This window comes from Alosa sapidissima, chromosome 11, assembly GCF_018492685.1.
Source record: "Alosa sapidissima isolate fAloSap1 chromosome 11, fAloSap1.pri, whole genome shotgun sequence".
Classification (NCBI taxonomy): domain Eukaryota; kingdom Metazoa; phylum Chordata; class Actinopteri; order Clupeiformes; family Clupeidae; genus Alosa; species Alosa sapidissima.
This window is the reverse complement of record NC_055967.1, coordinates 5,994,156-6,066,244: the sequence shown is the minus strand read 5'-3', so window position 1 is coordinate 6,066,244 and position 72,089 is coordinate 5,994,156. Positions and strand designations below refer to the sequence as shown.

Below are 72,089 nucleotides of genomic sequence, written 5' to 3'. Positions count from 1 at the left end.
ATATGAGTTGTTAGGTTTCTTGTCCAAACTCTTGCTACATCTTGCAATGTTAAATGAAGAGCTTATATACTCCTGAAAATGAATTAACTGATGTGGTTTTAGTACAGTCTTATGGTGTATGCATTTGGCAGGGTGTTTTTAATGCCAATCTAATATGTAAAATCATTAAATGGTTTAGATGTGCAAGTAAAGATTTGCTTTGTGTGAACTGAGAGTACTTTGCATGGCGAAGAAATCTTTATCCTGTAGTAGGCTACCCGCTCTGATGCCTGCTATCATTACTGCAGCAGGATGCTGTCATTTAGTCGCAGGCTCAGGGAAGCAGGTGTAAATCACCTGTAATGGCCTGAAGTCTTCTCTCAAGATAACACCATCCGGTTGTCACATAATAGAAAGAAGACAAAAACGTCCTTGGGCAGAAATGGCAGACTATAAAATGGAGCATGAAGCATGCAGATAAAACTAAACGTGTGTGGAGAGTTCCCCTGTAAACACCAGGGTTCTTCGTGTTGTTGTGCATCATAAATTCTGGCCCTAGCCATTTTCATTAGCTCCAGTGAGTCTCATGCTCCTCTCTCTCCACCCCACCCCCAGTCCCTCCTGCCTCTCCAGTCTCAGGGCCGATCTGTTCTGGCAGCCGTTAGTTGCATCAGCCCAACCACCTGTCAGCTCAGTCCCCCGGCAGACGCGGCCATGTTTAGCAAGGCAGTCCATAAAACTCGTGCGGCTGTCGGTTCCAACACCTGCGACGGGCTTTTCCGTCTGCCTCCGCAACACGTGGTCATTTTTTTCCGGCCTCAGTTTTAATTAAAGAGGCGCGGTGGTGGACGGTGTAGGCTACAATCCCAACGCTATGTTCCCCTTGCGCTGCACAATGTGAGTGCAGTGGTGGGCTGAGCAATCTGTCCTGGAGACGCGGGGATGGCAAGGCTGAGCAAATGTCATTTCTGGCTGCTGGTTTTGGCACCTCGCAGCTGTCCACCATCACCCTGACATTTAAAAGCATGCAAGTGATTGGGCGTGATAGATTAAGGAAATTGGCCAACGTTCTCGGAGGTACATTTTGAGAAAAAGCGTGATTTTGAGCTAATTTTGCCCGGTTTCCTGTAAACATTCCACCTTATTGCGTAAAAACAAAGCAAACAGCTCTGAGAGAACGAGAGCACCATATTTCCATGTATTTGATGGCGAGTCTAAAAAGGGAAATGACATTTTTAGACTCGCCTAACCTATCAGGTTAACAATGACTCAGTGAATGAACAATGGATGCACATGTTGAAAAACAAATATTCTTTCTCATATATTTAAGTCGAGACCCTAAGAGTTCAGACTTATATAATAGTAGGCCCTAATATAATATTCAATACTTTCAGGGCTGTAGTGGAGGATAAAAGCACGTAAACCCCATTTACACACCTCTTGAATTTCGGAAATAGCTTTTACACACCTCTAAATTGTGTTTATGCACGTCTAAATTGCGTTTATCCACCTCTTAACAGCCTACCATTCTTATGCAATTCGAAATTAAGCTTATGTCGTTTTACAATTGCCTATAGCTTATAGCTTAGCTTGTTAGTTTCATATTGTTGAACCTGCACAAGATGTAGTCTATCCATTGCGTTGCATTAAAGACTGTCAGTGACCAATCATCCTGCGACAGTCAGCAGCAAATAAAATGCATATATACACCGATTTCTGAAGCGTCAAGACCGTAGGTCAAGTCACTGATGACGTCAGCCTCGAATACCGGCCTAAAGTGAGTGATCCCAAAAAACAGTAGGCTACTAAACTTTTTCTGAGGTTAGTTTGGTGCGCGGTAGATTCATACCACTGACTCAAGGCACAGTGTTATCATTAATAGGTTAGGCCTACCCCTTTCAGACACAAAGTTGTAAGTCAACTCTACCTTTTCCCATTAGCCCATGTTACAAATAAAAGTGGCAAGCTCCCATTGCTAGTCAGCTAGTTAATGTTATAATGATATTAACCAACCAAGGGAAAACACGTCTGAAGTGTAGCCTGAAATAAAGTTACATTTCCCATAATTAGCTCACCAATAACATACAATCTTGGGTACAAAATCACCACAGCTAATTGTGGATGATGCTACATGCCTTCACATCCCTGACATAATAAAGTCCTAAGAAATAACTGGGCAAGTTTACTCTGACAGTGAGGCTATGATTGAGGGGGGAAGTCTCCAGTCCAGACAGTAATCCATGTTTTGATGTCACAAAACATTGGCGACTCCAATGAGGGATGTCTACGTTTATTTTTACATATAGCTAGATTGTAATGAAAGATCCGATTAGTTACTTATCTTGGATATCATGGGTTTTTTTCTTTTTTTTTTATCATTTAACCCACCATGGGCAATGCTAACACTGTTACAAACAGTACAGCGTGCAAGACTAGGCCTATCATTATTTTTTACTCTTATAAACAAGGGTACACTTTGAAATGGGTCTTACATTTTCCTTTTTTGGGGGCACTGACTCTGCTGTGACTCTCCTGTTCCTAGATAAACTGAACTGATTTAGTTCGGGAGAAAAGAGAAATGGGAGGCGAAGCATGAGAAAGCGCCTAATTAGGTATTCACCAATATGTATGAAAACTGCCCATGAACGCGCATGTCTGTTTTGCGATGAAATATTTCCGCCTTGTAAAAGCAGGTTTTAAAGGAACACGCCACCCAATGTCAGTAGTAATATATGTTCTTACCTTAACTTTCACGAGTTGAGTCATACCTCTCCCGTGTCGGTACGCTCAAACGCTCAACTCAAACGCTCTGGTGCGCGGCGCGAATGTGTTAGCATGTTGCTATGCTAGTGGGCTCAAGCGTAGCCATAGAGGGAGGAAGATAGCAGTAATCAAAAACATCCACGTTTTCCCTACTTAAATACAATTGCACGAGTAGTTGATAAAAATGTGTAAGGTCACACAACATGAAACGTGGCGATTTTCCAAGTGAATAAACAGGAGAACTACAATGTGTGGCACAATAGCACTTGGGAGTACTTCAACATTAGCGTAGTAATATTAACACACCTAATTGTAGATCCTATCCACCACAGTTTAGAATCCATGCTTGATCGACCCCTCAGCCTCCCCCTCCCCTCTGAGCGAGAGAGAGAGGCACACACACTAGAGATGCGCGGATGGGCTATTATTTCAACCGTAACTGCATAATAAAACTTATCATCCATCCGCCATCCATCCGCACCAAAGGTTTTTGACCAATTTTCAAAACCGCACGAGTCCGCCATCCGCTGGTTGTTTTAATGTATATGGGTGATGCAGCGCTGCTGACGTGAGGCTAGAAAGCTCTTGCCTGTTCTAAAAAGACTGATCCAATGCAGCAAATATAAAAGGCTAAAGTCCTACATTGGCTATGTTGTAGCCTATCCCCAGAATATCACTCAGTCTGTCTCGCAAAACAGTCTCCAAATAAAACGCACATCGGCCTGTAGCCTACAATTTTATCATAGTAATAAAAAACGCAATTTGGCACATTTCAACATGCTGCTATCTTGCCTACTAATTAATGCCTATTGTACTTTATTTTTTGCGAAAAGAAAGAAATTCTTGATAAAATAACAAGTCATTCACATTATAGGTCATGTCAGGATTCACATTATAGGTCATGTCAGGATGACACTATGACAAGCCTGTTCTGAAGACTCCCATGCAGTCAAAATGAAGAGAGCGCGTCTTTTTCAGACAGACAGCGCAATTCATTTTACCAGCAGGCCGATCGGACAAACTATGGCGCCTCGATATTAAAGAAACGCAGACTCTATTCATTCCGAAAGTCCACCGCCAAACTTGCTTGCTTGCCTTACACATCTAAGTTTTTCGACTATTTTTCTTACCTTCTTCCGCTGTGGATGTTATTGAGCTTGTAGAAGTTTTAGCTCTTACGTTCTGAACATCTCGCACTGCCATTGCCCGATGTCATTTCTGAGTCATATCACTCCATAATCCAGTGGTTCTCAAACTTTTTCTTTCATTCCCCACTTTGATCAAGGGGGCATTTTCGAGCCCCACCTGTCCATCATCGCTCTAAGAAAGTACATCAAGCTTAAAATTGTCAAATTTATTGAAATAATGACAAGTTCTAAATATGTCCTCTTCAGCAGAGTTAAAATCAGCTGGCGCTGATATAATATAAATAAATACATAATGTGCCACTGTAAATTAAACACACATATTTCTGTTTTCCAGCAACATATTAGCAAGCACAGGCCAATATTTTACAGCATTGTATAACATATTCAATGAAATAGCCTACCAACATGCTGCATTAAATGGATCCATAATCCAGTCATACTGAGCACTGCTGGTTGGGAAATATTTTTGAAATAAACTTTGCAGGGATGTGATGTAGGCCTACTGTTTAATACATGGGATCACAAGAGTGGCTCCCGAATCAGACGTTTCAGTGATTTCACTCAGATTCTCAAAGGCATCAATACTGTCGCGATCGAGGCGCCTGTCCCATACCTCAAGTTTTTTGGTGAATGCAGTAATCTTATCTGCTAATTGAGGTAGGTTTCATTAGTGAACGTGCTTGCAGATTCGTATGCGTTCTTCCTCCAAGAAGAGGCGACACGGCGCTCAAACACGCGCAACAGCACTTTGCCTTGGGAAAGCCACCTTGCCTCGCTGTGAAACAGTAGGCTACAGCTGTGTGGTCAGCTCCCATCTCCTCGCAAAGTGCGGGGAACAGACGCGCTTTTACGGGCCAGGTCTTGAAGAAATTCACCACTCTCATAACCTTGTTCAAAATCTCATTCAGGTCGGGACTAAGCTGCCTTGACACGAGCGCTTCCCTATGAATAACACAGTGCATCCATTGCGCACCAGGTGCTACCTAGGCCTAGGCTACAGATGTTACATGTTAGAAAATGTATGGAATGACAGTCGAAAGAGAATATTATAGTGCTGTTGTTAAGTTACTTGGTATAACAGCATTTATGTTTCACAAATACACCAACAGTCATACTGGCATCCCCAACCAATGCTTAACATTATATTACTGTTGGACGTAACGTTAACCTGGAAAGACAATAATGGAAATTTAGATGAAGAATCACTGTTTGGCTTTCCTTTACTTAATTTATTAAAAATAATTATCGGCCATTATAGACGCTGATAGATCGGCAAATAACTAATATTGGCATATTGGTTGTAATATCGGCATATCGGTCAGGCTCTCATTCATAGGCTATTCACTAGTATGACGTGGTCCACCTTACCAGTGACCATGTTGTGGTCTGCTTGATCACAGAATGTTTAGTTTACCCATCTCTTTTTTTACCACTACACCCCAGAATAATGTATATTGATCCACATGCACCACTGTATTCTTGCACTGTTCTTGTAGCTCAACTGGCAAAGCATGGAGCTGACAAAGGTAAGGGCAAATTCTATGAAAAACAAATTGTATTTTACTATATTGTTATTGTAAAATGAAATGTTTATGCCTTGCAATTGAATGAATCGAATATAATGTTAGAAAAAGGACATGTATGCTGCTTTGTTGTAGAATGTGAACAGAGTTAGTCAAAACAAATCAGACATACAATCTTGAGTGAACAAACACAAACTTTTTGGACTTATTTAGCACAGTCAATTGTTTTACAATTCATGTTTGTCTGCTTGGACTGAGTGAAGCACCTGTAAGTCATTTGTTTGGCAGCAAACAAGGTGACTGATTATGCTGCCATTCTCAAGTTTGGCAATAGCCACTTTGTGTAACTATGGCAAGACAAATGGTTGAGTTCAACACTCACCAGAGGGACTTGAGCCTCGCTGTGTAAAGGTTTAAGACTGGTGGTTGCCTTAAAAACATACATTTTTCAGAGAACTGGATGACATGAAGCACAGTATGACTTTGGAAGTGAATTTACTACTTGGGAAATAATATCACCTGAAGAAATCTCGGCAGACTGTATGATATATGGTGGATGACCAGGGGTGGTTAAATCCTCAACATAGACTCTACGCCTACTCTGCACTCACATAGAAATATGCATGCAGTTGTGTAAAAGGATACAACTAGTGTCTTTTATTGTCTTTTTTGTTATTTTAAGTATGACTATAACCTCTGTATAACCTTCACAACATTGATGTATTACAAGTTAAGGGCTTTTGAGTTTTCATGTCTATGTCTGTGAAAAGAGAAGAGGAGTAAAGGAAATGTTAAGAGAAGGCTCATGTTGAGGTGGTAGGGAAAGCCATAACCATAAGTGTTTCCTGAAACCCAGTAAAATACATAAAAACATGCAATATGTATGTGTCATAGACAGTTCTTGACACACTGAGCTGAACGTTCAGAGAGATTTTGTCTTTTCGGAGTATGCCAGCTGGGGGCTATTGATGCATTTTGAAAAAAAAAGAAGGAAAAAAATCAAAGATGTTTCAAAATAAGGGAGGGCTGAAATGGAGTGTATCTCAAGTAGTTTGCTTTACTGTCATAGCTCCACAGTGGCAACAAGTCTGTACACATTCTGCTGATGAGCTTGAGAAAACACACACACATCTACACAGACACACATTCACACACACATGGACACACACACAGAAACTCGCACGGATGCATTGCTGAGGGGATTAATGTCATGTCGATTTTAATACATTTCTCAAGCACATTAAACATACCTTCACATGAGATCACTTGTTCACACACACAGACACACACACAAACACGCACACACACACACACACATACACAGTGTCCCTTTATGTGGGGAGACTGATTGGGCATCTCAGCCTGACTGGACAGTAGTGTTCCCCAGCAGACTGTGAGAGAGAGGAGCTTCAGTAGCGGGTCAATGTCCGATGGAAGTAAAGATTGCCATGGACATCGGCAGACAAACACTCCTCAATCACTATCAATAGAGCGTCTCATACAGGGGCCAAGGTGGCGTGTGTGCCCACATCCTGCCCCATGTGGGGCTATTTCCTCATTTCATTATCAGGAGCGCAGGACGCGAGGCACATGATTGGTCATTAGCGCTGCTCCGCTAGAGTGACTCGATTAGCCCATGAAAGCCGCACTTTCACATCCTCAGCTTGAGAGCCGCGGTTCTCACGTCTCACACAGCCAGGGCCTGCACAGACAGTGGGAAAAATCTCTCCGTCCTTTCTTTCCCCTAAAAAATACCCCGTGCTGACAGATAGATTCACAGTGACTCTGACACTGACAGACCCAGATGGCTCCCGAATGAATGAACAACTTCTTTGCATTCGTCAGAATTCAGTCTTTTTTTTCTTCATCCGTGATTTGATTTGTGTTGTGCACAACAGCAAAACAATTCAATCTAATCACAACATGGGTTTGCTGAGTGAGTTTCACAGCAGCCCCTCTGGCCCTGCTCTCTCCACAGAGAGAGAGTAGTTTTAGTGAACGTACTGCCAGGCTGGAGTAATTATCTTAACAAATAACAGATATGACTCAAGTGGACGTGTAAATGTGAGCATCGGAGCGGCTGCAGCGAGGAGGCCGTGCTTCTCTTCCAAAAATGTTGATTTGAAATGCAAATGGCTCTCATGAATAATTAATCCCGACCAAAACAAAGTTAAAAAAAAACAACAACACAAAAAGCCTCCCGATTACTGTGGTCATCAATGCATTATTCATATCCATGTCAGTTAAATTGGACCTTAATAAAGCACAGTCTATGTGGAGCTTCTAAAAAAGCTTCAAGCCTTTTTTGTTGCTCTCTTTTGGCCTGATCTTATGTGCTTTCCTGTCAGGGTGAGACTTTGATGTTACATTCCCGATGCAAAATAAAAAAAAAAAAGAAAGGAAAAAAGAAATGTTGATGTGGCTGGAGCTGAATGAAGCTGCTGGGCCTCATTGTGCACTTGGCATCTCGTCCTTTCATTTGAGAAGCCCAGTAGCTAAGCATCCCCCAAGCCACAGGGCAAGCATCCACTCTCGGCCCCTCTCCACTCCACTCAGGTCCAGTTCGGCTCTCTCTCTCTCCCTCCCCAGCTGCTTCCTCTCCCCGCCTGGACACACAAACCATCACAAATATCATTCGAACAAGGAGATCAGGGGCTTGAGCCGCACAGGCAAAACAAAAGGCCAAACTGCCAACCACAGAGGAGTTGGATTTAATTAGACTAGGGCTTTGGCACAGGGATTTTACACAGCTGACAGAGCAAACATTTTTTTTTTTTTTTTTGTGGCTGTTTGTCGTTGCTGACCAAGAACAAACCATGGCTATAGACAGTGTCCTTAGACATGATGTGGGAATGGCAGCTTTTTTAAGTGTGTGTGTGTGTGCGTATGTGTCTATGTCCATTTAACAGCGCTGAGGGGTGGATTTTCCCAAGCCTTGACTATGCTCTCTCACACACTCACTCTCTTGCATCTCAAATCAGCCTCCTATGGATTCCTAACTTCACAGAGGAGGGCAGGGGGGTTAAGCGCGAGAGGTGGGGGTGGGGTGGCTGGAAGGGGGAAGGGAGGGTGGTTGGAAGGAGTAGGCAGCATGTTAAGAGGCGTTTTATAGAGATGCTGATTTCTCATTCAGAAGGGCCTCTGTGGAAAATGAGAAACGCACAGGAATGCAAAGGGGAAGGCAAGCCTCACACTCTTTCACAGCCTATAATGCATGAGGAGGATTTTTAGTGGAGTGGGGGGATGGGATTGAAAAAGGACTCCCTGGTGGGAATAAAGTGACCCCCGAACCCCACAAAGGAGGGAGAGAGAGAAAAAAATGTTGTGAAGAGGCACCGCCTACGTCTTCCATCTCTCTCTTTCACTCTTTTTCTCACTCTCTCTTTCCCTAAGTTGTGGCTCGAGGTAGTGCAGGGCTCTTACCTGTAGGATTTAACCCCCCCCCCCCCCTCTCTCTCCGGGTGTTTACCAGACACCCTGCTCTACCTCTGAATGGATGAATGACACAGTGAGGCCCGCTTGATGGCTAAGAGATGTGTTACCAGATCCTTATCGAGCCGCCTTTTACAGGCAACAGTGAAAAGACCAACAGAAACATCGCCCCGGCAACGTCTTTTTTATTTTTCAGCACTTTTCCTTTTTTTTTTTCTCTCTCTCTCTCTGCCGGGGTTCTGTGGTAGATCCCTCGTGTAGGCATTACAAAGCATGAAGATTGGCTTGACAAAGAGCTGTCGGCTCTGATAGCAATCGCAAACAACCAAACTTGTCATATTAATCTGGCAGAGAAAAAAACAAAAAAAACAAGCATTCACTTTGGAGTGCCATAGCCACAGTTTTAGCACTGAAGAAAAGTTCTGGAATGAGGAGAAAACTATATATTTTTATGAGGTTCCATAAAAACCTCATAACATAAACCCTGCACTTCACCATAGAGCATATCGATTTTTATTTCATATGGAAATAGTCACCAGTCTTAGTGTATGTGCGTGGGCGAATACCTACCTGATTTATAATGCTACAAGCACAGTGACTGGCAGTGGACGTTAAAGGCATAATTTGTTTGTACATTTCTTCTTTGTGTCTTTCCCCCTTCTACCATATCTGAGTTTAGCCGAGGTCTGAATTAATGCGTGGACACTGGCAGCTTTGGTGGAATTAGAGATCATTCCCGTTTGCAGCTGACGTGACTGCGCAACAGATGTGGAAATGAGGAGAAATGATCCCCCCAGTGGAGGGGGGCCAAGGAAAACAGTGGCTTCCAATCGGAGAAGGGGAACACATGGGATGGCCGGCACCAGCATGTGGGTGTGTGTGTGTATGTGTGCGCATCTTTTGTGTATGTGGAGCGTACGTGTGTTTGCATGAGTTAACCTCACTGGAACACTGTTTATGAGAGCATCCCCCTCCCTGACCTCCGCGATGGTAAATAATGTAGATGAGACAATGAGTATGGCGCTCAGATGTCTACATTCAGCACGGAACGGTTGACAACTGGGGGAGAAACTCTCTTGGGCACCACGGTCCACTCTGTTCCATATGCAATTTTGGAGGAAACATGTTGGAAACACGTTGAGAGTGCCGTTCGTGGAAAATATTCCAAGCTGTGCATGCAATACACAAACCATCCCTTTTTCTCAGATCTTTTTAGTGGCTGAGTATACATTGGTCCTTGGCATATGGACTCCTTATCTGATTGTTGATTTTAATAAAATGACTAATTTCCTGTGTATTAGCGGCATTGTCTATAAACCGCAGGACAATGTTTTATGCTAGTAAAAAAAAAAACATATTAATACCATATTAACTGCCCCCTGTGTATTGACCTCATAGCTGAATACATTTTGCCAAATCAATGTATAAACCGCGGCTAATATGATTGGTGTTCTGTTTTATTCTGTATTTCAGCTACTGTTGGGTAGTTGATCGATCATTTGAAACAGACCTAATCCTAATGACCCTGGGATTTTTTTTCTTCAGAAAAGAACACTAGAGTATATATATTATCTTGATTGGCTGCCAAAATGTGTTGCTTATTATTTGTACAGTGAATGTTGTAGGGAAGTAATTAAACTCAGTTCCTTCCTGTTTCTTATTCTTTATAAACTAACCACAACAGAACTTTATGTTGAGAATAATGTTCACAATTATGTTAGGCCTCTGAAATCAATTGCATCTAACATTTCCTACACTGCAGGATGTGATGCGCAAATGGAAGGGCTCTGTGATTGATTTGCTTCCCTGGGCAACAGCATGGTCAGTCCAGGATTGCCCAAACACAGAGTCCCCATTAAAAGGGCCTTCCTTGTTCGAAGGGCTTTTCATGAGGCTCAGGGTGAAGCCGTGTTCACACTGGGCTTTCTCCGGGTCCTTCGTCTGAGCGCAGAGCCTCTAAAAGCCTCCGCCAGCTTGATAAAGGTCAGTGGCTTTCTTCCGCCCCTTCTTTCTTTTCAAAGGCCTTTGTGTCTGTTTACTGAGGGCCTGTCCACACGGAGACGCTTTTTAGGTTAAACGCAGAGGTTTTGCTTCGTCTTGGCCGAGCGTCCAAACGAATCCTGTAAATGCACTGCCTGAAACCGCACTTTTTTGAAACCTGGTCCCAGAATGGAAAAATCTGAAGCCCGTTTGAATTCGTTTAGACAGCGAAACCGCACATCCTGCTTGCGTATCGATGATGTCATCGCCACACCTCAGCTGCCCTGGACTTGCACTTATAGTATTGCCTAACAATACTAGTTTTCATACATGACATTACCTACGATTACACTCCGTAAGATAAATATCACAACTGGTGCTGCACAGCGCCGATAGCTTATGACTTGGTGGACTGAACACTGTTTTTCCCGGTGTTTTTTTATGCATTCTAGCTACTGTCAGTGACGCAAGAGAACTTAAGTTATTAGGAAAGTGCAGTGTAAGTTTAGGCTACATTAATTTGTGCGTAGTGCCAGTGTCATTCATTTATTTTACATGTCTTACAACATATATACATGCATTCACAGTCGAGTGAAATCATTAAGCCGATGGTAGCACACTGAATGCAAATGCGCGATTTGATGCAGGCAAAAGTATTGACTGTTACTAACGAAGGTTTTATAGCAATATTATAAATGTGGCGACAGAATAGCCTAGAACTTGGGTAAGCCTTGCGTTTAGTAGCCTAATTGCGGTGATAGCCAAAACTAATGTGAATCACGGACTATCCTACAACCAAAGAAAGTAAAGGTGATTAGTAGGCCTACCTGTGTTAGCCAAATAAAGGACGGGACTGCACCCTTCACAAACCGTAAAATAAAGTTTATTCGTTTTACAGTTGACTACAGTTTACAGTTCACCAGCAGTCCACACAAACAATTCTGGTTTCCTTGCACTAGCCATTTCGTCGTAGCCTATTCTGTCTGTTTGTACAGCGCAAGTTTTGGTCAATTTCTGTAAAGAAACAGTGCCACCTATAGGCCTGGGGTATGAAGTAACGTGTTGAGTCGTGTTGAGATAGATCTGTTTGGACGCAAATATTCTTGATACGGTTCCAGGGAAGACGGAGGAAAAAAAGATCGGTTTGGTACGTGTGGACTAGGCCTGAGGCTATATGCTTCAGTTTCACGAAGAGGTGGAGGTGGTGGGGGTTCCAGGTTCTCTTTCTTCTCCGACCACTGCTGCTCTTCTAATCATTTTCCAAGATCTGCTTTCCTGCTTCTCCTCCGTTCTCCTTGTGTTTTTGTAGCTCTGTGAGGTGGACAGTGGGAGAGATCAAATAAAGGGTGACAAAACCACATTCGCGGAAAGCCAGAGGAGCCATTAAAAAATCCCAACATGCTGTTGGTGTGTGCTGGAGGAGGAGTGTATGTGTGTGTGGGGGGTTGGCAGAGAGCTCCCCGAAAACATAGCACTGCTCTCCTGATGTTCATGTGTGCATGATGTGCAGATGTGTTTTCACTTTAGGACTACGTGCTGCTTCTCCACAAGCTTCACGGCATGGCGGCTAATGTGCCAGTATAAATGTGCGCTCACACGCGGGGAGAGGCCCCGGGGCCCACGCAACAAAGAGTGGGCGAGAGAGAGAGAGAGAGAGGCTCACAGGCCGACGAGGGGAGAGATAGTAAGGCCTCTGCACCAAAATAAATCAGCTTGCCAATTAGGCATGGGCTATAGCAGCTTTGATGTGGCGTCTGTGCCTAAGAGCCCCTCCACCGGTGCAGCACCTGGTTCTGGAGAGCTGGGTGCAGCAGGGGGGTGGTAGTGGTTGGAGGGTGGGTGATGATGAGGAAGCCTGGCCTCTGCATCACAGATAAACGAGTTCCTAAAATTCCCCTCATCAATTCAGGAGGCAACAACAGCTTTAAAAAAAAAAAAGGAATTATAAACTTTGAGCAGCCTTTGAGACTCAAAGGACTTCCTAATAACCGGGGCTGAATACGCTCTGCGCTAGGCAACCGGCCACTCCAACACACAGGGACGGAAGCAAGCCCTGGGGGGCCAGGACCGACGACAATGGGGCTTCTAATTGGGCCCTGGCTGAAGTGACAGCCCCGGCTAATACACAGCATTGTGTGCAAAGGAATGGGCCGGAGCAAGAACACTATTGTTCTGGGAGTCTTTGCTAAGCTAATAACCGGAGGACTCTGATCCTCCACACACACAAACACATATACACAGACTCAGACACACACAGTCTCACACAGACACACACATAAAATAATGCCCTTTCACAGATTGTCGGCACACATTCATTAACCAGTGGTTTGGCCAGCTTTCATTGCTCAGTGACAGACACAGCTTCCCCCCACTGCCACTGGACATTTCTCAAAGCTGTGTGATGTGAAGGATGTCAGCACACTCACTAGCAGTATATAAAGCAGTCATCCAGACAACAGTGCGTTGGCGTTAGTGTGGGTGTGTGTGTCTGAAACTTTTTTGTGGTGAAAAGCAGTGGTTTCGCTGTCAGGGTGGAATCCTTTGGTCATCTCGTGCAGACGAGTTTAAGGGTCCTACTGGATTAGCTGAGGCTGATGAGCAGTACCGGGAGCCCCCATGAACTACAGCAGCTGATGGCACAGAGAGATACCTGTCAACAGCTGCTGGCTGACCTCTCTGTGAGCATGTGTGTGTCTGTGTGTGTGTGTGTGTAAGGGGGGGGGGCACAAAAAGTTAACTATGTGATATCTCTTAAAGACAAAAGCTAAAGTGTAGTGTGAGATGATATCTGTTTAAAATGTCACTGTCAAACTTCTTGCATCATGGACAACGACCAAAAAGTTGTAGTATCCATAATTACCCAATTTGTATGAAACTTGTAGCCTACTTTAGATAAGATAGTAGTTGAAGAGTGCAGACTATTACAGTCCAGACTGAATTCTATTCTGGAACATCTTCACAATGGCAGCAGCTGTGGCTGGCCTTGGTCTGGTACAGCTGCTATATGAGAATGCTGCACATAGAAAGATTGGCTGGATGACACACAATTTTCCTTATGACAGGGAGAGTTAATTGCCTGGGTATCTGGGGATTTTTTATGGATTAAATGCAAATAACGTGTATTCCTTAAAAAGGATGCTCAAGCTGGGTTGAAATAGCAGTTTTTCATTTTGATTTGCAAAAGCTGTCAACATGAGCCATTTCTGACTGGAATACCTCTAATATGCCCAGAGGATTAGTGTTTTTAAAATAAGCTTCACCAACGTCTCCACCTCAAAAAGCTAACAGAATCAAAATTCCCCCGTGATCCATCTTTGTAAAACCCCTTTAATGTAACACCCATCACTTTCTCGCTCTCCTTCTCTCTCTCTCTCTCTCAAACACACTCCCTAGTCATAGATCCATACATCTGTCTAAAATTAGCCCTGTCTGGAATGCAGGGACAACTGTCATCTCACACATGCGGTGGCTTTGCTGGGCTTAAGACAAGGCAATGGCTTCTAGAGCAAACAAAGTCCAGTGACACTTCAGCTGCTGGGGCCTGCCAATCACGCCGGAATGGAGATTAAGTGCAGCACCGTGCACGTCATGCCTCTCTCAATCATCTGTGACTTCTAAATTAGCACCGTGACCAATTTCCAACAGCCCCACACTGCTGCAGCACCACAGAAACAAGGAGCTAATGCAATTTGTTCTCGTCAGCTGTGCTCTTACAGCAGACCAGAGAAAAGCCACAGCCCAGCCTGGCCAGAGTGGCCCGTTCCAAGCAGACGTCTGACAGGTCGGAGAAATAACAAATAGCCAGAAACAGCCACTACGAGTTCTGCATCTGTCAGAATGCGCCTTTGGCAGAACTCCGAAAAGCCAACTTTTGCACACACGGTTTATTTCTTTAAGGTCAATACATTTATGTAATGCCAAACAGAAAAGTTGGGCTAACAGTGTTTTCACTATGTTATAAAACTGTAATAAACATAATGTTCCACTACCTTTAGAAAGCCAATTCCTCATATACCTGGCAAATCATTTGAGTGATCTGAACTTAAGAAAAATAGGTGTGTACACACATTGCAGGGTTTCCGTTGACCGGTAATTACCGGACATTGGCCGGAAAAAAAATGAAATGTCCGACAAAATTAAATCTCTCCGGTCAAATTGTCCGATTGAAATTGGCTAATAATCCCATCCCCCTAACGCAATCTGAATTTGAGAATAAGCCTTAAAATGTAAGCCTATATTACAGTAAAGCAATACATCCTCTGGCTATGTTTTTAAATGAACAGGCTCTACCGCAGGGCTCGTCAAATGGCGGACCGCGGTCCGAGTCCGCACCCTGACGTGATCCTATCCGGACCCGGACCATAATAGCCTAATTTAGATTTTCACGTAAGATTTCAAAGCTGCTCTAAATGTTTCGTAGGTTATGATAACAGCATTTCTAGCTTCAGGAATCATCATTTCGCTTGCTGCTACTCAGCCAGTGAAATCTGTGCATTCTGATAAAGTTGAGCCAGTGAGTAAAGTTACTATGGTGAAGACACTCACTGATAAAACAAAAGTGAGGAGAGGAGACGGGACGAGAAACAATCAGATGGATATCTAAGTTAGGATAAATAAGTTATTTTCAAATCATCGATTGTTCAAAGAGGAGAAAGCTAGACAGCGAGAACAGAGCTTTATATAACAATACGGGGGCAATGCCACGCAAAACTGTCACGTCCGTAACGTCAACTAAATAGGCTACCATGGCATTATGTTGGCGTTATGGATGTGACAGTTTTGTGCGGAATTGCCCTGACCCGACTTCTACATATTCTGAGTGGGCAATTTTTAAAAGCACCAATTTTAAGCACCTCTACTAGACAAAGCATATATTTTGAGCAAGCATAGGGTAGGCTAGGCCTACCCATTCAACAGTGAACCGAAACCACAGAATATTTTACGATTTAAGAGGGCAATATGATTGATCCACCACAATCTAGTTAAGCCTACATCTATTCACTACCCAACAACGTGATGTTCCTGGGTTTCCAGGATTTCGGGTCAACATAAAAAAATAAAATAAATAAACTTGCTGATTGATGGGTTCAAGGAACCAGCTGTGGAATATCCATCCTTGTTTTCGCCCCAATTACTCTTATCTTGCCTACAACTAGGCTCCATCCATCCATCCATCCAAATATATATATATATATATATATATATATATATATATATATATATATATATATATATCATCATATAGCCTGATATATATATATATCATCATATATAACATTATGATGCTCCGGACCTTTGCTTGAGGAAATTTTCCGTAACTGGACCTCACTGAAGGTTTATTGAATACCCCTGCTCTACCGTTTGAAAGTTACTAAACAACATGCATAGCCTATGCTGCATTTCAAATAGGCTCACGCTTAAAACGTCCATGTTAAACAACGAACAAATGAGTGAGGCGGTTCAAACATGGCCAGGCCCAGGCAGACTAGCCTTAAAAGTTTTTTTCAGAGGCCAGACGTGATGGATGATGATAAATTGGTAACATCTGAAGCCTCTGATGTCCAATCAACTCCACCACCACCAGATAAAAAGCAGAAGTGTCGGGCGTATCTGTCGGAATCAGTGATGTTGGAAGTGGAGTTGCGGGGGGTGCTGCCGCTAAGACACTGTCATTCTCTGTGTACAATGGACATGCAACTGTATTCTGTACTCAAAGCATACAGTAGACCTATGCTTTCTCTGTCTATGATCTGAAGGGTTAGGGTCTCCTCGACGAGGAGATTGCTGGTCCACAGATCATTTCCGGCACAATTAAACGGTATCATTGAACCGAGGACCAAAAGAAAAATAAACTAAACATTTCCCGGAATAGGAAATATTTCTTAATTTATTGTTATCAAATAAAGAGGCATAGCCTTAGGGGGTAGTGGTGTGAGCACTCATTCTTGTGTGTGCGCATCTGTGCAAGTTAAACAGTGGAACCACTGGAGATAACGTGGGTGGCCTTTTTAAAACAACGAACGAAGCGAACTCTTGCTGTCCATGAAAACATAGATACTGGCTAGATCTTGTTAGGCATGTTTAAGTTAGGCTAATGAACATGTTGCATTCTATACAGCCTGATTATGTCATTCTTCAAGCTACATAGCCGGTCTCCAGTTTTCCTCAACTTGACTAATTAAGAAGCGATAATAGGATATTTGACCAGCATATCATCAAAATGTTTGCAAAACCATTTTTTTCTAGCGGAAACTTTGACATTGTCAAGTCTTCTTCCTGAAGCGTGACAGAAGACATTTGTCATGCCATGCGTCATACATCCTGATGCATTGGAATCCCACAGAGTAATGCGACTGTGTAGGGCTGTTTGGGCCTAAACTTCAGGTGAACCTAATTTCCCCTCCCCACCGGGCCTCCCTCATAGACAATGACAGAAGGGGAATGTCACAAACTGCTCACAGTTCTCAGTTACAGGGAAAGGAGGGTGGAGTCTGTGATCGGTGGAGGCTACTAGAAGGTGGAGGTGGAGAGTTTGTGTGGGGAGGGGGTTTGATGGGTTTGGGGGGGGGGGGGGGGGTGACTGACGGGACAAAAGGAGACGCGTGATGTTGAGGAGTCTGCGGAGGTGTGCAGGCGTGAACAGGTGTCTGGGTTCACTGACATGCAGGAATGGAGCAGGCAGCCCAGGTGCAGCACCACAGGGAGGAGCGCAGATCATGTGTGTGTGTGAGACAGAGTTTGTGTGTGTGTGTAAGACAGATAGACAGAGGGAGAGAGTGAGTGAGGAAGAAAGGCCCTATGATGTGTGTAAGACCTTGAATACCTTGTGTATCTGTATGTTATTGAAAGTGTATGTGTATGTATGTGACATTGCAAGCCCGCGCAGAAGTGTATGTGTTTGTGTGTGGGTGTGTGTGTGTGTGTGTTTGCAGAAAGGGAGGAGGGTGGCCCTTGAAGGGAAAAGCTGTGTGAAAAATTGACATGACCCTATTTTTCGGCACACCCGGTGACATGTCTGTGAGCGTGGAACAAAGAGTGTCTGGAAGGCAAGAGCGGGATTGATATACGCCGAGAGGGGGCTGAAGAAAGACACGCAGACAGGCAGGCAGGAGGTAGTGAAAGAAGAGAGAGAACACTGGTTAGAGTGAGAAAGACAGACAGACAGAACGACACCACGCAACTTAGCCTGAATGCAACGTAGGTAAAGAAAGATAGGCCTGCTATCCTAGAGACCAGCTCCTCCAATCAATACATGATTAAACAGTCAACGTAATTTGGACACTAGTGGATCAGACAGCCTAATGAAATCCCCAATGAGGACTCATGGGCTCATTAGGCATTCCTGCCTTGGCTTTAGCCAGCCCTCCCAGTTAGCTAGTCCAGCTCTCCTCACCGATAATGGCTGGCTATACACAAACACGAAGTCTCCTTCAGAGAAACAGCCGCACAGTAAAGGTCAGACGCCCAATCAGTGAGGTGCTGTATGCACTGCTCCACAGAGACTGGTCATTTTTGGCACAGGTATGTGTATGTGTGTGAACCCCCCCCCCCCCCCCCCCCATCCCCCAGCCGCCACTCACCCACGCACCCTCTCCCTCCTGAAGCTGTGGTCTCTGTGTATGCTGGAGGAGATAATGATGCGGTCATGAAAGAGCTGTGTGGAGCGCCGGCTGTGTGTCTTTTTTTTTTTTAAGTGAGGTGTCCCACAGCTCTAACGTCTGCTAATATCTTGCTAAAATATCTTTTTCTTGTGTTGCCATTGTCGACGAGCAGAACTTAGGGCGCCTGATGGAAAAAGTCACCCTTGTGGCATGTCCTTGAAGTATTTGAAGCTGTCCAATGTATTCAGAGGCTGACGCTGTGTGTGTGTGTTTTAACTCATCCAATGAATTTTAACAACTTTATTTTCCCCTTTCTTGTTCCTCCTTTATTGAGATTCTCACCATCTTTCTCTCTCTCTCTGTTGGTCTCAGCGCTGTTGGATATTGCTTGTGTTATTATCTTTCAGGGCTCCAATTACTACATGTCCTGTGGAGAAACAAAGCTTCCACACTAAGGCTTGTGCTGTGCATCGAATGATGATTTTCTCTAGCTTGCTCCCAGCCACATTGTTTGAGGTGGTGGGGGATTCATTTTTTGAGACAAAATGCTCCGTGGGTAACAAACCAGAAGTGTTTGTGGCATAGATGGAGGCTGATTTTAGAATGATGAGGAGAAGATGACATCAGATTAATGATAGAATATTTTATACAATAGATGCTTATTGATAATCCAGTGCATCATCAGTTTATAGACTATTCATGAATGCATGCATAGTGCATAAATAAAGTAGCATAGATGCCTCAGTGCACCATTCACCAACCAATTCACCACTGATGACATCTGACCATCTAACCAGTCTGCAATGATTAAACAGTCATGAAATGGTGCCATAACACTCTGTGGTCATTACGAAAATGCCAGAGATTGCATAACGAGGAAGTGAAGGTCACGCTTTCTAGCAGATTTCAGCCCAAAAGGTCCCACACACATCTGAGAACCTGGCATCTAATAACAACCCACACCGCCTGGCAGCGAGAGGCAGAATGCCAGTCAGAATCCATTAGCGGAGTAGTGCTAATTAGCGGTGACTCGGTGGGGTTGATTAAAAGAAGGCGCTTCGCAGCAGCATGCAGGATCATGCTAATGATGGCTAATGTGGAGATCCAGGGTTTGGGGAGAGTAGGAGGGGGCGTTTGGATGACAGAGCTGGAGTCTGTCTCATTGTGCTGGCTTCTTGGGAGACTCATCATTAGAATAGGTCAATAAATGAATTCCTGAGATGATGGATGCATGTTAATGGTGTTTATACATTCCATGGAGGTTTTTGCAGGTGGGAAATGTCCTCATGGTTTTTCAAGTGGCAATAAATTACATTGCATAGCAGAATCTAACAACAGTGGACATATGTCCCTAGGAGCTTTGCAGGTGGAAATCCAACATTAATTTCCTCATGGTTTTTAAACGGTAATACATTGTTTTGCATCACACTTCCTGTGGTGGCAACTGCATTTTAAATGAGAAGCTGCTTGTGAGACACCAATGCAATTTGAATGATAAACACCCAACCAAATTTATTATCTAGGTCTTATCACGGTTGACAATAACTAATGGGGATTCATTAAAAAGCTTTTTTTAATATCTGCACACCTCAGAGAGAGATGGAAAGTATGCAGAGCAAGGCCTAAGCTCCCACCTGGTGAAGAGTAGCCTTTTGTTAGTGACACCTTCACCTGAATGGTGTAGGTGAAAGTTTGCAGAAGCATTAAGACGGTGAAATGAAGCCTGAAATGTTCCATCAGAGAAGGGCGGTGTCAGAATCCTGCCTCTCCTTGTCACTCTGACAATGGGAGAGCAAATCAGCCCTATTCAAACGTGTCAGAGATGGATCGTGTGGAGATGAACAGATTCTCTCGAATCGTCAGGTAAAACAAATGCGCTAATTTTCATCAGGTGCAATTCAAGATGTTCGGGAATGGTAGAACCAGGTGCTTTTGCAATGCTGAACTGGCTCAGCTTTTCAAAGTGAGTACTGCCTGACCCTCCAATCACTCGTACTTCTCTCTGTGCCAATTTCGTGGTAATCAGACAGGGACACACCTTCTGGACTCAATGAAAGGCTTACAATCACACGTCCATGCGCTCGTGTCTGTCAGAGGGACAAAGCTCAGTTTAACAGACAGAAAACACACACAGAGACATACCGCCGACAAAGTGATAACCAGCACCACAAAGCAGTGGGTCCCGTCTCAACGAGATAAGCATAGCGGCTCACAGGCTAGTTTGGCTCAATGAGGTGATTGCATCAGTTGGCCCAAACCAGACAAACAGGGAAGGAAATGGAGAAAAAAGCTCGCCAACCAGTCGCGGTATCAGCCACCACACACGGATGCAATCAGTTGGCTATCAGCAATCCGGAACACACACTGTGTAGCGTTCACACCCAGACTGTTTACTCAGTCAAGAGGAGGGAGGATCAAATATGGGAACGCTGCTCTCTCTCTCTCTCTCCTCGGCAAGGTAAACAAATACTCCAGCGCAAAGTCCCGTCATCCTCCAGCTGGTGTAGTAGCACACATGCACATGGGACATGTCAACAACTCTGCTGTGCAACACACAACACACACAGCCGGACACAGACACACACACATACATATACAGCCGGACACACAAATGCACATACAGCCGGACACACACACACAACCAACCAGGACACAAGGACACAAAATCTTTGCAAAATTTCCTTTTGCAATACACACACTAAGTATAAGAGCGCAAATGAACAAGCTCAAATTCTAACTCTGGTCAAGTCTGCGTTGCCTGTGGTGTTCTCTCTCAGCTCGCTTTCGTCTGCTTGTCCTCCTGATCCCTTTTGTTCAGCTCTGATCTGATCTTTTATTTCCCACCTGTTACCGGGATATGGGGTTCACCCCAGTGACATCAGAGCGGGGACTTTTTGGCTTGACTTTTCAATCCTGTAGCGGCTAATCCACTGCCTCAAAGGAATCACCCCCCACCCCCTGACCAATCAGCATCCTGTGCTGAGCTGATCCCCCCCCCCCCCCCAGGTATGCCAATAACACTCCCTACTTTTTATCTCAGTGAATAAGAAGGAAAATATATTTTAGAGTCTGCTTCATCAGTGGTTTGTTCTAACTCACACAATCAAGGCCCTTCTCCTCAGGGCGAATGCTTTTCTCCTCGGAGCCTGACAGGGAGAGCGAGGGAATGTGTGGTGGTGGGAATGGGGAGTCCATCCAGCAGGCCGAGTGATGCATTTGCCGTGTGTAAGAGACCGGGAGGGTGACAAAGCATCACCCTCAAGAAGACACCGTGTGTGTATTACATCACTGGGAATTCATTTAGAAAATCCATTATCAGATTTTTCGCGCTAATCTATCAAAATCGGAGTGTGTGGACGCAGAGATAATGGAGAAAACACTTATTTTCCTCCTCCCCTCGGGGTACATCTGTTAATATCGAAATGCTGGCGAAAATGCTCCACAGTGTGCCTGCTTACAGCTGAGCATAGCCTTCTCTGTTCCACGGACAAGCCCCCAAGACTCAAAACAGACCACCAGACACAAAAATATATGACAGTACACATAATCTAGTTGGTCATGGCCCGGGAGATTGTGTGTTTTGCTTGCAGTGGACTGAGTGCCATTTGTTTTTGTTTTGCAAGTGTGAATCAACAACATACCTCACAGTGACGCATTTGACACCACAGAAAGGCGGAGGACCACCTACTCAAAAGTCTTTTTCCCCCTTTTCACGTTAGCTAAGCAACAGACTAAACAGCTCACTGGAAGGCAAGCTCACAGGAATAACAAAATATGTTTTCCTGCCAACAGTGAAGAAGAGCTAGTGTATACACACCATTAACAGTCCGATTGGACGATTTTCTTTACTTTTACGATTATTGCTGAATGGAATGTTTTTTTTTTTTTTTCATTTTTGTAAAAAGAATGGGTCCATTTAGCATGATCTATGTTCCCCTTTGTGTGTCTGTTTATAGCATTAATAGTTTACAGTTGAAATTAGTTGGTTTGTTGAGAAACACACGCTTCGGCAAACTCTTCTTGTAGTCCCAAGGGAGGGATTTCAACCAATTACATTTCGACCATCCCGGGTCAGTCTAGGGCATCAACAACACACTTCTTGAAAGCCCACCAGGCTCCGTATAGAGCACCTGTTGAGGAGGAAGTAGGGGGAAGGGTTCTCCTGGGACACAGATAATCATACCTAGAAGCCTCCATGCCCAGATCCAGACCAGCGCAAGCTTGGACTGACTGGGACTCCCACGTCCGTGCTGTGCTCCCATCCTCTGGAGCTGGAGCTGGGAGTGTGAAGGCAGGGAGAGCTGAGCTCCCTGTCAGCTGTCTGCATGCCCTCGGGCCAGGGCAAGACCATCATGAGCTCCAGCTGCAGGCTTGGCCCTGGTGCCTGGGGGGGCCCAGTGAAGGGTAGCATTGTCCATTCATAGGGTTCACTGTGTGAAAGGTCAGGGAGGAGAGAGGGATAGAGGCAGGGAGGGTAAGAGAAATAGAGGGATGGTGGGTGTGGAAGGCAGACAGGAAATGAAGGTGGCATGCTCGAGTGAGCCTGCGAGAAATGCTACATATCAAATAAACATGGAGAAAATGCACTCACAAAGACATGGCATGCATTAATGAAAAGGTAATAGAATGAGAATATATGCACACACTTAATGATGTGTTTCATGTCTATCCAACCACATATAAACATTGCATAGTCCAACCAGGCTTTTAAATAATAACACAGGGAGAGCAAAGTCAACTGAGGTTATAAAAACATGCTGTAAGCACCATGTTACATGACATCACATACTGGTATCTTTTTAATCAATTTTGTGATAATGTAAAATGTACGGTCATATTCTTTTTCATAGCTATCCTTCAACATGATGCATGCTTCTCATTGCTTAAGCCCTCCAGAATCTCTGTCTGTCTCTTTTTCTCCCTTTTTTCTTTTTCTGTGTCTGCAAGAGGGGGAGAGACAAAGAGAGAGAGAGAAAGAGAAAGTAAGGGGAGTTGAGCTACATGACAAGGCAGGGGGGACCCGGAGCGCTTAGCAGATGTGCAGATAAATCTTCATTCCTCCCTCAGTTAAGCAGTTGAGCAGGCGCTGGCCCCGAACTGGGCTCCCGGCCACAGGCACCTTGCAGGAGCCAGAGATACTGCAGAACAAATTGGAGAACAAACAGTCACTCGGGGTCACTAGCACCGTCCTTTATCTTCAAAGTCAGGGAGCCTGAGAGGACAGGAGAGGCAGGGGGTTGATGCCCCCCTCCCCCCACCCCCACTGCCCCATTATTGCTCAGCAACACACATGTTGTGATAGTACCCCACTGGGGCTACTAAAAAAGGAGCCACTCTCAAATAAATCACAGCGTTCTCTAAAGAGCAAGGGGCGTTAATAAGCTCCGTCGACCATGATCAAAGAAATTGGGGTCTGCTGTATGTTTTTCATTGCGCTCTCCAATAAGATCTAATGGGACCGATAAAACTACTTTGACGTGATACCTTTTTGATAAATGAAGGATTCTCCAGCAGGGAAAACGTGTTTGCTCTTCATCATGTGTAGTTCTTCAACACACTAAAGATTGTGTCACGGTGCTCTGATCAAAAGCACTTTTTTCTGTAACAGGCTCCAGAGAAGGTGCTAATTAGCAAAAAGAATACTCAGCGACTATTCTTGGTAGCCCTTTAAGGAGTGAGGATCTTGCATGGTGTTTTAGAATCAAACATGTAGATCTAAAATTTACATCAACAATCAATTAAAACAGTCACTCATTAGCTCCATTCTATGCTCAATGAATATGAAGTACAACTGGTGTCTTTGCGAGAGCTACCCACTGAAGCATTTCATCTTAGCACTATCTAACTGGTCATTTCATGAGGGACTATTTGTTATGCAATGGCTCACTCATTGTTCCATTTGCAGGGCTTCTTGCAGTCCAAGAACACATAAGGTGTCGTCAGGGATTGACGCAGGTGGAATTACAAACACATTCCACAGCCAAAGCTGAAAAAACAGTCACAGCCCTCCAGAAACCAAAACCTGTTTGCATTCCATCAGTGAACATCTGTGCACGGCGTGGAATGCTGATGACTGCTATGAGAGCATCTGAGCTTGACTAGACAGGTGGCAGATATGGAGGTTTGTGGGCAAGTGGAAGAGTTAGACCGGTGTGTGTGTGTGGGCACACCACTTGGCACACCACTGCCAAGACCCAGAGGGTCGACAGTGTCTAATCTTCAGACTCCACATGTCTTCAGTTGAACATATGTAAATCTTAGGTCCCTTTCTCTCTCTCTCACTCTCTCTATCTCTCACACACACTCACACACGCACACAGTCAGTGTGATGGGATGCACGCGCACACGCATACACACACACGCACACACACGCACACACACACACACACACACACAAAAACACACACACACACACATCACGACACATGTATCAATGGGGCTTTGAGGAAGCCTTTGCCCTTTTCCCATTGCACCTGGGCAGAGCAGGAGCCTGTGGTTTCAGGCTCCGTTCCATGGACTTGGAAGCAGCGCCAGTCCGTTGGCCTCCACCGAGACTGGTAAAGGCCAAGTAACGCCACATTGTTGGGCTCTGCGTCTGAGAAAACTAAACGAAACTGCTGAAAATGGAACCGCATGTGCAGCGCATTTATATAAGCGAACTGCAGTGTTTAATGTGGTGCTGAGCTAAGTCAATATAACAATGCCATTAAAGGCTTATTTAGGGCTATTAGACCAGGGCAACAAAGCACAGCGAAGCCCATTATAATGGGCTAAATGTGACTTAGAATGTAAAAAATGCATTCAAATACAAATTTAATTTGTGGTCATGTTAACAGCTTCCAAGGTGTGAACCTGTCACATAATAGCTTTTTAAAAATAAGGCAAACAAACACTGAGGTTCTCAGGGCATGGCGAGACCTAGAAACTGAAATTCACATGCAAGCATTCTTGTAGCAGAATGATAGAGAGTGGGAATGTCTTGTAAGAAAAGAGGGGAAAGGACCCAGACACTGCAGACATAATACGGCTAATTATTCATGTGCAAGCAGCACTTCTTTTTTACGCTGCAAACAAAAGCTGGGAGAAGACAGAAAGAAGAAAAGGGAAAAAAATCCAATGTTCAGCGAGAGAGAAATGCACAGACTACAGGGAATGTCTCGGAGCACTTAAAGCATCTTAACAGGATGCCAAGAAAAGAGAAAGGGGAAGGCAGCAATTACTTGCTGACAATACATCATTTCTATGCAAGGTTTTTTGCAAGGCCCCCAAAACAAGGTCACATATTCTCTGGCCCAGATAATGAGAGACCTATTGCTCTGATGTGCCCTGTTTTGTGTGGGGCCTTTTCCACCTCCATCTCTTTCTTTTTTCGAAAGTCCCCCAAAAAAGTTAGACCACCAAGCAGAGGGCTTTAAGGCTTTAAGGACTTCATTCACAACGGGGAAGGGGTGTGGGAGAGAGGGCAGGGGGGCACAAGTGGGTGGGTGGGGGTGGTGGGAACATGGGGTGAAAGAGGGCAGTGGGCACAGTGGCAGGGAGCCAGTGGTCCGACGGGCAAGTGGACAGGAGGAGGAGGGGGGCCATGGAGAGGTACAACGGGGCAGATAGAGGAGACAGATAAAGGTTGGGTGGACTGGGACACATGAAGGAGAAAAAGAAAAGTTGTGTACCAATTAAAAGTTTGAATGGAAAAGTGCATGAAAGGAGAGAGAAAGGGTTGAGTTTGACAATGGGTGGGGGTGGGTAGCGTATTTAGTATTTAGGTAGGCAATAAATGCTTAGGTGAAGGAGAGGGCAGGGGCTGGGGCTAAGAAAAAATCAAACATCTTGTATCATTTTAATAAAAGCTGGAAAAGAGGACAATGATTAAAGACTCTGAATTAAACAAGCTTCGGTGAATTTGCTGCGTGACATTGGGGACAAAATCAGCGAGTGGTAAGAGGGAGTGAGGGGAGGTAGAGGACATTCATCCTCCTCTACATGATGATGAAGGATTGGCTGTGGACGAGTGTGTGGCGGCGGCTAACAGAGGCTTGTGGGAAGGCTGTGGCCGGAGGCGTGAGAGAGGCTGACCAGCTGACCTCAGCCTCTACTGGCGACCGGTAATCAGTCCAGGAGCAATTACACAGCCTCTTGGCCACGACAGCCTTAATCGCCCCAGAAAGAAGAGAGGCCCAGCAAGTGGCAATTACAGCAATCCCCAGCACGCTGACCCTCCGCGAGCCACAGGGAGGCCCACAGACAGGCAGCAGTCTCACTCGCTCTCTCTTTCTCTCTCTTTCTCACACACACACACACACACACACACACACACACAAGCACACACAAACCCACGCACACACGCACACAAACACACACAAATGTACAGTATAACAGAATCATATGTGCACACAAACAACACACACACACACACACACACTCACATGCAGGCCATAACACTCTCATGCATACATGGTCACATAAAGAGGAAAACATATAGAGCACATGCATGTACATGACACATAAAAACACCCACACTGAGGACAAAGCACAGCATATTGTTTCTCAGTCGCTTTCCTTTCCTCGTTCTCCACTGCACTTCATTTTCCTGGTCTCTCCCTTGTCTTATAGAGCTGATTTATGGTGCTGTAACTGCATCTGATGAGTTGAGTCATGTGTGGTCGAACAGAGACACAGACATAAAACAGGGTTTGGTTCCCTCCGAGCAAGAGGGAGACACGCAAACTTACAGGCTCAACAAAATAATGTAAGAATAGATCTGATCACGGCCCTGAGAGAGAGCCGTACAGACCGAGAGTCTCACGCGGTGCCTAGCACTGGAGCAGATCTCACCATGTCATGGCTCTATCACCTCGCCGGATCAGAGCCACATCTGCTCCACAGTCGGCGACTACACAGGATGCGCAGATGTGGAGGATTTACATCATGACCCAGATATACTTCACAAGATAAACCTCGCTTTCTGACAGGGAAGTGGCCACACACACACTCAGGATTCAAAAATGGGCTGCATTTTAAGACATATGTCGAAAATCTGCAGCTGTAAGCACATTATGCTCAGACAACCATAATAGATAACAATGGATAAACATTATTAGGCTGCTCGTTCATCTTATTAATATGTACACAGTCAGTATATACAGTATACAACACTAATCTGTGCAGTGAGAGACTTGGCATGATCTAATTAGCAACAATGGAGAGAGTCTACATCTTCCCAGGGCTTGGCAGCGAGAGCATGTTTCCATTTCTCAGAGTGGGACAAGCAGGCAGGCAGGTCTCCACAGCAACAACAAAGATAGAAGCTAAAGCAGGTCTGGTCCAATGTTACATTAGGTAACACCATCTCACATTGTGCAAGTATATGCAAAACCTTCTGAAAAGGTTCTAAATTTCTTCAAAGATAAGAAAGGGGCTTTTCTTTTCTTCGACACACTTTGTTATGTACATATTGATATAGGCTTTGTATCCAAGAAAGTTGATGAGGTAAGGGCAATAGAGTACATAAAATAGTCTGAGTTATCAGCTGAAATAGCAGCAACAAGATCTCCAGATAGGACTTTTTCCCAACGAAATGAAAGTCGACTTTGCCTTGGCTGTCTGGTCTGGTCTCTGGCTACGTGACAGTGTCAAATGAGCACTCGTGTTATCACTATACAAATACTGGCGTTTTTGTTTGGTGGAAGTTGAGCTTAGATTTGAACATTTGAGACAAATGACTTTTAGCTGACATGTTTAAATGTGTGATTGAATATTCCTTTCTCTCCTCACTTCATTTCACACACACACATACACAAACATAAATGCATGTGTGCGCGCATTTCACACACACACAGTATATCAGTGTTAGGGCTTATTTCTCATTAGTATTTACAGAGCTGCTGAAAATCAACAGCAACAGTATGACAACATAGCTGTAAGGGGAAAGAAATAAATTCCAATGCAACTGCTGTGCCGATTGGATAATTTATGTTTTCTTGATGGATCAAATCTTGGAGAGCACAAGCAAACTTGCTCTACTTAGAGAGAGTTTTGGACCAACGTGCCAGGGAATTGCATATCATTCATCAACCGTTATAAGTCTAACCTACAAAAAAGCCTAGAACAGTGAAAAATGTGTTAAAGATGTGTGGAAATGTTTTTCAGCTGCAGCTCTACAGCTGCAGAGACGGACAAATGTATGCCTTGAATGTGTGTCACTAGAGCCCACAGACAGAGAACTTAAGCCATTCAAAACTATGCTGAAGCACAATAATTCTAAGCATTCATGTGTACTAATTCTGGGATCCATGAGGCTACTTAAAACTAGACTATGATGCACAATGCAGAATTCTAAAGATTTAGTGATATGCATACTTACACAGGCCAGTTTTTGCTAGACCTGGTCAGAACAACAGAAAGAAACCGCTCAGACGGGCATGGCCGTGGAAGTCTATGACTGTGTTGCCTGAGAATTTCCACAGTCAATACCAAGGGGCAAAAGGTGCCCTCGTGAGGATCCTGGGGGCCAAGTCGCAGCCCCGTGTCACCATTTCTCACCTGGCCACCAGGTTCCTGAGAGCTCCGCCGTGCACAGCCACGGCATCTGCCAGGGAGCATGGTGGGAGAACGAGGAGCAGACGGCGGGTGGATTGAAGTGTTGTGTGCTCGGCGCAGTGCAGTGGAGCTAGGTGGTGGTGCTAGAGAGAGGAATGGGGGGCACTGGCTGGCTGACTGTGTTGTGGGTTGTGCCGAGCTGCTTGTTTTTCCACAATACTCACAAACAATTGAGACGTGGCTCTTTGTGTGCTCTGAATCCACAATATGGTCCATGGTAGGGAGGGAGCATTCCATAGGATCCAAGCTGGCGACAGAGGAGCCCAAAACCATATGCCCGCAAAAAGCATCTTCCTGCATTCACTGTTTGCAATGACTGTAATGTCTGGCAAGAAATGCTTTTTTTTTAACACCTTTTCAAATCATTCACAAAACCTTTTAGGAGATTATGCAATTACTAAGACAACTGACAGGTAAAACATAATTCTGCTTCCTTATGACATCCTAAAAGGTTTTTCAAGGTTTTGAGCACAAAAGCATTTTGGATGTAGGTGTTCAAGCTGAAATGGATAATTTTCATTTGATGGGGAAATATTGCCCCCCCCTCGTCAAGCAATCAAACAACCCAGATTTTGTAAACTGCTCCTCATTTGAATTGGAATAATTCAAAAATACATTAACACATCATGTGGGCTTTTGCATAAGGCATGGAGCTCGGTATAAGAGGGAACACTGTTCCTCGGGTCAGAGCTGAAGCTAATGACTAATGATGACCACAATCATCTTTGATATGCTAAGTACCCGACAAGGCATCGTAATTAAATAATAATCACATTAATAAATCAAGGTAATATCCCGTGGGTGAGCCCATTTTTTAAGATCACACCCATATTTAAATGTAAAAGAAAACTACATGATTTATGAGCTGCTAATGTGGCAACTGCCTGGAGAAGGTGGCAGATTCTGCACAGAGGTGAGAATGCACTGTGATCTTGCCCAGGGAAGATGAGGCGAGCTGGGCTGCACATGTGCCAGACAGCCCCTCACAACTGTTGTGCCTGGTTGCAGCTCCAGAAATCCTAGACAGGCACCCAGCCACGGTTCAAATGAGGGGAGAGATAGATAGATCTCCAGAGAGAGAGAGAGAGAGAGCGAGGGGGAGAGGAAAAGGCAGAGCTCACATTTGCCAAATGTCAAGCTGCGGAGAGTGAGATACAGGAAACTCCATTATGGCTTCAATAACAGGGAGAGCGATCGCAGCGATCGCAGCAATCGCAGCGACCAGTGAACCCTGACAATTAGTGATGACTGCATCCCGCTCCACTAGCCCTGTCAATAGCCCTGCCGCTGACCGGCCTGTCTAGCCTGATTCCCCATCTCGCCGCCCCAACACAGCTCAGCCACCCGTCAGAGGAGGAAGTGGCCGCGCAAATTTATAGCCCAGACAAAAATATGTACGAGCGTGCTTGAAGGTCAGGGTAATACCTCTTTGGTAGTCTTCGTGAGTGGGCAGAATTATGGGCCAGAGTTCACTGCAGATAAAACAGTCAGCAGAAAAAAAACAAAAACGATAGCAGATGCATTTGTTATGGTTGTCAGGGTACACCAAGGGCGAATGCCCACTCTATATGCTGCATATGCCTGGACAAGCAGGCTGCATTTGTCACCTTGCAGAAAATGGGGGTTTACAGAATGTGACTGGTCACTGCGCTTGGAGTTTAATGCACTCCTCAGGTCACCTATCATTGCTGATTGATCCTGATTCTGTTCACCGGAGTCACTAGAGTCTGTCTGGGTCCTCAATCGAACGAAGCATCCGCTCAATCTATCAGCAAAGTTTCTTGTGTCAAGACAAAAAAAACCCACACACACACACGCACACACACAGCTCTCTCTGCAGTGTTTCTCAAGGGCAATTAGGAAGATCAATTGAGGCGCCCGGTGTAGAGCCACTCCATCTCATTAAATTAAAACTAATGCCAACACCATGCTGTACAACACCTTTCATTTATCGTGCCATCGATCGAGACCAGCCCAGCTACAGGCTCATTAGCTCCAGAGCCAGGTTGACATCTACGTACCTGTCACAGCTGCTCTGGCCAAGGCTTTGACGTTCCCAAACAACCTGGCTGAGACTATTAGGAGTTCCAGGCAGAAGACATTGCATACATGCACCCAGTTTGTTCCGGCCTTCATCTGTCCTGGACTTTCCCTTACTTTTTACTTTTATTTTTCTTCATTGTCATAGTCAGCGAGACAAAATAACGGCTATGTGCTTCTACAAACTCAATGATTAACTTTTTGATATACTTTTTTATCAACTAAGCAAATATGCTTACTGTATAAGACACTACTATTTGTACAATAATATCTGTAATAACACTTTACTTGACGGGTGAGTTCATAACACATTCATAGCAGCTGTCATAAACTGCACATAAAGCATTCATGACTGTTTCATGAGACATGACTCAACATTCATACCAAACCTTTCATGAATGTGGAAGACAGAACGACGACAACTTGTCAAAATAAAAGTCCAACAAACGCAAAACAGCATTGCCGTTTTCGTTCCAAACCTCACGTCACATCACGTCACATCTGAGTCAATGGGCTACTCCAGTGCCAAAACGACAGAACATGGTCAAGCAAAATCATGTCCAACCGTTCCAGGTTACACAAATATGGGTCAGCTGAATGTAGGCTAGTTCACCTCCCAGTGTTAAACTCAGTGATTACGAATACTTCACAACTTGTATAGTAAAGTGACATTCAATGTAGACTTCATAAGATATTCATTAAATATTTACAAAGGCTGGAGAGATTAAATTAATGGTATCCAGGTTACACAAATTCGATGTTGGACTTTTATTTTGACAAGCTGTCGTCGTTCTGTCTTCCACATTCATGAAAGGTTTGGTATGAATGTTGAGTCATGTCTCATGAAACAGTTATGAATGCTTTATGTGCAGTTTATGACAGCTGCTATGAATGTGTTATGAACTCACCCGTCAAGTAAAGTGTTACTAATATTGTAGTTGTTTCTCCCTACTGGGCAACAATGCTGATTTTTAATTCACAGACTCTAAATGAATGTTCCAATACAGTTGTATGATTTTAATCCTACTATCTTAATCTCAATGAGTACTTGAAAAATAAAGATTAAAAACAACTATTTGATCTCTTCAACTATTTGATCTCTTTTCATCTCATCCCTGTCTGCCAGTAAATCAAAGGAAATATAATCTACAATATTATTACACATCTTCAAATGCACACCATATGCATAATAGATCCATCAGTGGAAAGACTCTGTCAATGGCCACTCTGGGAGATGGGGCCAGTGATCGAAGCATATCTCTAAAGAACTAGGAACCCCTGCATGATAAAACCCCTCACCCAGCCCTTGAGCAGAGACACCATAATTAGTTCTATTTGGGCAATTATGGTATACTAAAATGCCATCTGAGCAATGATAATTAAATAGACATGCACAAACTCTTCCGAAAAACCTCAACCCTACCCCTAATTTTCACAGCCTGGGTCATTTCGCTGCATTACCACCAGAACAAAACTGTCCGCACATCATCTAAATGGATGTACAGCCTCACAATGGATGGGAGTATGTGGCTTGCTGAATGGACCTGAAATTAGATCAACCAGGACTGGTCCGAATAAAACATGAACCACAAAATTGAGTTTGAGGTTGCAACCTTCTGTTGAAGCAGCCATTGTAGATCACTGTGATTTCATTTAGCCCAGGGTACTTTAATACATTTTGTTTTTTTCACTCCCAACAATAACCCAATCAATGGGAATTCACACAAATAATTCCACCATGCTTCGAAAACATTAGATAGATACAACGTTCAAGTGAATTTCTATTGCTTTGAATGACCCTTAAAGTGTAATTCCAGCAAAAATTGATCCAAGGGTGTTTTTTCTGCATTAAAACACATCAAATAAGCCATGGAGACAGTATTTTTCGTTGATCAACCACTACAGAGCTTGCTCTGGCATACGCTATAGCTCCAAATCGCAAATAGTGGATTAGCTAAGGGCCATGAGCGAAACGCTTAGATAGATAGATAGATAGATAGATAGATAGATACTTTATTGATCCCAAAGGGGAAATTCTAGCATTTTTTTAACCAGTAATATTGTTCAAAACAGCATCAAACCTTGTCAGTAGCTTGCTCAGGGTCCCTACACATAAAACGAAGCACCAACAACATAGTTAGCAAACCCGTAGACACTTTAAGGGGCTTCAAACTCCATTTACGAAATATTAATCGTGTCCAGCTCCACATTGCTTTCATACAAAATCCACTTTTCAGGGGATGTGAAACTGCTGTATAATACAGTTTTGACAGCATTTCTGTTTCTGTGGAATCAAAGGAACAAGTCCAAGGTGTCTCTTATTCCTAAGGTTATAAATGGCTGTTATTCTGCTTGACAAATCTAGCATTTGGAGGAGCACACAAAGCTGGAATTGCAAGAAATACTACCCTCATATGGAGCAATGGATGGAAACTCACTCTAATACTTCAGGCTCAGTGCTACATTCTCAAACGGCATTTATGAGAGTGTGGCTTAAAGCAAAACACCATTAAAATTGGAATAGTTTCTGCTTCATTCTAAATTCATTATGAACGCGAATGACAACTTCTTTTTCTCAGGCATGACCTAATCCAAGGATTCTAGGGTGAGATGTGAGGGCTCGAGTCTCATGCATTACTAATGTAGGGAAGATGCTGGGCTAAGCATAGTGCGGTCAGTGTGTGTGTGCGAGAGAGAAAGAGAGGGGGGATAAAGAGATAGACAGAGACAGACAGAAAGAGAGAGTACAATAGTATAGCTCGAATGGAATGAGTTGCCCTCCTCACTTAGATGCTAAGCACAGATGCTTAGAAGTATTCTAATTATAATATATTCAGTGCCCTGCAGAAATACAAATTTTTATTTATTTTTCCCCTCAGATTTCTGATTGTGACAGGCTGTTTTGAGAATCCAATTTAAGCTTGCACACAGAATGAACATGATTTCACTAATCGGCTCAATAAATGATGTTGCTCTGTTTTCTAAACACTGACTGGTCCTTCTCTACACCGTCAGCAGCTATCTGTCTTCCCTAAGTGATACAGATCTCAGCCGTTCTGCCTGTCCAACCCCATTACCTGCCCACAGCCCCATAGTCCAGTTCCTCTTCTCAGACTCTCCAAATTACCTCGCCTTGCATATCACCATTACTCTCTCTACTGTCTCAAAGTGCTGGCTAGCTTGGATTGCAATGGGGTGGTTACACTACACCATGATATATCCTGAAAACAACCCAGTCTCACTCCCTACTCGTCAAAGGTTTGACGCATGGTCAAGGGTCCTTGGCGTCAAATTCCAACGAGAAAGGTGTACCTTCTGCGTTGTTTTCCGACGTGGGGGTCCGTCAGATAGACATTCATGTTAATCCCGACGTGGGGGTCCGTCAGATAGACATTCATGTTAATTGTAGCCTACAGTTGTAACAGCGCGTAACAGTCGTTTTACTCCCCGTATGCGCTCATTATAATAGGCTCTGCTCCTGCCTAGATTCGAACTCAGAACTGCCTGAAAGTTGCAGACCTGTTCTGGAAATACGTGCATTAGGTAGGTAGGACTGTACAGTCCTCAGTAGACAGTACAGTACACTCCTCAGTCCTACACGAAGCAGATAGCGTTGTCTGACAGTCGAGTGGGTTAATGCACGTATTTCCAGAACAGGTCTGCAACTTTCAGGCAGTTCTGAGTTCGAATCTAGGCAGGAGCAGAGCTTATTATAATGAGCGCATACGGGGAGTAAGGCGTTCTACATACTCGACGCACCCGACCGGTAGCGCGACACCGTGACGTCAAAATGACGTAGATCTTGCTGGCGCGCCAGGATTTTAGCCAGGTAGCGCGAGGTAGCACACCACTCATTTTTTTTCAGACGAGCGCGACAAAGCGGAAACAGGAAGATGTTGAGGGATTAACATGAATGTCTATCTGACGGACCCCCACCTTTCTCGTTGGAATTTGACGCCAAGAACCCTTGACCATGCGTCAGACCTTTGACGAGTAGGGAGTGAGACTACCAACCAACCAACCACCCCAACCAACCAACCAACCCTGAAAAAGTACATCTCAGTAATGAAATTCATTGACAAAGGGTGGGAGAAAAATTACATGTGAGGCTGAATTTTATCTCAACTTTTACATTTTTTAAACATTACCTTGTGAAATGGAGACAGTGTGTATAGTTATATGAAAAAAAACACCCAGATAGAAAATATGATATTCATAGGTGTGAGAAAAAGAGAAAATAGATTTAGATTGTTTAGATTAGAAAAGGAGAAATTACATCTAGATAGTCTTACAAAATGGGGGTCAGCAGCACAGCCTCTCTTTTCCTAGGCAGTCGTTGTGTTGTTACCTACGACATGTTAGTAAAGACAACGGGCCATTTCAAGGTGACAAATCATAATGGGGGGCAACTTTTTTTCACCTTAAAGGTCACAAGACAAGTGGCATGGTGACTCTTCCATTAAAAGCCAAGGCACATTTCCAGTCAAGTGACTCCTAATGAGTTTTCTGCCAGTCTCAAACACTGGAGTAATTGGATCCCAGTCATGCAAAACATAAGACAGGAACTGTTCTGCCTCACTGCATGTTTTGATACCATCGTTTTCAGACTGCATCCAGTTGTAATGAATATCTAATATGGCACACAATGTTTTTTGTCTTGCTGCTTTCAGAGAAAACAAGGGGTCCAGTATCATGAATTATGTATGAATGAAAAGGAGTGAATGTGTGGGTGGGTTGATGTGAGAATGTTAAATGTTTTCAAATGTTTACTGTCGTGTATGAGAGTTTCCTATACATTTTATATGGCAAAAGTTCTATTGAGTTATGAATCATTCAAGATCAAATTAAGCTGTGATTACTGGTCTGTTAAAGTTACAAACTGTGAACTGTGTGCCAGGTGCAGGAAGATGACACAAATACTAATCATGACATGGGCAGGATATAATGATGTGCATGATGAAACATCAGAGGTGCACTCAAATTTGCAAACATAGGCAAACGTTGGCAGTTTTCCGTTTGCCTTGAGTTTTCGACAAACGTTTTGCGAACAATCACAAACAGTCTGCGGAGGTAGTTCTCCGCGAACATAGTGTGGAACTGGATGTAAGCATGATGAAGGTAACAATGCAATTACCGTTACAATGGAATGTTAACACCAAATCGTTCAAATTTAACTGTTCAAAGAAAACATGTCCGCCACTAACGTTCGCCACTGTTTGCCAAATTTGAACACATCTCATCACTGGTGTCCAAGACCTGTATATACTGTAGTAGGAGAAACAATTAATCTGGAATCCATCTCCACTCTTACAGGTTGTTACGTTATGTCCGCCATTAACACATTTGGAAGGTTTGTGGTATGCACACAATTGGCAAACAATTTTAGAGCAAAGAAATGGTACGTTCTATCTTTCATTTGTTCAGTATTATCTATAGAAATGACTGCTGCAATCATTCTTCGGATAGTTAAAAACATTTTCTCTAGAGTCAAGTGTAACCTAGTCCGGACTGACCTCAGCTATAAATTTTAATAGTCTGTTACCAAGAGCACATAGACGACTGAGAGCAGCCTAGTGACTGAAATAGTGAGAGTGGGAGGAAAGGTCAAGCCTCTGCCGACTACAAAGGTACAAAGAGAGGGATGTCTGAGTTAAGTCTTTGTCCGAGTCCACCAAATCAATATTCAGTGACATTTTTAGTAAGGCGCTGGGAGTTGACAGGGGGGCCGGGGTGGGTTTTTGTCTCAGAGATATGCTTTTGAGGTGGCTCGATGGGCCCGGCATGACTATTAGCCCAGCGCTGGAACCTGCAGAGAGGAGAAGGTGGAGGGGCAAGCAGGCGCGGAGGGCCTGTTATTTAGAGGCAGATTAGGGGGGAGACTTGGTGGGGTGGGGGTGCCTGGTGGGGTGGTTGGGAAATGGCTGGCTTGGGGGTGGTGGTGGAGAGGTGGGCATTTGAGTGTGTGTGTGTGGGTGGGTGTGTGTCGGGGTGTGGGGATCAGTCATGCTGGCCACTCCAGCATATGCATCTGTGAACACTCCAACATGTACAATGCATACTGTAAATTGCCTACAGTAAAGTACTGGGGATGTGTTTTTAGTACCTTGCAGTGACCTACCTATAGGATCCTAAACCCAGTATGGCTTAAAACAGACCAAGGAGAACAATTTTGTAACAAGGTTTTTCAGCAGGGTCATCATACAAACAACATGTTCAGATTGGTACCATAATGGCCCTCTCACACCACGTCTAGCCACATCCCACGGATTTCACTGAATGAGTATGTTTAGTTGCTGTGATGCTGTGGTGTGGTGTACAAGAACATCCCTACAACCCTTGAAAACAATTTCAGTTATTTCAGAGGATGTACTGATAAATAATGCATACAGAACACAGAGCCATTACTGGCTTTTCAGTTTGTATTTGTACTGCAGTGCCTTTATAAAGTTTGCACGGTGTATTAAGAACTTATCAGCTTCACACAGGAGCATCTGAGTGTTCCTGGCCTTTGCTAATATGCTCAGATTATTATGCAGGCAATTAAAACACACTCATTAAAGCAATACCGTGTAAGCTTAGGTTAAAAAAAACAAAACAATGCTTGAGATCACAACTGTAAAATTTCCATAATCACAAGGCATGGGAAATCTAATTAAAATATCCAGTCAGGAGATAAATAATTACAAACAACAAATTGATTAATTTCTGCTTAATCCTGACATGTTGATGAATAACAGGGTCATCAAGAAACAAAGACGTGTAAGGAGAAATACGAAAGCGCTTTGAATGTGTCAAATGCTGCTAATGATGCCATTGTTAGTCTTTGTGAATGCTGCTGAAGCTTAGTTTTCTCCCACTCATCCTCTGTAGTGTGTGAGAAGAGACAGTGGACTTGGACTTGGTGTAACACATGGATAAGAATATTGATTGTGGGGGTGGTCAATGCAAGACGTTTATCTTTTATTATGCAGAGCGAGTCCCAACATGACCCAAGGGATCGGGGGGGAAAAATAATAAAATAAATGGCAGCCGAGTCGCCGCCAAGGGAAGCCCACCGACTGCCCCCACCCCCTCACTTTTCCAATCCGCCAAAGACCAACCAATCTCACAGGTGCCAGGGAATAATGAGGGGATTTGAGGGGGCGAGTGAATTAATAATTGAGGAGCATGGACCTCGCTGTCAGTCAGCCGAAGTTTTTGCCGGCTTTATTAACATGTTCCAGTGACAGTGTGTGGCAGCCTCTTCCTCCGTACATGAAGAAAAGGTCTAGGCTAGCCTGAGGCTAGTCAGGTGTTGAGGTGCAGCAGGGGTCATTCTCATCACTCCCTCTCACCTCTTATGTGAAAACGTGGCAGACTGGGAGTGGTGAGAAACGAGGAGGAAACGCAGAGAGCCGGTAAGCGAATACCTGAGACTGAGCTATGCTTGCAGTATGTCACCTTAAGGTGTTTTCCCCCAGAGGATCGCACCACCAGCAGGACACTGTTGTTGCTCTGGGGGAGGTATGCAGGTGTCTTGAGTGGTTTTTGTATGTTAGTTGGTAGTAGATACGTAAAGGAACATCTAATGCCTCTTTACACACAAATGTATAGATAAACAGAGGTTCAAATTAACACACACACACACACACGCACATACACATACGAACACAGACAGGTGTGTGGGAGAGAGATAGATGAAAAGATCACATTTTACTTTAAAACACAATCCTAAAACTGTCACTACCATTATCCTCACGAGGGTGCATGTTTCCCAACCTTGGCAATGAGCCAGCACATATGAGAGGGATAGGCCATTACCACCTACCTGCTTATGGTGCCGTATCTATTTTTCAAGCAATTGTCTTTAGAATGCGATCTAATCTTCTGCAACTCGAAGACAACTGCACAACCCATTTATTTTTTGATGGAGGGCATTCGTTTTTTTCATGTGCATCCCTGTTGAGACTCTTCCCAGCGAAACCCAAAACATAATCAATATGACATGCCAAACAATAGAACGCGATGATTGGAGTTTAATACCCCCGACTTGAGAATCGCTAATGTTCCTGTTGCAGAAAATCAATCTCCTCCACGCTGAGGCAGTTCTGACTCAAACGCACACTCTAAATAAGGGCAAAACTCCCATTGATACCCTTGCAATAAATACGCTTGTCTTTGCCGCACAAACATTTTACAGGGTTTCATTGGAAAGCGATGGAATAACACATTTCTCATGTAGTTTGCTCAAAGCAGTCCAACAGATGAATTAGGCTGTTTGCCGCAGGGGATTGCCATGGAGATAGACGGATGGGCTGTCAGCGTTTGAGTGGATAATGTAATGGTGTCTATTTACTTTGCCTCTCCGCTGATGATACGGATCCGATAGGTATCTAATTATACGCTGTTAACTCAAATTAGATAAATGTCGTCCTTATAAAGACTGTCTTAGGATGCAGGAGACAAGTCAAGGCATGTGACTAGCAGGCTTCTTTTGAAACATGCATAGCTGGAAGGGGCCAGCAGGTAATTAATAACCCAAATGGCAGACAACTACGGAACAGATATGGCCCGGAACCAGTCTGAATCCGGGAAAGAACAGTTCTAGAGTCAGTGTCTCTCTTGGTAACTGTGCCCAGAAGGCTTAGAGTGACAGCCATATTGCACGTTTTGTGTTACAGGGGGTTGTGTTGCCCATCCTCAGGGGACTGCCTCCGCTAAGGAATCTCTTCCCAATGTCGGGCACCTGATAAATATTCAATGACGAATGGGCTGGTGGGTAATGACCGAATCTGTTGCCTCTCCACCCCTCCCTTCCCACCGTTGCCCATTTTGTTTGACTGGCGTTTGATGGAAGAGGAGCTTTGGAGAAGCAGCAGCACAATGCTGATCGCCCTTCCTTCTCCCCTCCTCCGCTCCAGAGGATGAGCTTGAAGCATCTACGCCCCTTTGGGATTCCTTCTCTGATCTCCAAAACCAGAGACGCCGGTGTCAGTAACCGATCCCCTCTGCCAAAACCACCCCCTTACACACACACACACACACACACACACAAACACACCACACACACACACAGACACACACACCTGACACAATACCCACAAGTAACGGCAGATACATTTAGTGGGAGGGCCTCTAAAATCACTGTTGGCTCTGACGTAAGACTCTCTTCCAAGTCAGACAGTCAGATAGTGACACAGGTCACAGGCATAAAAGAAAACAGTGGAAAACTGGACCCATGTGATCGTTAGAGGAGATAAAGGTAAGGATATGTTTTGGGAGTATTCTGGCTGTCACTACAAAGGGTTAATGTGAGCTGAGTGTGTCTGCTGTTTTGCTGACTGAAGTCAGGGGCTGACAGCATGATCAATAGAGCAGATTACTTCCCACTGTCAGCTATCACCTTTCCCTCTGCACCAGCTATCTGAGCTTAGACCAGTGGTTTGAGGAGGGCTAGTGTATATGCATGTGTGTGTGTGTGTGTGTGAGTGAGAGAGAGAGTTTGCCTTCAACCTTTGTGTGACACAAAGGACAGATTAAATAATTCACTTAAAGTGCACTGAAAGAGATGAAGAGATGAGGATACTAATCCTAATCATAAAAATAAAACATGCCCTACTAAGGCTTTTTATATGAATACTGAATCTGACAAAGGAACCTCAGACACCCACTCAGATCATTTTTTAAACAAATACCATAGTTAAAAAAAATGACAGGGCCCATCCTGACTGGCATTGTCTGTGTCTATTCTCTAAGCCAGTCTGCTGCCCCTTCGTCTGACCCTTATTAAGTCATCAGACCGAGCCACTTGACTGCAGGTCACGCTCTCCTCTGTGATGGGCCTCTGAGTCTCAGCTTTGGGATGAATACTAAATGCATCCAGGGAGGACCACAGATAACCCCAGTGTCTCCCATCCTTCTACCCCACAATGACTTTGACATGACGCACAATGCCGTGGCACAAAGTGTTTCTAATGCTGTTTTTCTGCTTGTGTCCATACATTGAAAGTATAGCAGTGCTACAGGTGTTATTACCACAATACTAAACAAACGGCCTTAAATATCCATGGTTGTCCATTGTTTTATTACATTGTTTTATAACAAGCAATTTATATGATTACTACAGCCAACAGTTAGAGCTTTGAGGCAGCTATAGTGCTAGGTAGATAGATAGATACTTTATTGACCCCCAAGGGGAAATTCAAGGCCTCAGTAGCATACGGACATCACACACAACATGCACTAACAGCAGAAAAAGTAATAAAAGTATATAATATAAAAAACACAACTAAGCAATACGGGCAGTAGAAGATAAAGAATGTACTAAAATACAAATTATACTAAATAACACATAAATCTAAATCAAGTATAAAACAGTATCCAGTGTGCTTAGGGGCAGGCGCACCTGCAGGTGTACGTCCGTATGCACTGTGCGTACCATCAGGCTACTCAACAACGAGAGAAAATTTCCCTTGTGTGTGTGTATATTCACACCAACTTGGCCCACCATACCTTCCCAACTATGCACAGTATCCCATTAGCTGCATGCCATCAGGCTATTTACAATTTTCTGCTACATAAAGTTAGTGAACACGTTATCAAAATTAACACGCACACATTTTGTTTGGGCAGGAGAGAGAATACGCACGCAGGCACGCAACTAGGCTACTTATTGTTTCCTTTTACTCGGCTATCTATATATGGTTATCAGCACACAATGTTGAGCTAATTCACTAACTCAATACTCATAATGGATATCACACATTTAAACAACGAAAACAGAAAGGATGGATGCAGCAAAGCTAGAGGAGTTATTCCAGATGGGCAAGAACAAGGTAGGCAATTGCTTGTCAGAATGTTACTGCATTACAGACGTCACAGTACGCTAGAACAAAACTAAAGATAACTATAGCCTGTATAGGGCTGTATCAAGTTGTCCAAATGAATAGGTCATTGTAGACGTTGTATTATTGCATGTGGATGTTGCTATGCTATGTAGGCTACTTTTTTGCTGACCAATGCACGGACCTAAAATGCGTTTAAATGCTGACCAATGCACGGACCTTAAATGCCTAAAACGCGTGATTTTTTATTTATTTATTTTTTTTGGGGGGGGGGGGGGGGGGGGGGGGTTGGGGGTAGGTGATGGGCGTGTGTACCATAGCATTAATTTCTTTAGGCATTCCTCAATGACTGAGGCAGGGACTGAGCCTGTGATTCTCTAAAATGTTAGTTCATTAATCTAGTAAGGTAAGGTGCTCTGTGAGAGTGAGTGTCATGGTGGTGGTCTGTGTAGCACTGTAGCTGCCTGACTAATAATTACTAGATTAATGAACTAACATTTTATAAGTTCTAAATTCCAAAACACTAACAAATATTTTCATGTAAAAAGTACAACATAGCACTGTCACCAGTGTGTGAGTTGTTCATAATATCATAACAAACACCCTAGATGCTTCCAAGTTTTAAGAGAAACATGCCAGGGTGGAATAAAATTCAAGGTGTCATGGTGCACTTTTTCTCTCAACTCCGCCATCCATTTGAACAGGCATCACGTGACAATGGTTTGATTTAGTCCATCTAGATGATCTCACTCATTTTTCGATGCATGTCCTTTTCATCAGATTAGCATGTGCTTATTGCTTACCTGCATTCATATCATGTGTCTCAATCTACAGCTAATTAGCATTTTAACCAAACCAAGTCAGCTGGTGAATTCAATTACAAAAGGGCAACGGGAAAGGCATGCAGTGAACAAAATAATTTATTTCACAGCATAAGTAATTTTCTCATCACAGTCTAAGTCTATTAACGTCTATGATTAGCTGGCTGTCTTACAGGGGGAGGTTAGCGTAGCTGTAAGTTTCTCCTCTTCCAGACAGTGGGATTACGTCCTAGCTGCGAGGGCTATTAGCACAGCGGGTGTTTTGGCAGCAGCAGTTGTTCTGCACCATGCTTTAATCCTATTAACAAAGATCTCTTACATACTCTAAAAGGCACAGTCAAAAGGAACAGGGACATGCAATTGCATTGCTGAAACAGACACAAGGATATAGCCACAGGACAGAGTTTACTCTAGTCTAATAATGGGGTCATGGTAATGTGGTAATGTGGGTAAGCCTTTTGATATGGTGAGGAAGCTTCTACAGTGTTTATGATGCTTATGACAAACTACATACCAGTTCTGAAAGACCTGAACATTTTTGGTCCAAAATGTAGTCACAACTGTGTGACTATACATTCCGTGTTAGCTGGTGATCGAGCCAGAAGATGTATACAGACTAACAGTTCCATGTTTTCAAGTCATTGTCTACAACTGTAGCCTACCCCCCATCTACCCTACCCCCTATACTATTGATCCTCCCCTCACATGTTACCTTACCTCCCATTTCCATGGTAACAAACTGAGGTGACCCTTAGGAGCAACCTTTCGACTGATGAGCATGCAGAGTGTCTAGAGAGAGGGGGGGAGACATGGGCACATCACCACGTGCTGAGACACCACCAAGGTCTCAAGACGACAAAATGGGATTGAAATTAATTAGACACTAATTTGTATGCCCAGCGAGCTCACTGCGGCCATTCAGAGTGGTCACACCAAGGCTGTGAATAATGGCCATTCCATGTGTACTCACAATATTACAGGCCATTATGGTTTCACAATAATAGGTCAATGACATGACCTTTATAGAGCTAGTATTGATTAGAAGCTGTGGATCGAGATGACCCAAGGCCAGAATCATTTGCTTGGTATGTATAATGTAAAAAACTAATGGCAAGACGATGAGCATCATCACATCTAAAACAAAGTATGTGGGCTTGAAAAATCAATAATACATGTATACATTCAATTAATCTTTGACAGGTGAATAGGTATAGGTACTATAATTTCAGGCCAAAACGGAGAGAGATTTTCTTGGTCTTTTATGGAACAATGCACTGCTTAACAGGTGCATCACCAAGAGTTTGAAACATTCAGGGCTAAGCACAAACTTTGAAAATGTTTAAAATACTAAAGATAAATGCACAATTTCTGCCCACTTTCAGACAGAGAGTAGGGCCTATGCCCTCAAGCATTCTCCTCACTCTCAGCAGACTCCTAAACATTACCCCATTACCCAGACACCTGCATGAAAACATTGAACTGAAAAGGCAAGTGGACATAGAATAGATTAACCACAAACAACTAAATTTCCAGCTTAGCGCATTAGCCTAGTGGAGGCAGTTGTTGGGGAAATGTCAGCTGATATAGCAGAGAGTCCTTGTTCCTTTCATTGTTTAATTTTCAAAATGTTTGCTATATCTATAACAATCTTTTTCAGATAGCAGTAAATTAGCAAGCTACCACCAGAAGCAAACAATTAGACCTGTGTTCTCTCCCGTACGCATGCAAAAGCTTATTGATCTGTTTTTGCCTTCTTTCTATCTATTCGCTTTCCTTTGCAACCTCATCACTTCAACATTACTATTACTATTCTATCTAGAAAATTAAAAATACAAGTGCTTATTTGTATTAGCTGCATCACAAGGCAATAGATTAGTCTACATTTAAATTTTTATCCGGGGCTACACCTTCAGGCTGAAGACCCGGCAAAATGGTCTGTCTACACCTACGTTATTACTCTTACCACATATTAGTCTTACCACATATTAGTCTTACCACATATTTCTCTTACCATATTTTTCTTTATCACAACACCAGGACATCTAAGACCCCCTACTGCACTAAAACCTTGCAGTAGTGGTTTAGAGTAGAGATTCATTTTCCATCCGTTCTGGGAATGCACTGAGACAGGATAAAATTGCCTTTGTGGCTATTTGGACGTCGATGCCAAATGACTCACTTTGCTGAAGCCCTGGACTCCCCCGACTCTCAGAAGGACCACCTGAGAGTAATGTTCTGTGCAGGGCTGGAATTGAGTGGTACCTGGCGGGAGTCTGGATCCAAAAGCATGTCCCGGTGCGCATGAAGATGTGCATCTGTTTTTCCACTGAGTGGAGTTCATTCACACATCGCCGCTCACTCAATTGTCATCTACAGTGCATGAAACCACAAGTGCCGAGGCAAGACTGCAGGGAATGGATATTGCCAAGTGCACCACGCAGTTTGTGAGTGAGTGTGTGAGTGAGGCACTGTAAAATACATTAGACAGCACTGATATGTACTTGGTGGGCTACTGTTATCATGCTTCTTTCTTGTTAGATTGACATTAAAGCCCAGGACTCAACATACTGTGATAACAGATAAAAAACAGTGAATCATTTATGTTTGCATGACTCCAAATTGCGTTTACACCTGACTAGAATTATAAAAGACTGGAGAAACTAACAACTCCCTTCACACTAACATCAATTACCCATGTCCCTTAATGAAACTGCTACCACACCTTACCACAGAGAGGTTTTTCCCTGTCACACATTGCAGTGGGTATTAATTGGTATTTCACAAGGTCCTTTGAAGTGTGAAGAGGTGCTGAAACAGTGCTTAGTTATGCTAATGAGCTCTGGGACTGTTTTGAAAACTATACCCCAGCCCTATACCCCTCCACCCCCCGACACACACACACACACACTATTCAAAATTCTTACCTGCAAAGTGAAGTGTCTTCACTTAGCTTTTAGTTATGAAAGTGCTTATTCAATGATAAGAACCTTCTGCAATTAGCGCTGAGTTTCAGAGGAGAGTCCAAGGCTTAATGAGAGCCGACACAAATTGCATACATGTCAGACCATCGTACAAATGTACGGCTATGTCGAGAACTGCCTGTGCTGCCAAGACTACTGCGGATTCGTCTGGATTGGCTGCTTCAAGGGCTCTTTCATTATGGTACTACACGGTCACTAACTTCACATAATGAAAGCCCTGTGAGTGCTGATGGTGGTGATCTTTACAGGTGCAGTCATAAGTTCCAAAAAGCTGGCAAACCTGATGCTCACTAGTAACACACAAACAACACAAGGAGAGTGATTACACTTACACACATTTGTCATGTGCTTTCAACATCAGCCTATGTGCACGCCAACAAGCGGAATGTGTTTTTCATGTATTTTTTAACATTGTCTTTTACTCAGAAGAACTGAACCTGTGAGGACTGAACCTACTCCATCTTTTTGTGTTCTCGGAATACCATTGAAAGCTCTTAAGAACGCAATCAGACAGGCTTCTCGTCAAAAATGAGACTGTAGTGGATTGCGTGATGGATTTGACCAGGGGACAGCCCTCTTTTCAAGCCAGACTATGAATTCTAATTGAAATGCTCCCGTGGAGTGGGCTACTTAGCTGCCCAACATTGAATTGCACCGCAACACAGACGTGGTTGTCTCTCACACGCCTGGGCACTTGGACCAAATGGACCGGCCCTTCACGTGGAGTTAAGGGCACTTCACGTTGCAATTTCATAGATATTGCTCCACTCATCAGTGGAGCATCAAAACAGCGTTTATGATTTTAGCTGGAATTACTGAAATGGTGTGAGGAAAGCCAGCCACTTAAACAGACTAGTAGAACATCACAATGCTGTTGCAGCCACTGTTTCACCCATATGTAAGGTATAAAATATTTTAATCACACTTATCCAATATACATATACAATATACAATAATATACAATATACATACAATAATAGACTACATGATATATCTATAAACAGCTTCCATATACATTGCATTATAAAATGGCATAATGCCCTTCAGCATGATAGGTTGGTTATACTTTAACAAGTTTTGGTAACCCTTTCTTTTGTAAATGATTGGGAAGTTCTATCTTTCTAGGTTTAACACGAATAAACCTGGGCCCAGTTTCCCGATAACGACGGAGACACGCTCTTAAGAGGGTTTTCTACGATTCATCTTACGATCGTTCGTTTGGTATTTCCGACTGTTTCCTGAACATGGTCGTGGCGTGAACACGCGTGCACTGCTCTTAAGGGGAGCTGTCCACGTTAATAGTTCTGAAATATCCTCTGATTTGATGGTGATGTCAGTTGACGGCACGTCACAGCTTATACCGTTTAAACTTCGGATCTATATTAATTCACATCAATACGAAAATAGAAACACTTTGACATCTGCATGTAAGCATCCCAAGTAGGTTAGGCTATATACCACACACAGACAGAAATAATTGTAATCATCTAAGATTTGATTGTTGCACCATGCAATAATTTTTCGCGGTGTTTAAAGATAAGAAAGAAGTCGAGTAAGAAAGTGAGGAAATGTGTAGGCTTAGATTTTGATGCAGTGCAGACTAAACCACATGTTCCTTTCTCTGCTTTTACCTCATAGGCCTAATATATAGCCTTCACTTAGCAAAGATAATGGCAAACTATTCTGGCAACGTCTCGTTTCATAACTTGATTGCATTTTTGTCCGCTTTTCATCACATTATTATGACCATTAAAATGTAGGCTATGTTATTTTGCACGCTAAAATCTGATTCATCACAGGTAAACACAATAAAGAATGGGAACGTAACCTGGATTATGTATTCTAAATTGTAATTCCTCTGTAGGCTATGTCCTGTTGGTGACCTCAGTGAGAAGTACTGTTAAGACGCTCTTAGCCGGTAACGAGAACTCTGGAGCACTCGTAGATCTACGAGTGTTTTCACGACGCTCTTAAGCTACGATGGTTTCGGGAAACAGTCGGCAAATCTTAAGACGTTCGTAAGAGGGACTTTTACGACGCTCTTAGGCTTAAGATGCTTTCGGGGAACTGGGCCCTGGGCCCTCTTACGAATGAATGAATAAATTTACGTTCCCATTCTTTATTGTGTTTACCTGTGATGAATCAGATTTTAGCGTGCAAAATAGCATAGCCTACATTTAATGGTCATAATAATGTGATGAAAAGCAGACAAAAATGCAATCAAGTGAGACGTTGCCAGAATAGTTTGCCATTATCTTTGCTAAGTGAGGGATATATTTTATTAGGCCTATGAGGTAAAAGCAGAGAAACAAACATGTGGTTTAGTCTGTAGGCCTACTGCATCAAAATCTAAGCCTACACATTTTCTCACTTTCTTACTCGACTTCTTCTTATCTTCAAACATGTTCTTAAGTGACATAGGGAACAATTATTGCATGGTGCAACAATTTAATCTTAAATAATTGCAATTATTTATGTCTGTGTGTGGTATATAACCTTGGGATGCTTACATGCAGATGTCAAAGTGTTTCTATTTTCGTATTCATGTGAATGTAATGTGTCCGAAGTTTAAACGGTAGGATCACCATCAAATCAGAGGATATTTCAGAACTATTAACGTGGACAGCTCCCCTTAAGAGCATCTTAAAGGACAATTCCGGCGCAAAATGAACCTAGGGGTTGATAACACATGTGTACCGAGTTCGACCATTCGGGATCCGCTGGGATTTGTTTTCATGCTAGTCGAATGTGACCAGTTTTATTGCAAACTGCTGGTGTAGGCTACCTGCGGACATTGTGAAGCTATGGCCACCGAAGAGGAGTGCCTGTGTTGCATGGAGTGGGACCTGTTGCGTTGCGACCCCCAAGAGACGCAGTGTTTTGTAGACGCAGAGTCTGAAGATTTCCCCTCATTGATAAACGGCTGTAGTTAAAACTTTTTTCCATGTCCCGAAAAGAAATTGGAGGTGGCGATCCATACCAGAGGGACCAGATGGACATCCACTAAGTAAGTACACTATACAAGTTATGTTACATCGGAGATATTATTTCTGATATATGCCTATATTGAGCAAATTACGTTTGATTTTAGTTCACATCGCCTGCCTGTATATGTGAACCAGATGTGAACGGTAATGTGTTTATTTTTAATAATGCCTGTACACTTACAAAGTTCTCAATGCTTCAGTTTACATGTAGAGACCCTCATTATGCTACTGTCTAAGTGTGGTGCTATTTTGAGCCTTGTTAGTGGTATAGAAATAGTGATTTATTTTTAATGTACATGTGCCCCGAAGGCTAGCGTTAAACGCTAATTAGCGGTTTGCAATAAAACTGGTCACATTCGACTAGCATGAAAATAGATCCCAGTGAACGGTCGAACTCAGTACACATGTGTTATTAACCCCTAGGTTCATTTTTGCACCGAAATTGTCCTTTAAGAGCAGTGCACGCGCGTTCACGCTACGAGCATATTCGGGAAACAGTCGGAAAAACCAAACGAGCGGTCGTAAGATGAATCGTAGAAAACCCTCTTAAGAGTGTGTCTCCGTCGTTATCGGGAAACTAGGCCCAGGGCGGTTATCAACATAAACCTTGTAACTGGAATTGATGGGTAATAGGTATTTCTAAGAATTACCTTGCCTACTTTTATGGAAAGTACAAAATTCTACCTTGAGTCATTACTAGCCTAAAGTGCGCACAATGGTAAGTAATAGTGCAGGTTTTGTTGGTATTTGTTCTGTAGTTTCTCTGTATCTTCATTATAGTAATTACCCAATATACACTGCTTAGTGGACTATAAAGAGAAGGGCTTTGTTGTTTCTATGGGTTACTGTTACCATGATACTGTATGTGAAAGGGGGCATAACTATGTAATGCTGTTATTTGTATACTATATCAATATGAATATTTATGAGTTTAATATGTCTTTTTCCATATGGACAGTCTTTTGGTGTTTTTGCCTATTGCCTTGCCTTGCCTATTACAGATCGGACTATCATCTAAATTGGTTCATTTTAATTCTGTGTGGAACAGCTCATTTCATTTGATCACTTTATGGGGGACATTGTAATTTCATGGCGCAATCAATAAATTCAGGTTTCCCCTCCCCATAAAGTGTGATTAGTAGCCTAGAACAGAAGCAGTATCACTCTAGGGGCTGATTGAATAGGAAAGCTTCGGTTAAATAAAGGAAAAACCTTCCTCTAAGCTTTAATCTTTTCAAGGGTGAAATAAGGATCTTGTGCAATACTGTGAATCTGTGAATGAATTATAGGCAACACACTGGCTTCTCATAGGATCACAATATGTTAATTTCTGGTGCATGTCTGAACGGAAGCAAATAAAAGAAGTCGTGAAAAATAGATTGCAGAGAGGAGACACAGAAAATGTATAGGGGAGTGAATGGGCCTAGAGCAAAGAAAAGGTTTTGCCTGGACTCTTGATGGAGTGTGTGTGTGTGTGTGTGTGGTGGTGGTGGTGGTGGGGGGGGGGGTTACTGTGTCCTTGATCAAATGTCTCTGTCGCATCAGCATGATCTGAAGGACTCTACATCAGAAACACAAACACTCACACACTGGAAAAGGAAAAGCTCTGTCTTTTTCACACCTGAATCCTTATGAATGTGTGGATATCAACAACATTCACATGCTGATACATACTCTCACTCACACATACAATGCTCTCTCTCTCCCTCTCTCTCTCTCACACACACACACACACTCACACACACACCTCACTGCCCAAAGCCTGCGTAAAAACCTAATCCAGGAAAACAGTCCCTCAGGCCCAAGGGGCCTCTGTGGACCATTCGGCAAGGTCATCAGCTCCTCCGCTCCACTCCACACCCCGCAGCCAGCACACCCCTCCCGAGGTCTGGGCAACGAGCGCCAGAGCTCCGCTTGAGATGCAGCATACCAGCTCACACTGAGCACTAGATTAGCTAACTCTACAACAGGGGAGGCAATTCCCTTTTTTATATCTCCCCTTTGAAGGTCTTCACCAACACACACACACACACACACACACACACTTCAACAGCAGGTGAGATTAGCAGAGGAGAGGAGGACACCCAGTGTAGCCTCTATCGTCAGATCTCAGCCAGACGTGTCCCATATCCCCCTTAGCCAGAGGTCTCAGAGTTCATTCCTACACAATGCGTACGACTGTTCGAGGAAACATTGGGTGACAGAAGACATTTGGAACAAATACCACAAACATTTGCCGAGTCCTGAGGTACAGACTAATCCAAGTGTTTGCATACTCGCTTGGCCTTTGGTATGTTCAATATGAGCATCTTGAGCAAATGCATGCAGAGCACATGGAGGATGGGAAAGCAAGCCTCTGGCCACTGAATATATTCCATTGCATATCAGACACACATACATATACATATTCCACACGTTTCATTTGTGGTAGTCAACACTAACAACTGTCTGTTAGAGCGATGCTTAAGTTGTTCCCTGCAGCTTGTTTTGATATCTTAATAATAATTCTTACTTTATGAACACACACATAAACTGAAAATATTTGTATTTATATTGTGCATGCATATGCATACGCATACTTATGGTAAATGTTGATGTAGGTGACCATACATCACAGATAATTGCAAATCTGGCACTAAAACTCATTTGCAGTATATCTTTGGCCCCCTGACATTTGATTGCTGAGGGAGATAATTGCTATTAATTGTCGTCAATTGCCAGGATAATTGCGAGCAGAATGGCCATGTCCTCCTGATGACATTTTGCTCATGCATGGACAGCGGATCCTGTATTTAGACTGCAGCTTCAGCCGATCAATGAGTCTAATGTGTTTTTTCAGTTCCTTACTGCCAAGGGACCATGGACAATAATGATCACTTACTGCTCGTGTCTACATTATCACAAACACAAAAGAGAGAGATAGACAGGCACAGAGACAGAGAGAGGCAGAGAGAGATACAGGCAGACAGAGAGAGAGAGAGAGAGGCAGAGGGAAAGAGAAAGATATGGTGTGTACAGAGAGAGACTGAGAAACAGAAAGAAGCCACAATACAAAGAGAAGGATATGACTAAGTTGTCTTAGTTACTCCTGAGACACAAGGAGTGGGGAGTGGAGACTTGTGTATTTACAGAGTCATTCATTATTCCCTATAGCTTGTAAATTCAGAATTATGAAACACAGGTCCCCCCTTTGGTAGTGAAACTTGAGGAAGCGGATTATTTTGCTTATTAAACACTAAGCCTCTTAAAAGACTGTCAGCTCAGGATTTGCTCTCCATGAAGCCACTTTATAAATGCAAATTCGGAGACGCGGTAATCAAGGCCTCGGTGGAGGAAGAGGTTTAATGATGTGAGACAAAGCGCTGCTCTGCTTCCATAGCCGGCCCCGGCTGGCCACATCCCGGGTGCCTTAATCGGGCTTCTCACAGCATGACACCGCTGGGACAGCCACAATGGAGGCAAAAGGGTTATTATGGGTGAAGGGCCTTGTCTATGTTTTTGGGAGAGCACATCACATTGAAATGAAGTTTAATTGGTTGCCATTATTCCGACTGTATGTGGGGGAATGCAGTCTGGAATGGACGCAGAGTTAACTTATTTATTTAATGAAACATTTAATGTGCTTCTTGAGACAACATTGCAGTGAAGCATGAACGTTTAGGCAATACATTAATAGAGGGGAAAAATGACTTGAGGGACGGAAAGTGACTCATCAATAATTGCAGAAGTAAGATTTTTTTTCAATCAAAAGTCTGGTTCAGGTTTGACATGGCAAGGCTGAGAGCACAAATAAAATGTATTACAGATGAGGTCTCGCACTATCTTACTTCATCTCAGATGTGCCATCAAACTCTATTCAATATTAAGTATTGCTGTCACTGCCAAACCCTCAAGAAAAATGGACAGCTCGGTTCAGGGAAACAGGAACATATATCAAAATCTCAACAGTTCCTGGGTGACAACCTGGCTGGACTTAATACAGCAATATATATTCACCCAAGGCACAATGATAAGGATGGACAGCAAGCAAATGATGCTTGAATTAATCGAATGAATGGCATTAGAAAAAGTCCAATTTATCAAGTCTGAAAAACCTTAAAGGAAATCCCCCATAATCCTCCCCATCCTTCATGTGGCCCCACCCTGGCAACCTGGGTTCGCGTTTCAAGTAACACTAATATTTTAGGAGGCAAGTGGTGATTGATTGTTCCCGGAGGGCAGACCTGCTACCAAAGCAAAGGCAGAAGGCAGAGTCTCACAGATCTTTCCCAAGATTGCACATCAGTGCACAAACTCACTTGCAAGTTAAGCATGTAAATTTCTAAAATGAAAACATTGGTGCCAGAATTTCACATCATGATGAGAAATGTCAAAACAACAACTTTGTTTGAGGAGCCATTGAAAAGAATCCTTGCATTACACTGTCACAAGACAGCTATATGTCTGTCCCTTGATCGCTGGTGATCAAAAATGACAGCCACTTGGTTAAGGAATGGGAAAATAGTGTATGAAGTCAATTCGACATCTTGATAAATAGTAGAACTGCTGTCAGAGCAACTGAAATTGAATAAAGGAATCGAATATACAGGCCTATTGTTTTTAATCTTCTTCACAAAAAAGATTTTGGAATGGAATGTGTCCTCATTTTTCGCTTCAGTATGAAATGTTATGAAACGTTAGTATTCCTTTGTGTCATAGTTACAGTCAGCAGTTACATGTGGCAAACAATCAGATTATAGCACCAGTCTGATTATTATGGTATGGAATATTCCAGTTTACATGCTAAGAAAACTAGAAAAATCTTCATTCAGGAATTATGATATTCTCAAACTGAAATCGGAGTATTGGTTACATGACAAATTGAAATCCAATACTCCAGGTTATTATTACTTCCTACTTGATAAAATAGGCGTTTATCTTACTGCACAATTGGCATTACTTTTTTAATCAAACTAAATAAATCACCTACGCAAGATTTTCTCATTATAGAATCATTGACTACACAGCAACAAGTGCTTTGTGCAGTAAAACGAAATGTTAACCAAGTTTTGTTTTCCAATTTGTCACATTTTCTGTGTGTCACATTACATCATGTTTCATCAAGTGACCTAACATGATTCCCCCTTCATATGAAGTTTGCATGACATTAATGTGTTTCATTGTGCTTATAGCTACAAATATAATGCACTGTTGCAATATTCTTGCTGGAAAGGTAGCAGAATAATGTCATTAAAGTTAAATTACAGCTTTATGTAGCGTAATGTCCACATAGCCTTTACAGCCTTTACTTTAGTTTTGCCTTATATAAAATCAGACCCCCCTATCGCTGAAAATGTGTCGATCCAGGGCAGGCAGTAGCAGACCGCCTTGTATCGGCAAGTCTGGGTAGCCTGCTTATGTTTGCTGGAAAGAGAGGGAGAGTGCATATTTACCCAGAGTAAGTGACAGACAGGCTGAACTTAAAGGTAAAACGATTACAACCCTAGAAGGGAGGGAACAGAGGAGTGCATTCTAACATATAATTAGTGACTATAAACCCCAATTAAGCTTAGCTGTGGTTTATAACATCAGCCATGCCGTATCTACCTGTTACAGATGTCATGCTTTAGCAGGTGATACCCTTATAATTTTAAGCTCTAACTGGTGGTGTTTCTTTTGTTGCAGATTCTCCAGCCATATTAGCACCTCGACCATAGAGAATTATACCAAAGTATATGCATCATGACAGAAAGTGACACAAGACACAAATAGCTGATCATGTGGGAAAGCATTTATCATATGAATTTATCATTTATCATTTTCCCCATTCCCCATCCCTGATGCATCACAATCTAAAACAGTAACTTTACCTCTTCACACAATCTACCTTACAGAAAATTACTTCCAGGGAAAGTGTAATATTTTTCAAACAGTGGTCAAGGAAACCTGGAAATCCTGTATGTGTTTGAGCATTCTTTTAAGTGAGACCCCCCAGTGCTCTACTACAAGGCCCCCTGTTCATATAATAGCCTAATGTGTGCCCTGGTGTCTGCTGCTTACATCTAAGTGAAATGTAAGGTACAATACTGGTTCTGAAAGGGAAAACCAAAGTGTGCAATGGGCTTGTTGCTCTAACTGTTGCAGATTGTGGCTGAGGAGTCTGAAATCATCTGACTGAGAGCATAGACAGTCAGCTGGGAGCTCAACTCTACGAAAGAAGCAAGAAAAGAGTGTTTATCTTTTCATGCATGGCAGCTTTGATAATCCTTTGTGATTCATCTGTTTTTAGTCTTCAAAGAGCCAGTGCCGTCTCTGTGGACAGCCTGCTCTCAGAGTCACACATCAAACAATTCAAAAAAGAAATTCTCTCATTAATTTACTCCAGTTAATTAATGACCTGCCTTGCTTTGGGATATATTTGACAAGAAATGGAGATTGAAAAAACATGATGAAGATTTGATCAACTCTGAAATCTGCATCTGTAAATTCTTTATTGGCTGCATCTGGTGTCAAATATTGTATGTGAAAGATCCTCCAACTCTTTGTTGTTGTACTGACATGAAAGTTAATTTTTGGATGTGGATGGAGGACATCAGAGTGCTTTGATCTTTACACGCAGATTTAGCACACAATAGAAAAGGTAGAAGCTACATGTGTCTTTGCATCTTACTGTAAATATGTTTTTTTTTCTTTTGCGGAGAAAGCCGATGCTGTTTCATTATTTGTTGAACTTGACCTGATCATCAAGAACAGGTACATAGAATGTAAGGTAATGAGATATGATGTTACACTATATTTTGAATTTAAACAGGCAATTGTTTGAAGGACTTTTGGGAGAAGGGGTCATTTTCTTATCAGGAAGTACAAATGTATGTCATGATACATGATATGTCAGGATATAGAGGGTTTACAAGGAGAGTCACCATGCAGTGAGTACTCTTTTATGCCTTACAATTGTGTCTAGAAAGCAGTGTTTGGTTCCGCTGTTCAAAACACTGTCCAGTGTTAATGACGTCATGCTATAACTTGATGGTTAAAAATTAGACCTACCAGAGCATCTATAAAGCTATCATAGTAATTATTGAAAATGCACAACCAACGTATAATGAATGTAAGAAAATGTTTCTTTCTTCCAATATTTTCTTAATTACTCCTGGACTGGATGTTTTGGACACAGTTGTGTCTAACCACCATCACAATCTCCATTAGACCCCTGCACTCAAGATGAATGAATGTAAATTTAAAACATTATGATAAGTGAAATACTCAGTTGGAAGGTGTTCAGGTATGCATATAGAGGGTCAATCTTGTCAAACTAATGCAATTAAAACATGGACAACCACAGATATATTCATGAATGACACTTTTGACTTGTCGTTTCAACCATCAAACTTTTTTGCGATCGTTTGAACTACCCTTTCTGGAAACAGAAATCCATGAACAGCAGTTCTAACTACTACTACTGCGATGAAAGTTAGCCAACAGCTGTTTCTAATCTCATACATGGTTAGCATGTAAATTAGATGAGCCAGCTATGTTGTAATACCACTTTGTGCCACATCTGGCGCTATATCAAATGCAATGCAAGTCAATAGGCTATGTGCACGAAAGGCTCTCTGTGTGCTCGTTTGTTTCCGGTGGAGCCAGGTGTGTTGTTAATGTAATTACTGCTGTTGTTAATGTAATTACTGTAGTGTCTATATGGACCCAGCTGGGTGTTATACTAGGGATTCAGCATGTTACGATAAAGAAGGATTTAGCATGTGTTATTATAATTGTTATTATTGGGCAAACAAGATATTCAGTGTCGGACTGAAGATGTAAGGAGCAGAATATAATAGAAGATGTTGTTATAAACTGAAGTGTAGAGGTGTACGCACATCTATATTGATTCTACAGGTGCTGGATACTAGGAATACTACTGTAAGTAAAACAAAAGAAAAGACTGTGTCTAAAGCTCCCAGTTTAATGGTGGGTGATAGGCCTACACAACGTTTTGAACACTCAGGTCTTCGTCAGGTGATAAGAGGCTGTTATAACACAGTTAATGCTCCACTGGAAATAGATGAGCATATAGGAGCAGCCTTTCGTGCACCTAGTCTATTGAAGAGTACAGTGTACCAAGGGACACATTTTAGTTTAACTCAAGCCTGTTGTAAATCACATTCCTGCCACAATAAAAATATCTCTGTTGTCTACTGCCATGCCATATTTCATTTACAATTAATTGAATTTGTGTAAAAATATGCAAAGAGACAGTGTCTTTGTTAAAGTTAGTAGGCATGAAAAGGTGAGATGCAAATTGTTGATTAATCTGATGTTTTGGCATATAGAACAAAATTAACGTTAGGCAATTTGAGATCTCTGACTGTCCAGGCAATGAGTTGGCCCCACAGAGAGATAAAGGATGCACAATATTTAGGACATTATCATCACCTGCTGACTAGTTAATTATGTGTCAGGTCTTTCAAATGAACTCATTCATCTTGACCAGCAGGACACAAGGCAAGAGCAGTGTGCCAATTAAGTCCTCTTTGGATTCACTTTGGGGCTTTGAAAGTTATCTTTCAAGTTTGGTACAGAATGCAATGCAGTTTGTGAGCCTGGTCTGCACTGATGGTAGGTTAAACTTGGCAACAGTTTCTTGATTTCAGTGGTGGATGGGATCATGCAGCTGGTCTAGTCACAGATTCAGTACTGTTATTCAGTACTACACTGGAAAACACCAAAGGCCAAAATATCCCTTGAATTATTTTCACTGTAATTGTTCTGCCTGAAATGATAAATACCTTTGGTAGGAGTAGCAGTATACAAGGATACAAGGATACAAGGATACAAGGAAGTTTATTGTCACATGCATATAGTTACTGGAAGTAAGAAATGCAGTGAAATTATGTCTGGTGTCAGCCTATTTGTGCAAAGTGTGTGTGTGGGGGGGGTAAAAAGTGCAGTAGAAGAGGGGTTTCTACTGCACTTTTATATAAGTATATATAAGAACCCTTAATTTGTAAACAGTCTTAATCTGTTATGATTATAAACTAGGGTTAACTGTAATTGTGTGGTGGCTTTAATTAGCTGTAATCTGGCTGGTAGTGTGCTCCTTGATTACATGATTCCATGCTCAGATCTATGTAAGATTAATCCTAACAGTGAAACATGACACTTTTCCCTGTTGAGACATTTATGATATTAAGTTTGTTAGTAAATATCATATCGTATTTGTACCTTCACTTGAATTCCTATGATATATTCTTGTCTTGGAGTGGTTTTATATTTTCCTAAATCAGTTAATCATCTTGTCATCCCCACCCACATTCATGCCAGATTCTTACATGGATATGTGTAGGCGTGCATGCAATACGCATGTGGCCTGACAAAACAATAGAAAATATGACACACTGCATGCATCTCACAGAAGTCCCCCCTTAAAATGCCTTGCCAGTCAATCTTTGTGATGCAAACCACACAACCAGTTCAACCAGTTCAAAGAGAAGAACAATGTATGGTGAACTATGTCTTCTCTATAACAATCATGCTTATTTCCAGACAGTGGTGCATGAAATGGACTATATTGGCCACTAGCATATGACTGCATGGCAAGAAGAACCAAAGCTGTACTGTAGATGGCAGAGCTGTAGATGATATAGTCAAGTCAAGTCACTTTTATTTATATAGCACAATCTATATAGCAGGTGGAATATCTATATGAGAAAACATACTAATCTGATATGTCAAAGGAAATGGAGAGCGTGTTTTACACGTTATTTTAATCAAATGGAAAAAGGTAAAGAGGATAACTTGAATGTGGAGAGCATTCACTTCTTAGGTAGGGGGAGAAATGCAAGTCATGTCTGGACAAACTGTTACTAGAGCAACCAAAACAAACTAAACACTTCTGATTAGACCAACCTGCATAAAGTAAGTCCTCTCACCTAGCAACGGACTGCTTTTGTTTAATCAGACAAAAACATCATCTGGACACAAACAAAAACCTGCCACACAGGACGACTTGTTACCTGTTAGAAATACCTTTCAAAAACCTATGAAAATGTTGCCTAATGGGATTTATGCAAATCCAATGAAAGGCAGTCAAAATAACGAGCAACCACATTTGTTTGATCCTTATTTGTTTACCCTGACAATCGCTCACAAATCACCTAAATCAGGGCAACGTTTCATTCCCAGCATGTAACTCCTGCTGGAATTAACATAGTTGCTATTCTCCTAGCTCTTCCATATTTCTGCTTGAACAAACTCGTCACCCCCAAGGTATATTGTTATTCATTCAGAGTAGGGTTGTTCCTTTCCTGCATACACATTGTAGGTGGCATCATTTCCTTGCATTATTCTTGTATTCTTCTGCAGTCTTATGCCACAGGGCAGCAGGTGGATCATGACACCAATTCATAATGTGGAATAGGAAAATAAATCCCATCTGCAGGTGCATACTTCAGGACGGAAATTTTACGTGTGACGTCCACACATTACACTGAAAGAGTAACTCATAGACACACACACACACACACACATACTTTGGGACCTATTTTTTTGTAGTGGGGGCTATTTAAGTGTTAAGTGTTCCTGTCGGCCTGCTGAAAGTGAGCCTTGTACCCCAGAGTTTTTCTTGCTCAGGATGCTGCCCCGATCATAAATAAATGACTGTGGGAGCACTTTAGATCTCCCTGCAGTGCTAACTGCCCTGTCAGGGAGGGCACACAGTCAGTGCACAGCTGAAAGGAGTACAACATGAGGCTCAGATTTAGCAGTCCTAGTGTGCTCCCACTACTTCATGTATATTTCATGAAATGCTCATAAATCCTGTTAGCTATGTTTAATTTCAAAGTAATAAACTAAATCCATTTATGACAGGGGGCATCAGGGGACAGAAGTGCAATTCAGTTTTAATGGAGACTGTTTAACATTAAGTACCAACAGGACAGGTGTATTGGGTGTGTTTATCACACACATACCATTCTGATAAATATTCCTATTTAGGACCATAGAATTACTGTATAGTACATGGGTGAATAAAGTATTTATAGAAAGCATCTCATAGCATTTATGAAATAATGTTGTTTAATTTACCCTTTTGATCGAGTTTATCTGAGCCTGAGTGTGCTAAACTGCTACCTTTTGTCATGGCCTTTCATGTTCATCTTAGTGAGATACCTCTCCTCAAACTGGACGTGGTCTGGGCAGACGGCCATGTTTGGGATTGTCTTATTATGACCAGAATGAAGCACAGCTGATCATTGTTTTCAACCTTCACCTTCTCTAGTTCTCAATTACTTCTCATAGAACGACAGCAAGTTGTGAAACACTAAACAATCCAAACCTGTTCAGTGTTTCAGTACTTGTATCACACCTGACTTATTTAACTGTGAACTTGGATTCCCATTCGCTTAGGTTGTTGTTTTGGATGGAAGCATCTGCCAAGTCAGTAAATATAAAAGTTATTTTAGGGCAACCACAAACTTCTGACTCAGAGCTGTGAATAAATAAACTGAAGAGGGCTCATGATTATTTTTTAAATACTAGCTTAGATCTCTGCCTGTTATCCAGTGTACAACAGCACATGACTGACACTTTGACATAATTTTCATGTAATAGCCTTTTATTGACAAAGAGGTAAACAGCCTCCTCTCTGTCAACATAACATATTAATATTGCACTTTTATAACAGTCATTTAGCATACTGTTTCATGTAAGTAATCATGAAACATCCAATAATCCTAAGAGAGCTATCACTATTACCTACTATTTGTAATGGTTACAAAATTCATGGAAATTTGATGCCACATATTTTTTCCCCCTATCAAATGGGTGTTGTGGAGTATAGTTTTCCGATAGATTTGTGCAAGAGTGGAATACAGTTCTTCTACTAAATATGGCAGGCAAAGCTTATTATCAGGGTTATGTTACCCACATACACATGCAGAGAGATACGCATGATAATGATGATGGGAAAACATTCTGATCTGAAAGGCAAGCAAGCTTTGAGCAGTGCTCTCCATCAGCTCTGTGTAGAGACCTTTAAAGCACAATGTCTAATGTTCCACTGATTCTAGTTCCCAGTCCTTATTACATTGTACGTATTAGTAATAAACAAAGCTAGTATAGTAGTATAGTAATGCTTAGTATCAAATGAGTACTTTTCAAGTAAGCACCTGCAGTATTACATGCTACTAAGTGTATTAAATAACATGAATAGAATGCAGGGCTTGAAAACGAAATTATTTTTCAAACGTACCGTTCCGAACGGTTCAGGTAGGCCTATGTTTAACGTTTTCGTTCTTGCATGCGTTCCGCCACCAACATATCGGTCCTGAACCGGTTCGGAACGCAAAATATCGTTCGTTCTTAAAGTTCCGACAGTGTTTGGCGGGCCTATTAAGTCTTTTTTTGTGGACTTTACCTTAGAATAGACGTAGGCTACTCCCCTTGATTTAGCCTATACCGTAGCTATGCCCAAAAATAATAAATCACAGGCGCCATCCAAAAACATTCAGATGGGCTATCCATCCCATAGCCTACAGACTTACTGTAGGCCTAACCTATGCCTATAAATAATTTCTTATCAAAAATATTTCTGGATACGTGCTAAACTCCTCACCTGGTTGTACCTTACCTGCCTAAGTTTTATCCATATGGAGATCTTCAAAGGCTTGCGCTATAATTCCAACCCTGTTTATAAACGAACCTGTCTGTTGCTGACAATGCCTATCTCAAATTTCCTGTTTAACTCTTATACATAGAATAGGCTATAATTACGCAAACATTTCAAATCCCGACTTTAAAACGACAAGGCGTGGACAGGCAAAATAGGCTACAAACAATTTCCAAATCAGTTTCAGTAGCCTACGCTACGAGCTGGCCTAAGATCCGAAGTGGCAGACGGATAGGTTACATACAACAGCAAGACAAAATATACACATTTGGACCAAAGGTCCATTTATTCGTTTTTTTTTTTTTTCAAACCGCAGAAATCAGATTTCAGATTTAATTTCAGAATAACGTTTCTGTTCCGGAACAGTTGAAGACCATTTTGTTTTCGTTTCCGTTTCCGCTCCTTGTAAAATTCCGTAAAATTCTGTTCGTTTTCGTTTTTCGTTTTCGTTCCTTGAACCGGTTCGGAGCCCTGATAGAATGTAAGAAGTACATTGCACTCATTAATTAACGTTTAAGTACATAGTACCAAAGTACACCCAGTGTAACGAGTGGCTCATAATGAATAAGAAAAATATTTGAACTCATGTATTAAAGATGCTGACAGTTATTCTAATCGAATACCATTTCAATTCAAATTCATCTAATAACTCTTTCTCTGGCCAATCAAGATGTTGCTTCAGGAGCATGGGAGAAAATAATGTATTTGATTGGCTGTTGAGCTCAAATGTCAGCAACCTGTTGCTAGAGACACAGACTGCACTATACCTTTAATATATTATTGATACCAGCGCCTCTGTGCCTATGGGTTGGACACAGGAAAAGTTCCTTTTCATGCTGGAGTCATATGCGCCTTTAAAGATGAACTGTGCCTCTTGGGTCACTGGTAGCCTTCTGTGTAGTATGTGAGAGCCTCATCTTGGGCCCCAGTCTTATTTAGCCCACTTCCGCTGGGGATTCCCCCCCCCCCTCTTCTCTTTTCTTTTCCTCTCCCCTTCCACTACTGTAATGCCTTCCCTCGAATGGCATGTGGAATATGGGCCGAGTTCACAATGAGATCACTGAGGTCACATGTCCAACTCAGCAACCCCCCTCCAAAAAAAAATGGAACATAAAGGGGGTAAAAAGAACAAATATGTGGGGTGGACTCTCAAGGGAGCTCACAATTAGCATGGCTGAGCCCCTGAGCTGCGCTACAGAGCGAGTGGGGCTTGTGGTATGTTCCTGACATGCAGCCTGTTCGTCAGCTGCCAGTTTAAACATATAATGGTCGGAACAGCACATCCAGATGTGTGTGTGTGTGTGTGTGTGTGTGTGTGTGTGTGTGTGAGCAATATGGAAGCTGGAAGCAGACTGAGTATTTAAGGAAGTTCCCAAGACTTCTTGAACCCTCGGCTGAGTGCTTGCACCACTATCACTCCTGTTTACGTCCTGGATTGTTTTTGATAATGATACCCAGACCAGAGCGTAATCAGGAAATAATCACAGTAATTCCCTGCATGTTTGTTTTCTAAAGAAACACAACAATGTCTCAGAGTCAGAGGTGACACGCTGGAGCCTACTATCCTCCAGATTTATTGGTCCTGTTTTATCCTACATTTATATTAAAAATACATTCAGCACAACAGACTTACAGTGAGATAGAAACACAGGATCTGTTAGATTTACTTGGCATTTTAAAAGATTGGGGTGCTCTGTCAGTGAATTTTTTGCTCCCCCTGAAGACATTTTTATCTCTGTGATATTTTTTATATGTTCACGGAACTCAGCTTCAAATAAGACCACCATTTCTACCACAGATCTAAACTCCACAGGGATTTCTTCCAATTCCATTGTATACTGGGCTATTGGATACTATCCCCCCCCCCCCCCACACACACACACCCTACCTCACCCTGAGAGACCTAAACATATTGTGAGAAGGGAGGTGGAAAGGCCTTACACTTGTATTTAAGATGCCATTCCCTGCGCTGACAGGGCCTATCACTTTAAAGGGGCCTATCTTCTTGGCATCCAGCTGCCGCGTTCTGTCTCTGCAGAAGAGGGGTTGGTGTGAGCTCCGTGACAAATGGCATTTTATATACCTTTATGTCACGCCTGTGTGCCCCCAGGGAGATTCTCTTTAATATCTCTGCAGGGGGGGAAATTGCAGGGGCACATACACACACCCACACAAACATTTACACCAACGACATATAGAATTTTGCAGCCCAAATATTATTGTTCATCACCATTTTTATTGAGTTTTATTAATTTCAATGCTATCTCAAGCAATATCGCAAGTTTCGTAACAGCACTGTTTTTATAGCCTTTCAGAATTGAGCTGCTTGAAATATATATCAAAAGGGCAGCGTGATATAACTAGTTATAACTAAGAACTGGACTTCTCAGTGGTATTATCTCTGGAGCACAGCACCACCAGAGTGGATGGAAGGCTCTATGAACAGGGACAGCATCTGACATCTGGTCAGAAAGCAGCTTCATCATCCAAATCCAAATGAATAAAAATCATAAAAAATAAAAATTCTCCCAGCTTAGAGAATCATGTTTTTATTTATATTAGAAATGTATGCAAATGTGAGAGGGTCATAAATAACTTGTTAGGATCCGTAGAGACAGTGCATTTGAAAGTGGGGTAAATTAAGCAAATAAATCGCAAGTATTATGGTAGAGCAAGCACATGCAAATAATTGTGTTTCAGCCAGACATTATAGCAGAGAAAAGCGCTTACAGATGGTTGATCAGTTTAACTGATGTGTTTCATATGCGATGGAGTTTCAAATCTGTTTGCCAATAGAAGGGGAATTAGACAGTGGTTTTAGTATACAAGCATTAGGACACTAACACATTGGTTGATATCTGATATGACATGGAATCATTTCCAATAATTGTCCTAAATGTCTGGATTAACATCCATACAACTTCTTATACACAATCACAGGATAATAATAACTGAGTCCTGGAAAGACACGCTCATTGTTTATTTTGAAAGAGAATATTCACCGACAAAATTACAGAATGTTTAAATATCAGAGAAGCCATAATAGGTTTTCTTTTGATGTTCTGTAACATGGGACTGAGGCCGGACATCTATCAAGAGAACATAAAGAAACGTAATTGTTTACCTTATTATTTATGGCTTGGCCGGATCTACAAGCTTTCCAACTACAACACATGTTCTTCGGTGGCCTGTCTTTTCTACTCTTTTACTATTTATTGACTGGCTTTTGCAGAACTTTACATGAAGACTCCAGCAGTGTTTTCCTCATGAGGGGTCAAAAGTCAGAGTCGGGATGGATTAAACAGGTCCGGTGTAGGGATACACTCTACACCAGGCTGAAACGGCTGGCATGAAATCAGACCACAACTCTTATGCAATGACAGACCTAAACCTATGTTGGTGACTTCACGGAGAGCTATTACAATCCCAGTGTGGTAACTGAAATACACTTGAAATGAATATTCTGGTCTATAAAAGGATGATATGCATGATCAGATATCCATCTGTATTGTCACTGATTTATGATGCATGGAACTAAATATATTTAGGCCATTTTTGCTGGGGAGTTTTACACCAGGTGTTCTTACTGTAATGGCCTGAGGGGTTGAGGACAGAGTGTAAAAGATACAATGGATAAAGATGAATGTATCTTTGTATGTATGTATGTATGTATGTATGTGTGTGCGTGTGTGTGTGTGTGTGTGTGTTTATCTATCTATCTATCTATCCATCTATCTATCTATCTATCTATCTATCTAACTTCGGGGCTCTGGGAGGCCAATTTCTTGGTGAGGTCAGCCCAACAACCCCCATAGAACATACATCTGGGTTGAGAAGATGAAGGAGAAACAAACTGTCATAGTAAGTCACTTTTTTTTAAGAGCCATTTACTCAATAGAAAATGGTCTCTTGAAAACGTCTCCAAAACACAACCAATACAAAAAGGCATCAGTGGCACACCTGATACAATGAACTCCATGGAGAAGCACACAGCTGTGCACTGAGAAAAGGGAAGCTTGCAAGCATCATAGTTTTGGCAACGCACAGCATGCAGTTCTGGGTCATATTCAGAATTGTCTTCTGGCCAAACCAGAGTCAGGTTCTGAGGACGCGGCGGATCACTGTGGTATTTCATTTAAAATGACTTAAGGGGTCAGGACCCTCCTAGTCTGCGGATCTGCAAGGTTAGGGTCTATTTTATGAGTTTACTTGAGGTTAGCTAATCTGGCTACAATCGGCTGCATTGCACAGGACCTCAGGTAACATTGCAGCCGTTTCGGTAAACAGCAGGCCATTACAGATCGAGAGAACAGAAATAAAGTGTTTGTTGTTGTTTTTGTTGTTGTGGCCTATTCCAACTTTAATCCCCAGTTTAAATGTATTGCTGTTAACCACAGCACACCTGGGTCATGTTTGAGTCCTTATCTTCAGGAGAGAGTCTACTGCCTACACGCTTAAGCCAAATAAATGTCTTTGCTAAACATGAAGGTGTTACTGAAGTCAATGAGGGTTAAGCTGCCGTGTGCTGTCGGTATATTGGTGCCTTCACTGCAGCCTCCCTCTGGCTGTATCGAGTGTCTGCAGCCCAGGATGTGGTAGAACAATTAATCCTCAGATTGATTCACTTCCTGTTGAGCTGCCTGTCAAAGCCGAGGTGTACAGTAATTCAACCTGTCCTTGTGAATCTCGGGCCACTGTTTTCAACCTGAGAGCAATGAGGCTGTTTTTGCATGTTTTATTTTTGTTCCATAGTAACGTCACTGGGGGATAGGCATTGGTGAGGAAAACTATCAAATGTAATTTACATTCCCAGAGAATACACAACGCTTCTCATCACTGGCTTCGTTTGAGCTCAGAGAATGACCACAGACGACTGAAAATAATTTTTTTTTCTTCCTCCTCCTCAATGAGGCTTCCTGCTGGGCTGGTTGGCAGAGGTTCAAAACGGTCTCAGTTTCACTGAATGAGCAGGGTAAGCCCATAAAATCTAATCTCTTTAAGGCACAGAACAGTGAGCCAAAAGTGTGCAGTTCATTGTAATTGCAAGCGCTTCAGCCTGGGGAATGTCAAATGCTGTGTCCTGAGTGACTCTCCGATCACCTCTCTATCAATAAGACTCTATCGTGGCTGCTGCTCACAAAGGTGACTACCGCTGGGACACGGTCAAAACAAACATGCTCCACAAACGAGGACTACAAACAAGTCAATCCATTCATCCTGACATACAAGCACCACAATCAAATCAACCCATCCATCCCTGAATATCAGTTCCAGAGTAAAATCAATCCATTCACCCCTACCTGAAATTACGTTAGCATGTCAAAGGCCAATAACGGTTCTGTTTAAAAAATCAATCTACATTTGTCATACTTGCTGGGACAAAAACACTAGAATATTTAATCCTGTATTTTCACTCCTTTGGATTTTCTTACAAAAAAAATAAAAATAAAACCGTTCACAGTTAATTCCATCAACTTCACATGCCAAACGGCATTCTGGAATGTTATTCAGTGCAAGAATTGTAACCAGGGAAACAATCCTCTTCAAAGGGGACACATTTTTCACACGTCCTTCAGAAGCCATTCATCCTTGGTCACATGGGCCCAGAGGACAGCCACGCCTGCTCTTTGATCTCCCGAGGTCCATCGCTTTTGATAAGGCTTGCCAAGACAATGCCACCATGACACCTACACAGCAGTTACCAATAGCTCAATCTTTTGTTGATAATCACATTTGAAAACATAAATGGCATAAAATATGTCTGAGCTCCCAAAGTTGGTTTATCATTCATGAAGAGGCGTAGATTGTGGTCTATTTTCATCCCTTGGAATCAATTATCGCTTGTGATGGCAGAGGAAACTTCAATAACTGTGCATCTCCTCTACACAGTCTATTTAACTAATAATGCATTTCTAAAAGCCCTGACATTTGAGACAATCAGAGTCCTACGAACATTGTGATTTATTCACTAGCAAACATAATACTCCCAGTGATTGGTACAGCACCTCTGGGTCCAAGAGGAAATAGAAACCTGATTACTCTGGCCCCCACCGAGGTGGGTTTTGGAATAATGATAGGACATCAGTTTAATGCATCTTAAGATATCTCAATTCTGCACACAGTACACACTGTGATATTGATTCTCTGCCAACAGGCCACTGTACTCCTGCAGACTCCCCCCAGCACCCCCCCCCCCCCCACCTCCATCCTTTTCCAAGGGTAAAAAACAGGCACATCAAATTAAAATAGGGGCGCTTAGGGCCAAATGATCTGCATGCATCATTCTGAGCTGCCATTATAACACTCCCTTTAAAACAACCAGGACATTTGTTTTCAAATTGTGTGAAGGCAACATTAGAATGCAAAATATCATCTCAGCAGACAGAGAGTTAATGCATGGCACAGACTAGATTATAATGGAATGTCCAGAAGCAAAATGAGTCATATTTATTCCTTAATTTCTCTTCTTCATACATTGGTATTCATGTGGGTATAAAAGAAAAAATCACCAAGAATATTAAATAGTTGCAGGTAAGGCTTTATCCTTTTACAGATTGTTGTCTGTGAATTCTGCAGACTATATATTTGGTGTTCTGTTTGTGCCATTTATAGGGGCAATATCAATATGGGGTGAATGACACTATCATCAGACTTAGCCGAAAGGGGGAGAGGGGAAAAAGCAAGTGGCAAATCTCTTTGGTATTGTTACAGCCTGCTCAGGACTGCAGGTATTGATCGCTGTTTGCCGGAGACGAGACAGTGTTGCTCTAAGCTCTTTGACGTGTGAAATGCCGTATGGATTTTCTTTCTTCTTCCCTCTGATCTGCTGGCCGCTTGCAGCACTTGCAGATGAGACAGTGTTACCAGAGTGGAAGCTCTTGCTCAGATCCCCTTCTGTCCAGAGGAGAAGAAAATGTATACAGCATGCACCTATACCTCCACACCTGCCCGAGGGAAGGGGAAGGCTATAGATCAACAAGGAAGACACTAAACAATACTTTCAGGGGTGCCAGAGAGGTTTTCATAACCCACTGAATGCTACTGATATTCTTCTGCTCTTTTCCAGAACAGCAGTAACATGGGATGCATAACTAAAAGTAATGTTTACTTTCCAGAACACCTTTGCTATCTGCTCCAATGTCTGTTATCATCTACTCCTATATGGGTGAAACATGATCAATACCAATAATCAGTTTGTTCCCTCCATATTGAGTGTCTGGCTGATCAATTGATACCAACTCATGTATTATGCATTATGTTGATGTCAGTGTGTGTGTGTGTGTGTACATTTGTTTGTGTGTGTTTTAATGACCTTTTAACACACAAATTGGTGCGATTTCCCTTTACATCTCTTCTTTCTCTTTCAGAGGTAGATATATTGAATGACGTGAATATCATTTGTTCCTTCTTGAGAGAAAGCAAAAAAAATCAGATGCAATGAAATGCATTTTGTGATGAATACGTCAGAACAACTCCGCCCGTGGAAAACAAACATGCTTAAGGGCGCCTCAGTGACAGAATGAGTAGGTCCCTCCATACGCAGGCGGGCCTCTCTCTCTCTCTCTTTCTCTCTCTCTCCCTCTCTCACGTGCGGTCTCTGGTGATGTTGACTAATTAAACAGAAAAGTGGAACCTAGCAGAGCTCAAGATAACTGCTTTCACAGTAACTGCGTCCCCGAAACAAGACATGCATAGGAGTCAGGGATGTTACTGTAGGTGTATAGGTGTGTATATGTGTGTGTAGGTGTGTATTTGTGTGTGTGTGTGTGTGTGTGTGTGTGTGACGTGGGGGCTCGTTCTTCCTGTGGCACTACTTGCTTATGCCCCTGCAATGGAGTGTGTGCAATTTGCGGTAATTTCCTGCCACTGTTTGTACAGTGCTTGAGGCTGTGTTTGGACGGCCATGTTGGAAAAGCAATACCTGTTCCCAGTGGGGGATCGCAGGGCGCCCACACAGGCTCCCCTCGTCAGGCCAAGCATTATGGTAGCCAGACTTTAAGGCCTCAAGTCTCCATGCCAGCTGAATGCTTGTTGGTCTTTCGAATTCCAGCGGTTGCCTAAATTGATTAAAGGATTGCCACAGGGCTAATAAGGGGGCAAGCTGGCATGGAAATTAAATGGCACTATCGCTCTCTGCCATGCAAGCCATAATCTATTTATAATGTAAAATGCTTCAAATAATATAATTCAGGCCATGATTTGCATTGCAAATTTTTATTTTTTTTCCAGAATGTTTCTCTGGAGCTAGCGTGACAATTTAAACGTCCATTGCCTTTGTTCAGTTTGTGAAAATGGAGCACAAAACAGAGTGAGAGAAAGAAAAAAAAGTCTCTGTGTGTGACCTACATGTTGAGAAGTTTCCTCTCTGAAAAATAGACCATGAATAGATGGGGTTGGACAAGCAGCGCAGCTATCACAAAGGGCTTCGGCTAATCAATAATGAGCTTATGACATTGATGGACTGCCGGAATCTCAGGAGAAACTGGAGACAAAAGTGTGCAACGCTCAGAGAGCAGTCCCTGTCCTGTTCCAAGGTCACTCAGTGGCTGTACAATCACTGGAAATAAATGGTTGTGATAATGTTCCAGTTTTTTTTTTGTTCACTGTATATTGTCATCAACCTTGACCTACAAGGCCATATTTTTCCCCACTGTGACATTTTTCCTAAGACCTTTCATGTCTACTTTGTTCATTAAAGCAATTAGGATGACAGCGCAGTGCATCTCTTGAATAATGTGTGCTATGTACTTCCAGAGCATCACAATGCTGTCACAGGGGCTATAAGAAAGTCATAATACGGTACGTACTACTGACTTTAATGTTTTCCTCTGCACTGCACCACCATTCAGTATCATTAGCTGTGTGAGTCTCTGTCTCCCTTCCAGACAGAGTCTTGTCCAGGCCCCTGTGGTTTCGCCTCCACCACATTACCAAACAAATATATTGCATTGGTTTGACACTTGACCCTCTATGAAAACAAAACAAGCAGAGAAAGGCAAAGTTTAACTCACTGTGGGGCTGTAGCGCAGAAATTTATTTCCTTTTGTTGGCCATAAAAATAAATTGGCTTCCTATCTCCTGTTATATGGAGTATTGCCGAATGAGGAAGTATTCTCCAGTGCCTACTCTCATCAGTGCATGCCAGGTGGTATGGCGTTAAACTTCACCACACAGGACTGAATGGCTGATAATGGAACCCCAGTTAAGTGTCTGAAAGCAAATCAGCCGTATCTAAGATTCTGTCTCCATTAAGTGCCGGAAAGCAAAACAGCAGTATCTAAGATTGTATCGCAGTCAAGTGTCTGAAAGCAAAGCAGCAATATAATATTATATCCCAGGTGTCAGGGGTTAGGTGTCGGAAAGCACATTAATATGCAGATCTAAACTGCTTAACCAAATGAGACTTGAATTAAATACCTCCTGGATTGTTTGTTCAAAACTAAACTGATAGGTCAAGACAGCTTGTTTCCTTGCATGTTTAAAAGCTGATGCCTATAAAGTTCTTAGAACAATATGTTTGTGCATTTTGGGTTACATCTTACAGTCTGTGTGTGTGTGTGTGTGTGTATTGGGGAGGCTTGTCTGCATGTGCACATGTGCATTTGAGGGGGATAAAGTTCACGTTTCATCAACTCTGTCAAACAGTTCAACTCTAATGCTTGTCAAATTTTACTTTGAACTATCAAAACAAAGATTGACTGAAGTCTCTTCCCAGCTTTGTAGCAGCACACAATCATGTCTATCTGTTGGTATTTATGTAGTTGTTCTGATTGTAGCTCACTTTAAAGTCATTCTGAATAAAATCAGCTGTCAAGGGAATATCTGAAAGACATTCTAAAGACATCCCAGCAACAGTGTACTCACTGAAGATCATAAAGACAGAGAATATAGTTTAGCATGGTTTGCAAAAAGAAAAACTTTCTCCAGTGATAAATTGCATTGAATTCATTGTTGCCTGCACACACTAAACAACACAAGAAATGGCCAGTTACAAGGTCAGACAATTGGAGGGTGCCATTAACTTAATTGTTACTGTGAGTTGTGTCTGGTTGAAGCATTAAACAAACATTCGTATTCAGGGATGTTTTCATAAAGCTGCTCTTAAATTGCTAACATATGTTCCCAATAAGTGAGGCCAGACATGATAGATTATTCTGCCCAGCCTCTTAGCATAGTTCTCATTGTATAGGGAAGGGCAACTCTGAGAGGCCTCATCGTAACCCAACTAGCCATCCATCCATTATCCACAGTGTGCTGGTGTCCTCAGCGCTAGTGACTCAGGGGGCGAGAGGAAGAATGAAATATGAAAGAAAGCAAGAGAGAGACAGGGACAAAGAATGAGGGAGAGGGAGAAAGACAGAAAAAGAAAGGAGGAAGAGAGAGAGAGAGAGAGAGAGAGAGAGAGAGAGAGAGAGAGAGAGAGAGAGAGAGAGAGGCATTCCAGCTTGCAGGTTGCATTATTTCGCTTCGGGACTGAACTGATATAAAATATTACTCAAATCTTAAAACAAAGAGGACACCTACTTCAGTCTGACATGCACATTATTTCTGTTTTCATCCCCACTCTCTCTCTCTCTCTCAGTCTATACTGAGGGAGCGAGAGCCGTACAGACTTGAAACAATGAGAAATGGCAAAATGCTGCAGGCTCTTCACTCTCAGTGCAAACAATGTGCACTTTGCTGGACAGGTTTGTAGCACTAAGAGAAATAGGGTGGCTACGCCAAGCCTTAACTGCTGCATACAGCAATGTAAACTGCATTTGGGAAGG

At 42.6% G+C, this 72,089-nt stretch overlaps 1 long non-coding RNA gene across 1 annotated transcript; it reads left to right on the top strand.

Annotated features, from left to right (window-relative positions):
* The first annotated feature begins 48,620 nt into the window (after positions 1 to 48,620).
* Positions 48,621 to 71,227, top strand: LOC121724704. Its single transcript, XR_006035269.1, has 3 exons — positions 48,621 to 48,698; positions 64,353 to 64,366; positions 71,217 to 71,227. It is a non-coding gene; the product is annotated as an uncharacterized LOC121724704 (long non-coding RNA).
* Positions 71,228 to 72,089: the final 862 nt, after the last annotated feature.